The following is a 72,089-nucleotide window of genomic DNA, read 5'->3' as shown; positions in this document are numbered from 1 at the left end:
TGTCTGACTCTTTGCAACCCCATGAAACGCAGCACGCCAGGCCTCACTCTCCATCACCAACTCCCGGAGTCCACCCAAACCCATGTCCATTGTGTCGGTGATGCCATCCAACAATCTCGTCCTCTGTCGTCCCCTTCTCCTCCTGCCCTCAATCTTTCCCAGCATTAAGGTCTTTTCAAATGAGTCAGCTCTCCACATCAGGTGGCCAAAGTATTGGAGTTTCAGCTTCAACATCAGTCCCTTCAATGAACACCCAGGACTAATCTCCTTTAGGATGGACTGGTTGGATCTCCTTGCAGTCCAAGGAACTCTCAAGAGACTTCTCCAATACCACAGTTGAAAAGTATCAATTTTTCGGTGCTCAGCTTTCTTCATAGTCCAACTCTCACATCCATACATGACTACTGGAAAAATCATAGCCTTGACAAGACGGACGTTTATTGGCAAAGTAATGTCTCTGCTTTTTAATGTGCTGTCTAGGTTGGTCATAACTGTCCTTCCAAGGAGCAAGCGTCTTTTAATTTCATGGCTACAATCACCATCTGCAGTGATTTTGGAGCCCAGAAAAATAAAGTCAGCCACTGTTTCCTCTGTTTCCCCATCTATTTGCCATGAAGTGATGGGACTGGATGCCATGATCTTAGTTTTCTGAATGTTGAGCTTTAAGCCAACTTTTTCACTCTCCTCTTTCACTTTCATCAAGAGGCTTTTTAGTTCCTCTTCACTTTCGGCCATAAGGGTGGTGTCATCTGCATATTTGAGGTTATTGATATTTCTCCCGGCAATCTTGATTCCATCTTGTGCTTCCTCCAGCCCAGCGTTTCTCAAGATGTACTCTGCATATAAGTTAAATAAGCAGGGTGACAATATACAGCCTTGCTGTACTCCTTTTCCTATTTGGAACCAGTCTGTTGTTCCATGTCCAGTTCTAACTGTTGCTTCCTGACCTGTATACAGGATTACCAGGATAGATAAAGTTAATTTTTTTTAGATAAAGTTAATTTTGTGATACTATAGAGGTCAATAAATCAAGAGGACATAATGATCTTTGATGTTTTTAAGGGTCATGTACCTATTCCTGTTATTCTAGTTGGAAAACACTAACAAAGACACCTGGTTGGAAAGAGGGTAGAAGTTCTTGCAAAGCAGGAGACCTAAGTAGAAAAAAAACAATGGATGTCCATTACAAAGATGCTTGGTTAGACTAGTCCAGGAATATAGATGAGGTGTGGTACAAAATACTTGACATTAGGGTGTTCTGAGAAGTTCAGGAGATATCGTCAAGAAATCTATACAACACTATTTCCTTCTTGTACTCAAGGGTATTTATTATTGGCATTTGTGGAAGAAATGAAGAAATTTGTGAAGCTGTCAATTTCAACTCTAAATTTGATATTTTAATTTTTTTCAAGGACAAATGAAATTATTTTACAATGGGAGAAGTATGGCTGATAAGTGATGCCGTGCATTTGATAGTCATTTAAAAAATATTTATTTAACAAAAGACCATATGCTTTCTACTGCTTCCGGAAAGTGACCTTTTGCAAAGTAGAGTTCTTGGATCCTTGATTATCTCACATTTCTGTTACTCTAAACCTATAGCTTCTAGGTGTGGTTGCATGACATGATAAAGGGAATACATGAATGTATAGTGAAACAGAGCATGAAAATTTTTTCTTGGGTTCTTTTTCCATTTTTATCTGATAATAATTGCACGGCTTTATTTCTATATTAATTTCTCTGCCTTTTATTTGCTTTCAAATACTTTGTTTCTTGGTAATTTAATTCAAAAGGATTTCTCTTGGTCCAGATTGAAGGAGGCACCAAACTTACACAGTGGGGACTTGATGGAGGAAGCACCCATCTTTGCATTCCAATGCAACCACATTCTCATTGATGAGGGTACATAGTCAACACACGAACAGGGTATAATAAGGAGGTCATTCCCATCACCATTTTGGAATTCTAGCTTACAGGAAAGATTTAAATTTGAGCTTCCTATTTACTTGAGGACTTAATGGGTCCCTTGAGAAACCAATAAAGAGACATTGGGAACTGATGGATGCACATGGAAACATTTACTTTCTTCTGCAAATACTTTCTGATCTTTTCTCTTTTTTATAAATAACTCTCCTTGTTCCAAAACAGACTATTTGTCCTTGAAAAAAATTTGTCTGCAAAACTTGATTTGCTAAAGCAAACATTTTATTTTAAAAAATTGTCTAGAAAATTGTTCTTGCCAGTGCAATTTCCATCCTATGTTTTAATTTTTTTTCCTTTTTTAAAATGACTTTTAAAAATCAAAGTATAGTTATTTTGAATGTTGTATTAGTTTCAGGTGTACAGCAAAGTTATTTGTATATATGTATATGTATATATACACACATATGTATCCTCTTTCAGAGTCTTTTCCGTTATAGGTTAACAAGCGATTGAGTTTAGGTCCCTGTGCTCTACAGTGGATCCCTGTTGTTTACCTATTTTATATATGTGTGTGCTTACTTGTGTCCAACTCTTTGTGACCCTATGGACTAGCCCACCAGGCTCCTCTGTCCATGGAATTTTCCAGGCAAAATTATTGGAGTGGGTTGCCATTTCCTACTCCAGGGGATCTTCCTGACCCAAGGATCAAACCCAAGTCTCTCACTTCTGCACCAGTGGATTCTTTACCCCTACACCACCTGGGAAGTCCTCTACATTATATATAGTAGTGTGTGTATGTTAATCCCAAACTCCTAATTTATCTCTACCCACCAGCCTTCATATTCCCTTTGGTAACCATAAGTTTGTTTTCTGTGAGAGTCTATTTCTGTTTTGTGAACAAGTTCATGTGTATCTTTCTTTAGATTCCACATATAAGTGATATTATACACTATTTGTCTTTCTCTGTCTAGCTTCATTTAATATGATGATTTCCAGGTCGATTTATGTTGCCACAATGGCATTATTTCACTCTTTTTTATGGCTGAGTAATATTCCATTCGGAGAAGGCAATGGCACCCCACTCCAGTACTCTTGCCTGGAAAATCCCATGGACGGAGGAGCCTGGTAGGCTGCAGTCCATGGGGTCGCAAAGAGTCAGACACGACTGCACGACTTCACTTTCACTTTTCACTTTCATGCACTGGAGAAGGAAATGGCAACCCACTCCAGTGTTCTTGCCTGGAGAATCCCAGGGACGGGGGAGCCTGGTGGGCTGCCGTCTATGGGGTCGCACAGAGTCAGACACGACTGAAGCGACTTAGCAGCAGCAATATTCCCTTATGTATATGTACTACATTCTCTTTATCCTTTACTCTGTCAAAGGACCATTAGATTGCTGCCAAGTATTGGTTATTGTAAATAGTGCTGCAATGAACATTGGGGGGCTTGTATTCTTTCAAATTAAAGTTTTCTCCAGATATATGCCTAGGAGTGGGATTGCAGGATCATATATTAGTTCCATTGTTTTTTAAGGAACCTTCATACTATTCTCCCTAGTTGTTGTACCAATTTATATTCGCACCAACAGGGTAGGAGGGTTCTCTCTTCTCCACATCCTCTCCAACATTCATTACATGTAGACCTCTAAGCAATGGCCATTTTGATTGGTGTGATGTCATACCTCATTGTGGTGCTGATTTGCATTTCTCTAATAATTAGCATCATTGAGCATCTTTTCATGTGACTGTTGGCCATCTGTATATCTTCTTAGGAGAAATGTCAAATTAGGCCTTTTGCCCATTTTTTGATTGGATTGTTTACTTTTTTGGTATTAAGCTGTTTGAACCATTTGTGTATTTTGGAAATTAATCCCTTGTTGTTAGCATCACTAGCAAATATTTTCTCCCAGTCCGTAGGTTGTCTTTTTGTTTTGTTTATGGTTTCCTTTGCTGTGAAAATGCTTTTAAGTTTAATTAGGTCCCATTTGTTTATTTTTGTTTTTATTTCCATTACTCTAGGAGTTGGATTCCCAAAAGTATTGCTGCAATTTATGTCAAAGAGTGTTCTGCCTGTTTTCCTCTAGGAGTCTTATAGTGTATGACCTTACATTTAGGCCTTTAGTCGAATGATAATAAATTTTTAGTAAAATCTCTTTTTTTTAATACCTCTTGATCACCTGCTATCTTCTCATAACTGTTTCGGGTTTGCATATCTTTTATCCTCTAACTCCAGGGAAAAAGGTGAATTTTATTTTCTTTGAATATCCTTCACTGCTTTGCATATCATTCTGGCATATAATATATATGCAACCAGCATTTGCTTAATGAGTGAACAAACTGATTACTGCTAAAAGCTTAACAATTTTGAAGCTGTCTGTAAAAATCTCTTTTCAATTTATGATAAATTATGTTATTGCTGTTGTTCAGTCACTCAGTCATCTCCAACTCTTTGCAGCCCCATGGACTGCAGCACACCAGGATTTCCTGTCTTTCACTGTATTTGTTTTATAGTAAAGCAACCTGTAAGTAGGCATCTCATATTACATTTTAAAGATACTAGTGACTAAAAGTGGAGAAGGCAATGGCACCCCATTCCAGTACTCTTGCCTGGAAAATCCATGGACGGAGGAGCCTGGTGGGCTGCAGTCCATGGGGTCGCTAAGAGTTGGATATGACTGAGCGACTTCACTTTCACTTTTTACTTTCATGCATTGGAGAAGGAAATGGCAACCCACTCCAATGTTCTTGCCTGGAGAACCCCAGGGACGGGGAGCCTGGTGGGCTGCCGTCTATGGGGTCGCACAGAGTCGGACACGACTGAAGCCACTTAGCAGCAGCAGCAGTGACTAAAAGACAGGAAAAACTTCTTGGGCTAGAAAGAAGAGCTTTCCAAAGTTAAGAGTGTGAAATGTGGGTCTTCTCTGGAGGTCCCATGGTTGGGACGCTGCATTTCAAATGCAGGTGGTATGGGCTTGATTCCTGGTTGGGGAACTAGGATCCCACAGCCACATGGTGTGGCCGAAAAAAAAGGTGTGAGGCATGAAGAGTCTTTGGAAATAAGGTTGGAAAAAAAGAAAAGGAAGGTTTCTAGAGAAACTGATGATCAGCAGGCATGATGCTTAAATGAGGGTGAGGGATCAAACTGGGTTCTGAGACTTGATTTCCAATGTGTGGGTGGGGCTTTCCCTCATGGCACCAAGGAATTCTCCAGAAATCAGCTTGTATCCTACAGTGCAATTCAATTCTGGAACTATCCACCTGGAAAAAGCATCAGATCAAGTAAAGGTTCAGTCCTACAAGACTGTCCATATCCCCTCCATCTTCAGGGTTGTTACCTCTACTTCTGACCAATTGGCTATAAATCAGAACTTTTCATGACTCCTATCTCAGGTTTGGTTAACTTGCTAGAGTGGCTCAGGGCACTTAGAAAAACATGTTAATTCCTAAATCACTGGTTTAAGGTAAAAGGATATAGTTCAGGAACAGCTAGATGAAGAGATGTATAGAACAAGGTGTGTATCCAGTTTCCATGCCCTCTCCAGGTACGCCCCTCTCTCAGCCCCTCCAACTTGGAAGTTCTTCAAAGAGTTTTTATGAAGTTTCATTACCTGAGCATGGTTGATTAAATCATTGTTCATTGGTCATTGATTCAACCTTGAGCCACTCTCCCCTCCCTGGAGGTTGGAGGGTAGGATTGAAAATCCCAACACTCTAATCACACAGTTGGCTCCAATGGCAACCAGCCCCATTTATGGGTGCTTTCCAAAAGTCACCTCTTTCACATAACAAAACACACCCTTATCACTTCCAATTCTTAGGAAGGGTCCAAGTTTTGGAAACCATGGAGGGAGACCAAATACTCATGAGAATTATATTTGTCACCTGAATGACCATATGTATATACATATTTTCTTATAAATCATCATATCACAGGGTACCACATTGGCTTACTAAGAAATACATTCTATTGATTTCCACAAATAACAGAAACCTCTATTTAGTAGCTTAAGTACATCAGTTTATCTCATGTCTAGGGGGAAGTCATGCAAAGATGATATGGTGGCTCCAAATTGTCTCCAATTGTTCCCATATGAGGAGCATCAAAATTGCTTGTTCACTAGCTAAAAGTCAGGTTTCTGGACCCAGTACCCAGTTTACTGAATCAAAATTCTAGGTATGGCCACCGGGACTCTGAATGTTGAACTGGTACACCTATTTTTCTAATGGAGGGTACTGACCTAAAACAGTGTGCCAGTTATTTTTCCAGCAGAAATTTTTTTTTTGGGGGGGGGCATGGGCATCACCAAAGAATTGCAATACAGACCTGCAACCATGGTGAACCATATGCAAGTCCTCACATAACAAGAAGAGGAGAACTCTTTTAAAGAGGGGAAAAGGAAGTTGGGAGGGCTAGAGTAAACAAAGAATTGATTGGAGGAACTGATAGTTTGAAGTATAGTGCTTTTCATTGGCTGAGTTATGACATTCTCTCAGTGGCTGAGCTATTTCCAAGAAGGTAGAGTCTTTCTACTTCCTGTTAGGCTCTATTACCTGGTGGGGCATAAAAGCTCCCCCTTCTGGCCTCCCAACTCTATTTTAATTGAGGTTTCTCAAAGTTTTACAAGGGCCTACAATGAGTTGACAATCATTTGTATTTTTCTAGATACCTACCTGTAGGAATTTCTGTCCAGAGATTTCTGCTGCAAGCTGGTAAAATGGCTTTGATCTCTAAATGGCTGTGGCAGAGTGTTAAGCCAAGAGTCCAGTATGGAAGAGGGAAAAGGAAAGCAAAATGTGTTAAAGCTAGTGTCTCAAAGCTGTAAGCTAAAGAGGAGAAGATTCTTGTTCTTTGGCTAGTGGAGAAGGCAATGGAACCCCACTCCAGTACTCTTGCCTGGAAAATCCCAGGGATGGAGGAGCCTGGTAAGCTGCAGTCCATGGGGTCGCTGAGGGTTGGACACAACTGAGTGACTTCACTTTCACTTTTCACTTTCATGCATTGGAGAAGGAAATGGCAACCCACTCCAGTGTTCTTGCCTGGAGAATCCCAGGGATGGGGGAGCCTGGTGGGCTGCCGTCTATGGGGTCACACAGAGTCGGACACGACTGAAGTGACTTAGCAGTAGCAGTGGAATTTTACCATTGAGGTATACTAAAAAATATTCCATTTAGGGTTGTCTCAGCCTGTTTCATTCAGTTCAGTTCAGTCGCTCAGTCGTGTCCAATTCTTTGCGACCCCATGAATCGCAGCACTCCAGGCCTCCCTGTCCATCACCAACTCCCAGAGTTCACTCAGACTCACGTCCATTGAGTCAGTGATGCCATCCAGCCATCTCATCCTCTGTCGTCCCCTTCTCCTCCTGCCCCCAATCCCTCTCAGCATCAGAGTCTTTTCCAATGAGTCAACTCTTCGCATGAGGTGGCCAAAGTACTGGAGTTTCCGCTTTAGCATCATTCCTTCCAAAGAAATCCCAGGGCTGATCTCCTTCAGAATGGACTGGTTGGATCTCCTTGCAGTCCAAGGGATTCTCAAGAGTCTTCTCCAACACCACAGTTCAAAAGCATCAATTCTTCAGCACTCAGCTTTCTTCACAGTCCAACTCTCACATCCATACATGACCACTGGAAAAGCTATAGCCTTTACTAGACGGACCTTTGTTGGCAAAGTAATGTCTCTGCTTTTGTTTCATTAGGACCTATCAAAATGATAAAAGATTATAGTTCTTAATAATAACACTCAATAATATGTTGGCTGTTTCCCTGGTGGCTCAGATGGTAAGGAATCCTCCTGCAATGAGGGAGACCTGGGTTCGATCCCTGGCTTGGGAAGATCCCCTGGAGGAGGGCATGGCAACCCAGTCTAGTATTCTTGCCGGGAGAATCCCCATGGACAGAGGAGCCTGGTGGACTACAGTCCATGGGGTCGCAAAGAATTGGACATGACTGAACAACTAAGTACAGCACATGTTGGCTGTTGAAAATCAGACTTTTCAATAGGGAACTAAAACAGTAAACATTTTAGCTTGATTTATGGATCTTTTCATTAAAGAAAGAGACAAAGCAGTTTTTGTGTATGTGGCATATAAGATGGTGGATGGGAATTTACTTTCCCCTTCTCCATCCCTGTAGTAGTTTTAAGACTTTTTTTTCCTCCTTGGGCTATAATGTTTCCACTTCCACATTTCAATGTAAGTTGTTTATTCCCCCATTATGTATTTTCCTTTATTATTTTCCATGCACCCAATGCTAGAAATGCTCAACATTGCTTTGAGTCCTTGTACTTGTGGCATAATTAGGAGAACTTGCATTTTGAGAGAAAGTGCAATTCCTTTAATTGAAAAATTTTATTAATGGACTTTTATCTCATTTCCCTGGTGCAATGGTCCCTAAAACTGGTTGATGATTAGAAAGCCCTGGGAAACTTTTAGCATATTTTTCACTGCTAATTAATTAATTTCAAGTACAAATGTAGCATGTACTTTTAAAAAAACAGTTCAAAAAGTGCAGAAGGGTAAAAAGTGAAAAGTAAATCCCCTCTTCTCCACTTTGAACTTCTTAGAATACTCCTGTTGGTAATATATTATTGTGTATTGCCTCGATGGACATGAGTCTGAGTGAACTCCGGGAGTTGGTGATGGACAGGGAGGCCTGGCGTGCTGCGATCCATGGGGTCGCAAAGAGTCAGACACGACTGATCGACTGAACTGAACTGAACTAATTGCCTTTCAAAAACTTTGGTACTTAATGCAACCATGAAAAGTGAAAAAAAAGTGAAAGTGTTAGTCACTCAGTCACGTATGAGTCTTTGTGACCCCATGGACTGTAACTGCCAGGCTCCTTAATTGATGAAATTCTCTAGGTAAGAATACTGGAGTGGGTAACCATTCCCTTCTCCAGGGTCTCTTCCCAACCTAGGGATTGAGCCCCAGTATCCTGCATTGCAGGCAGATTCTTTACTGTCTGAGACACCAGGGTAGCCCTGATACAACCATGGTGGTGGTGGTGGTTTAGGCACTAAGTCGTGTCTGACTCTTGTGAACCCATGGACTGTAGCCTGCCAGGCTCCTCTATCATGAGATTTTCTAGGCAAGAATATTGGAGTGGGTTGTCATTTCCTTCTCCAATACAACTGTATGCATATTTATATCTCCCCCCCACCACAAATGTGACCATTCTATATCTACCATTCTGTAATTTGCTTTTCCTGTCCACTGTTTCCTGGACACCTTTTTTGTATAACATGTGTAGTTCTACTTCAGTCTCTTAAATGGATATGTTTTTATTAAAATGATTCTGATTCATTCAATTGGGGAAGGATTTGTGCTTCTCTGAGAAGCTGCTGTATTATTTCTGATACAAACTAATCCATGAACTAGCATTTAGAAACCACTGTCTTAGCTCATGTGGCAAAACATGTTTTAAGATATGTCATCTTCCACGTTTGGCTGAAATGTCTTTACATCAAGATTAGAAATGATGTTTTCCTTTCTACTTCCTGATAAGAATGAGAAATGCAGTATACAACTGCCCCTTAAGAGATGTTTTTTAAAGACAAAAAATTCTCCTATATATACAAGGAAGAAAATTTCCTTGGCAACTGATGGCAAGTATGGAAGATAATGGGCGGAATTTATTGTAAGAACAAGGCAACATTTCTACTGAGAGAATGTCAGATTAAAGTAGTCTAAACAAGGTACTTATAGGTCTTCATGCAGAGCCAGGAATAAACAACTGAGAGTCATAGATAAATGGATGGAGTGGCCAAGAAGTTAAAATTAAATACCGCCCCTCCCCCTTTAAAGTTAAAGTATTTTCCTTCTATCAAAATCATCTTTGCCTTGAACTTGAGTCCTGGTGAGTTGCCTTGACTAATGTTTCCTGCTGAGGGATAAAGACTTCATTTCTGAAAAATGCTATTCAAAGCTGTGGGTGGAGGTTTTGAGTAGTCTTCTAGGAAACAACTAGAAGTCAAAAGGCCTGCCAAGAAACTTCTCCGGGGCTCCCTGCCTGAGTGGCTTGTCATCGAGCAGAAGGGAAATGTGCTCTTCTGCAGGGTGAATCTTAGCGGGTCAAATTCAGACTTGATAAGAACACTAATTAGAGTAATGGAAGTTAGAGTTCATTTATCTCTTAGGAAAAATTATGAATGGTGTAGGGGTGGGGACTTGAGAACATAGTGTCCATTAAATTCCTTAGTTTAGAAGAAAGAAACTGCCCCTACAAGCAGAACATCTCCCATCTGGTGACAAGTGCTAGATGCAAGGAGTTCCCAAGGCCTGAAGATCAAGCTTTATTTTAATCACATCACAGTTTCCAAAATGAAAAAAAAATTTTAAACAGAACTCAAAAGATCTTTTAAGCTCAATTCCCACCCCTCCCCCGCCAAACATCTATAGAGACAATTGGAATAGAAGCTGAGCACTTTGAAAACACATTAGAGATTGCAGTTTGGTTTTAATCAGCCATGGGACTATCCCATTTTGGAAATTACCACTTTAAGAATTCAAACTGCCTGAGACTGCATATCATAACTATGATAACTATGGAAAAGTTGCATATTTGTATTTCTAGGTTGGTTTCTGAAGAAGTATTCATTGATGTAGGTATTCATTAGTCACTCTACATTGCTTTGGTTATAGTTAGAAACCAAGTTTGCTTGCTAAGTCACTTCGGCTGTGTCTGACTCTTTGCAACCCTATGTACTGTAACCTGCCAGGCTCTTCTGTCCATGGGGATTCCCCAGGCAAGAATACTGGAGTGGGTTGCCATGTCCTCCTCCAGAGGATCTTCTCAGCCCAGGGATCAAACCCACATCTCTTATGTCTCCTTAATTGGCAGGCAGTTTCTTTACCACTAGCGCTAGCTACCTGGGAAGCCAAGTTCAGATCAGATCAGATCAGATCAGTCGCTCAGTCGTGTCCGACTCTTTGTGACCTCATGAATCGCAGCATGCCCGGCCTCCCTGTCCTAACTTGGGAAGCCAAGTTAGGTTAACTTAAAAAAATAGAATATATTAGAAGGAAATCACACTGCTTTAGAGAATCAAAGGAGGAATTTGTCATAGATAAATAATGGCAAAGTAGTTAAATTAAGTAAATGTTTTTTAAGCCAAGAGTATTTCCTTCTATCAACATCATTGTTACCTTGAATTTAGGTTCTGGTAAATTGCCTTAGCTATTTTAGTTAACAGCAGGCCTCGGGAAAAGGGATCCAGGGAAGAGATGGAGATTCCACAAACAGGCTCTTTGGGGGCATTGCCATCAGGATAACTCAGCCCCAACTGCTTTTCATGCAGGTGAGCTTTCCATGCTCAAAATTCAAATTCTGGTGGAAGGATTGGATTGGATCACAGCCCATTTCTCAACCAAGTCTTCTCCTTCATGAGCTGTTGTGGCCCACAGTCCCATTAGAACCATGTTGAATGGGAGATGAAGAGTTACCCAATGGGTTCTTGTGGTAAGAAGGGAAAAGACGTACTTGGTAGGTCAAAACTAGAGCAACCCAGAGGGATAAATTGGGAGATTGGGATTGACATATGTGCCGTGTGCTTAGTTGCTCAGTCGTGTCCGACTCTTTGTGATCCCATGGACTGTAGCCTTCCAGGCTCCTCTATCCCTGGGATTCCCCAGGCAAGGATACTGGAGTGGGTTATCATACTCTCCTCCAGGGGATCTTCCCATCCCAGGAATGGAACCCAGGTCTCCCAACATTGAAGGCAGATTCTTTACTGTCTGAGCCACCAGGGAAGCCTGGGATTGACATATATACTCTACTATATAGAGACTAGATAACTAATAAGGACCTACTGTATAGCAAAGGGATTTCTTCTCAATACTCTGTAATAAACTATATGGGAAAGAATCTAAAAAAGGATGGATACTTGTGTATGCATAACTGATTCATTTGCTGTACAGTGAAACAAACACAACATTGTAAATCAACTATACTTCAAAAAAAAAAACTAGAGCAGCCACTGCTGTCACCAAGTATATTAATTAAGATGATTTCAGTGGCAAGGAGGAATATCTAACTATTGTGAAAAGTAGAAGTTTTACAGTCTCACGACCTTGGAAGAATTCCAGAGGTCCCGGAAGATACTCAACAAATACTCATGGTGAGTAGACTGGGAGTTCTGGAAAGACAGGAGGTGTGCCATAAATGAGGGAAGTTAGAAAGGGTAGTAGGGGGATGGAATCAAACAGCAGAATTTATTTCTACAACGGAAGGAGATATTCTCGCTCTGAAAGTCGGAGAAAAGGTAAAAACTGATGCTCTCTGTGTAAAAGAGGAACGTGATAAATGTGAGATGCCTTTTTTGATATAATGGGGGTGGAGTCCAAGGCACAGGTGGAAGGTGACCTACTTGCAGAAAAAGTACATATGGGAGCTTTCTTCAAGTGTGGTAAGGGATCGATAATGCCCATCTTAATTTCTGATGTGTGTGACCACATACTATGACTACTCTAGCAGCCCAACTCTGATAATAAGGCAAATGAAATAGAAAAAAGGTCACTGATTTTAAATGCCCTTATCCTGCTTTTGCTGCCATAGGCTTTCTCCTATTAGCTATAGTTCATTCTCAGTGATGTTGGTGAAGCATTTTTCAGCACCCTTCACTTAGGGGACCTGAGGGTCAAGTCCCCACTTCTATTGGCAGAGCTTGAATTGGTCTCATGTGTGTCCTTGGCCAGCTATAGGGGATAAGAATTTCATTCTGTGCCAATAGGTGGGAATTATTTCCGATTTATTGCTCAGGGGAATTTAGGTCACGGTCTGTAATGGTTGATAAGAGCTCACTGGATAACGCAAGGAACTCAAATTCCAGGACTGAATTTGATAGGATGTAGGACTCTGAAGGATAGTTTCTTCCAGTGACTTTTCTCTTATTGGATGTGCATTTCAAAAACAAGTGCTCCAAAGACCAAGAAGTGAAAAAGTAAGGAAAAACAGCTTGATTTTTTTTTGCATGAAATTGCTGTGGACAATCTCTGATCAGGTTGAGTGGCTCCTTCTTTAACAAGTTCTCCTTGACTGACTCCATGACTTAGTGAATATTTGTCCAGCATCCATCAGAGAAATAATAGCTTAAGATTACTGAGAGTTTGCCATGTGTTTAGCTATGCTCTGAAAATGGAAAGTTGAATAGAATCTTGACTTGTGGAATTTGTATTTTAGTATTGGTTGGGTGTGGGGGTGATGGTGGATAAACAAGACCTAATGATATAGTATGGTAAGGAATGTGCCTGTGAGATAGTGAAAGTGAAAGTCGCTCAGTCATGTCTGACTCTTTGTGACCCTATGGACTGTAGCCTGCCAGACTCCTCTGTCCATGGAATTATCCAGACAATAACACTGAAGTGGGTAGCTGTTCCGTTCTCCAGGGGATCTTTCCAACCCAGGGATCGAACCCAGGTCTCCTGCATTGCAGGCAGATTCTTTACCCTCTGAGCCACCAGGAAAGCCCATGGTATAGAGGGAGGACAAATTATTTCCTCCTGGGAAAATAGAAGAAGACTTGCTGAGAAGATAACATTTGATGGGCCTTGAGGATTGAATATGAAGATGTCAGAGAATGGAGGAGAGGGAGGGAGGTATGCCGGGCCGGGGCACCTGTGTGAGCAAAGGTGTGGTGGTGACAGCCTGTTTGGAGTGCTCAGAACACAGTGCTCAGGAAAAGGAGATGGAGCTACAAAGGTGGAAGAATCAGAAGATACAAAGGCTCTAATTGTCACCTAGAGAGCTTGGCTTTTGTCTTATTGGCAGTGAGGAGTCAACATGGGATGTAAAAGAGGGGGAAGATATGATCAAGTGTGTTTGGACAGAAGGAAGCCTTGGCAGCAGTGTCGAGGATGGCTGCTTTCTCTCCTGGAATGACCCCTTGTCTTCTCCATCTGGCTGGACCATTCATATTTAAAGGTTCAGCTCAAGTGTCACCTCCTTCAGAGCCTTCTCTGGTCTCCTCCATCTGGAACACCATGGAACCCTATAAAATGTGTTTCATAGCACCCCTAACACCCAGTGGCACATTTCTTTCCTGGTTAACCTGAGGGTTGTGAGGATTGGCCTCTTATCCTTGCATCCCTGTGTGGTCAGCACCTGGCACCATCTGCGGCACTTCCTAATTGCTCACTAAAAACTTTATTGTTGAATGAATGAGCATAAGCATCCACTGTCTTTATATTTGCTGAAGCTGGTTATACATAAAAAGTACTATCGACTGAATGCTTACTCTTTGTGAGATAATTGTGATCTCACTTTATTCTCACACAAAACTATTTGCAATAGTGAGAATAATGTTTCTTTTTCTTCTACTGCTACTACTACTATTATTACTACTACTACTGAAATTTCTTACACGACTCTTACTATGTGCCAGACACTGTAGTGATTTACATATATTAACTCAATTCTCATGGCAACCTGCTGGTATAGGTGCTAGTCCCCATACCCCCCCTCTTTTTTTTTTTTTTTTACAAATAAGGAAGCTGAGACAGAGTGTGATGAGGTAACCTGCTAGTCAGTGGTGAATTAGGATTTGGGCCCAAGCAGCCTGGCTCTAAGAATCTGTGTGCTTTCCGTTGTTTAGATTATGTCCAGGACTTCCCTGGCAGTCCAGTAGTTAAGACTCTACGCTTACACTGCAGGGGGCGTGGATCCGATCCCTGGTTGGGGAACTCAGATCCCATGTGCCACATCCATATGATAGGTCTAAAGCAGTTAGGAGGGTTTAGGCTCCTAGGGTATAGGTTCAGTTATAAAAGTCAGGACAAAGAACTAACTCCATGACTATCTGGCTCCAAAGTCCTAAGACTTTAGATTCCTGCTCTGTTTTATATTAAACATAATATGAGTGTTCACCAGGGTTATCACTAGGACATTCAGTTTTGAATTTCTGCAGAGTTAAACAAAGCATGATAGGGAGAAGTCTGATTCCTAGAGGGTTTAGAAGTAGGGGAGGCTAGAGAAACTCAGGGTGGGTGGATTGAGTGTCTATAAGAAATTGGAAGTCAGAATTGCTTCAGTCTATGGACGGAGGAGCCTGGTGGGCTGCAGTCCATGGGGTCGCTAAGAGTTGGGCACGACTGAGCGACTTCATTTCACTGTTCACTTTCATGCATTGGAGAAGGAAATGGCAGCCCACTCCAGTGTTCTTGCCTGGAGAATCCCAGGGACGGGGGAGCCTGGTGGGCTGCCGTCTATGGGGTTGCACAGAGTCGGACACGACTGAAGCAACTTAGCAGTAGCAGCAGGAAGTTTCTAGACTGAGACATTGTATCTGAAATCAGATTTTAAGACCTTCAAGCTAGGAAACATCTAGCAGCTTAATAGATCTTTTGTGTGTGTGGTGGGGGGGGGGGGGGGGGGGTCATTTTTTGAAGCACTTAAAATCAGAAAAGAATGTACTAGTAATCTCTCTGAATCCTGAAAGATTTTCTTTACCAAAGAAGCCTGAAATTGGAAATCATTTTCTTTAGAAATCCCTTTGTGTCCAAACACAGTTCAATTTTCGTGTGCTTTAGCTAATGATTAAATATCTCCCCTTCACCCTTCAGTTCCTTCCCCCTTTTCCAAGCAATTTAATCTTAGCCATTTATATATATTGTTTAGTTAGTCATGGCAACCATGTCCTTTGATAGGCAAGTGAGCAACTAAATTTAGACACAATATTGACAGTCTGGCTGTATTAGCCAAAATTTCTAACATAAGGTTTGAGTGATCTACGTGGATGGCCAATATCCTTGGAATTGATGACGCTACAACCAAATGGAAAAGTTTCTTTAGCAGGCTAGATTGGTATTGCTTTGTCTTTCAAATGCATTTGTAAGGAAAACATAAGAGGTGACAATGCAGCTCATTTGGTTTCATTTAAGGTAGTTGTTGAAAAAATAATACAGAGGGGAGGAAATTCCTTTGGAAGAAAAGGACTTTTCAGGAGAAATGTGGATGTGAGAATTTCAATATCAAGCTTCCTTTTATTTTCCTGTGTAGAGAAACAAGTACGTAACTATTAAAATCCCATTTTCAAATATCAACGTATAAATGACAGTCCATGGTAATGAAAACTTCATATAAATGCATCTAAACTGTCTCTAAGTTTTCTCTAGGGTTTGATGGTGTTGTGTAATTTAAAATATGTGATCTTAACTGTAATTCAAGTGAAAGGATATTTACAAGTTTAACATTGTCAATGAACATATAACACTGGAAGTCTTACTTCCTGCTTTTTAAGCCATCAGAGATTATTCAACCATGTTTCAAATCTTCAAAAATAGTATGTAAAAAAATTCATTAAAAAAATTCAGGCAAATTACTTCCTGCTTTTGAATTCTAGCTTGATGTCTCTTCAGTTCATCAGGGCAAGCTCATCCACTTTCTACAGGTTAATAACTGCTTTTACATCCTGAATGTTTAGCTGCCCAAGGAAAATGCTCACAGTTCCCTTTAGGAAATGAGAAAATGCTTCAGAGAAAAGGACATGACATTTTTTATTTTACATGTGCATTAAATTTTCATCATGCTGCCGACCAGGCCTCAAGAAGCAGGATTGATTGCCACTTAGCTCCTGCAAATTTTCCCCAGTATCTTCTCATTGTTAGAAAAAACTATTGACTCCATACAGAACATTTTATTCTAGATCTCACTTGGAACTATTTAGTCTGTAAATTCATGGGCACGCCAAACAATATACAAGCTTTAATAATGTAAAAACACTATGAATAACCCTAAATGTAAACTGTAATAACATCTCCATTTATATGAAGTGCTCGGAATAGGCAAATCCACAGAGATGGAAAGTAGAGGAGTGGTTGCCAGGGGCTGGGAATAAAGGTGGGGGATGGGGAGTAACTGCTTAATGGGTGCAAGGTTTCCTTCTGAGATGATGAGAATTGTTTGGATCTAGATCGACTTCACTTTCACGTTTCATTTTCATGCATTGGAGGAGGAAATGGCAACCCACTCCAGTGTTCTTGCCTGGAGAGTCCCAGGGACAGAGGAGCCTGGTGGGCTGCCGTCTCTGGGGTCGCACAGAGTCGGACACGACTGAAGCGACACAGCAGCAGCAGCAGCAGCAGCAGCAGCAGCTAGTGGTGATGGCTGCACAGCACTGTGAGGATTAAATGCCACAAAAATGTATAGTTTGGAATGCTTTATTTATGTTATGTGAATTGTATGTCCATTTAAAAATGTAGTAACATCAAACTGGGAGGATTGGCAGTGATACTTGGTGAGGGAAAGGGGTACTTTACAAGGAGATTGAAGTCACATGCCTGTTTTTGCTCTGTGCCTCAGCCTCTTCCTTTAAAAACAGCCAAGTAATTAGACATCACCTGGAGAAAAGGAAGCAGACACATCGTGTGAACTATAAAATGGGGACACCCCCCCCAAGATGCTGCTGCTAAGTCGCTTCAGTTGTGTCCGACTCTGTGCAACCCCATAGACGGCAGCCCACCAGGCTCCCCCATCCCTGGGACTCTCCAGGCAAGAACACTGGAGTGAGTACTTACTTGATGGCAAAACGTTGGACCATATTTCCTGGGATCCTTTCTTACTCTGAAATCCCAGGAAATTTGCTCAACACATGTTTCTCACACATTTTCTAGTGGTGTCCCACTTGCTCTTTGATTCCAAGTCCTGAGTCTTGGAGTCCCGAGGTGGTCATAGCCGATTAAAACACAAAGCAAAGAAGCTTTAAAAGCCTAGCTCCTTCCTAGACCAGATAAAGGGTAACCTTTCCCTGGCTGTGGATGGATTCTTAACCAGCTGAGCCACAAGGGAAGCCCAAGAATACTGGAGTGGGTAGCCTATCCATTCTCCAGGGGATCGTCCCAACCCAGGAATTGAACCAGGGTCTCCTGCATTGCAGGCGGGTTCTTTACCAACTAAGCGATCAGGGAAGCCCAATCCTATTCTCAGGGGTTACCTTAAATGTCACCATCAGCGTCTATGAAGCTCCTCCACTTGTATATTTAATCTCAGCCTGTTTCGTGACTGAATCTCTTCCTTGCACTTATTCCAGCTAGTGATTTGAGGGCATCTATTTGCAGATTTTTGTTGTTGTTGCTTTGGTTTTTTTTTTCAAACTGTCTCCTCTAGGTCAACCTCACAGTGGCATGGATGAATGTTTACATATATTCCTGAGTGCCTGGTCAGGTCCAAAGACTGATTGAAGTGCTGGAGAAACAATGATTAACTCAGGAAGTTGTAAAAATAGCAAAGCAAACTCAAAAGAGATTAGAAAGAAGAAAATAATAAAGGCTAGATATAAATTGAAAACCAAACAAAAAAAGAAGTGGTAAAAAAATGAACAGTGGACTCTAAAACTCCAATAAAATGGACAAATATATAGCAAGACAGATCAAGAAAGAAAGAAAAAGTGCAAATAAACAGCAAAAGTGAGACAGCAAAAGGGAGCACATTCACAGATATAAAAGAGATCAAAATCACAAGAAAAATACTGTGGTCAATTTTATGCCCATACATTTGAAAACATATATTGTACCAAACACAGATTTGGTTGCTATATCTGTGTTGCTGCTGCTGCTAAGTCGCTTCAGTCGTGTCCGACTCTGTGCGACTCCATAGACCGCAGCCCACCAGGTTTCCCTGCTGCTGGGATTCTCCAGGCAAGAACACTGGAGTGGGTTGCCATTTCCTCCTCCAATGCATGAAAGTGAAAAGTGAAAGTGAAGTTGCTCAGTCGTGTCCGACTCTTAGCGACCCCATGGACTGCAGCCTACCAGGCTCCTCCGTCCATGGGATTTTCCAGGTAAGAGTACTGGAGTGGGTTGCCATTGCCTTCTCTGATATCTTGTTATGATACGTTATAAAATGCTATGCTCTGTTTTGATATGATATGGTATGGTATGATATACCTATTGGTATGTGATGATAACCCTAACATCTCAGTGACTTAAACATAACAGAAGTTTCTTTCTTGCTCATGCTGTAGCTCCACTGTGCATGTGGGTGGGGACCTGTCTGATGCAGTGATTTAGAGATCTAGGCTGATGGAGGATGAAACTCCTCTACATGTACCTCTAGGGTCCTCACAGCTGGAGAATCTAGCACTTGCAATCAAGAGTTTCTTCATTTGCGGCTGGCTTGGAGATGTGCTACTCAGATTTCCCTTCAAGAGAGAACTTGCTATGAGTGTTGAAGTTGGTTGACAGTCTCCAGCTCTTGGCATCTTTGAGATCTGCTGCTGTGGTCAAGCTGAGGTCAAGATCTCTCTGGACAGCTTCCAGCCCAGCAGGGATCCTAGGACTTGGCCATCTCTGCCCAGCATGGGCCTACCCTCGCAGCCAATCTACACAATCTGTTGCCCTGGCTAAGACTTTCTCAGAGCTACACCAGTCTGAGCTTCTTCCTGCCCAGTCCTCCATAGAGACCTCTCTTCTTATTCTCCCCATGGATGACAGACCTGAGAATGCAGCCTGAAAGGCTTTCCCTGCCTACTTCTGATCCTTCTTCCCTATATCTTTCAGGTGTTTCCTGCAATAAATCTCTTGCACTCCTAACTCCCAGGAGACCAGAATTCATAGAGTCTCTAAGTCATATTTTGTATGACTTGTACTCCCATTTCATTGGCCAAAGCTAATCACATGTCTAATCCCATCTTCAAGGGTGTAGGGCATCTAATCCAGAAGACAACTAGATATTGTAGCACGTTTGTAACATCTATGAGAACTACTGATTAAGCAGCTATTAATTATCCCTCCCTTTTTTGCCAGCAGAGCCCCCGTTTTGTTCAGGTATCTATCCTGCACTTTCTGTCATAACTCAGGGGCAAACTGTAACTTACCAGAGCCAATGATTAACGTCCTATTTATCTTCCTAGGGATCAGGAAAGGGATGTGTGACTAATTCTGGCCAGTGAAATGGAGTGAAAGTGCTCTGGGTACCTCCTGGCTTTAAAAAGGGGATGCAAAGAGGGGAAAGCCCTCTTTGCTGGGGGTGGGGGTGGGTGGGGGTGGGTTATGACAAAGCCCCTTCTCTGTTGCTGAGTATTTCTGTGTGGCTGAGCTACTCAGAGCTGAGGCAGCCATCTTGCAATTGGTCAATAAGGAAAAAGAAAAAAAAAAAAAACAAAAAGAAAACTCAGGTGTCCAACTCTTTATGGAAGACAAATCATGAAAACAGACTGACTGAGCTCTGTGTTCTTGTTTTCTCTTTCCTGTCAGATCCATTTCAGTCACACACCTTTTCTGTCTTCTTCTCACCACATCAGTTCTTGTTTAAAGAATGAAAACAACAGCTAAATGGTGTGATTTAAAACTGGCACAGAGAAAGAAGCTAAAATTGACCGGTCAGGAAATGAGGCATGCATTAATGATTTTCTTTTGACTCAATGCTTTTTGAAAACATCCAAATGTGGTTAGCCATTGTCCAGGAAATAAAATAAATTCCTAAAAAGGATAAAGGAGACACTAGACTTACTCTTTCACTTCACGTTAGGGAGAGGACTGACATTTATGGGGCACTTACTGTATGCCTGCATTTTATTAGGAAATTTTCATGTATTGTATCATGAAATGATTTTTCATTGCCCTTGGAATAAAATCATAACTTCTTCTTAAGCCCACCTACCCAGTGTGATGTGGCCTACCTCTTCAGCTAACTACCGCCATCTCAGCTCTAGCTTAGCTGTCCTGGCCTTTGTTGTTGTTGTTTATGAAGCATACCAGCTTGTTCTTGCCTCAGGACTCTTGCACGTCCCATTCCCTCTGCCTGGAATGCTCTTTCCTTTATCTTCACACATCTGATTTCTTCCCATCAGTCAGACTTCAGCTAAAATAGCCTTTCTTCAGAGGGTTTTGGGCTTCCCCAGTAGCTCAGTGGTAAAGAATCCACCTGCCAATGCAGAAGATGTGGGTTCAATTCCTGAGTTGGGAAGATCCCCTAGAGAAGGAAATGGCAACCCAGCTCCAATATTCTTGCCTGGGAAATCATTGACAGAGGAGTCTGGCAGGTTATAGTCCATGGGATTGGAAAAGAGTCAGACGTGACTGAGCTACTAAATGACAACAACAGCAACAGAGGGGCCGTCCTTGACCATCCAGCCTAACACAGCCCTCCCCCTCAGGCATCTATTTTAGTTTCCTGCTTTATTTTTTTCCCATTGCACTCAGAGTATCTGAAATTATTTTTTATTTGATTTTGATCCATCTCCTTTAATTAGATTTTTCCTCTATATCTTGTTCACTGCCGTATCTCAAGCATTTAGAAGAGTGGCTGGCACTAATGAGACACTCAATAGTGTTTGTTGAAAGATAGACAGCATAGTCTATAACCTTATAAGGCAGAGGACATATGATTAACAAGCGTCAATGTCCTCCAGTTAAAGACCACTAGGAACATCCTGGTAGTTGAACAAGTTGAGTTTACCATTCATCACAGTGACAGAGAATGCACATCACGGGGAACAGAGTATTAGAGAAAGATTTAAAAGATCTGGGTTTAAGTTAGGTGATTTTGGTTGGGATTTAAGGAAGCAGGATTTTTTTCCTGGATTGGATATTGTCAGGAAGCATGGACAATTCTATGATGGGATATTCTTAATGAATGTCACCGACAAGGCAAGAAGACTAGAATGGTGCTAAAACTATAACTGGTAATAATAATAATAAAAAAGTAACAGTCAAAAAAGTATTAGTCAGGTTTGGGTGGTGTCTTTGTGGTTTGCCAGTGAATTTGTCTTTGTTATATTTAGACAAGATTACTGAGTGGTATTTTTGGTCTTACTTCCTCATAGTTATCGAGCAGCCATCACTGATATTGGTTTCTATGCAACTGTATTTAATCAGAGAAGGTGAAGACCTAGCTGTGAATGTCAGATCATTTACTGGATGCCAGGGTCTGTTTTCTTCTTTCTGATGAGTGTTCTAGGGTTCCAGTGTCATATGGTGAAGAAATAAGTAAGAGTGTTTCTTCTGGCTGTTTGATAATCCCCCACCTTTCTCCCTCATCAATTCTGTATTTGTATGGAAGTAACCACTGAATCAAGATGGTGGAGGCCAAGGTAGAAAAGCAGTGCTTCTAAATGCCAAACAGCTCAAAAATGCACCATTTGCTCAAGAGTTTATCATCATTTCAGCATGAGCCCAGGTATATCTAATTTTTAAAGGGGGCATGGTGTATCTTTTGTAACCTGAACAATAGGACTACCTAATCTTCACTATCGGAGAAGGCAATGGCACCCCACTCCAGTACTCTTGCCTGGAAAATCCCATGGATGGAAGAGCCTGGTGGGCTACAGTCCATGGGGTCGCTAAGAGTCGGACACGACTGAGCAACTTCACTTTCATTTTTCACTCTCATGCGTTGGAGAAGGAAATGGCAACCCACTCCAGTGTTCTTGCCTTCAGAATCCCAGGGACAGGGGAGCCTGGTGGGCTGCAGACCATAAGGTTGCTAAGAGTCGGACACGACTGAGCGACTTCACTTTGACTTTTCACTTTCATGCATTGGAGAAGGAAATGGCAACCCACTCCAGTATTCTTGCCTGGAGAATCCCAGGGACGGGGGAGCCTGATGGGCTGCCGTCTATGGGGTCGCACAGAGTCGGACATGACTCAAGTGACTTAGCAGCAGTAGCAGTCTTCACTATTGTTCCAAAGATCATGTACAACCATCCACTAGGGCCTTGGTTCGAGTTCAAGGTTTCCTCAAAACACAACTGTATGTTATTTAGGAAGGTCTTTTATCAGTATCCCAGCACCCTCTGGGTTTCCTGTATTCCTCTGTTAGCATCCCTGCTATTTTGTAATTATGTTGCTTATAATCTATCTGCCTGGTTAAACTTTCTCCCATATGTTTGTAACCCTGGACCTTAATTTTAACAAGGGACTTGGCACAGGTTAGGTTCTCTGTAAATATTAAATGGATTTAAAATGGAGATTTAATTCCTGGCTTGAATTTACCTCACACAACATTTATTGAGTCTGTCCAATGAGCCAGGAAGACATTTTGATAAATCAGATGTCCTTACTTTCAGGGAGTTAGCATGCACTTATAATAGATTTAAGAAAAAGAAGAGCTGTCATTTATTTAGGGTCAGGTACTATGTTAGGTGCTTTGCATGTGTCTGAATAATTATTGCCATTTTACTGGTAAAACAACCGATAAGTTGTGGGTTAAGTAATTTTGCTGAAGTCACACAGCTACTAAGTGGCAGAGCAAGGATTTTAACTCAGATAGTCTGGTTTCTTTTGCCTTCAATCCTTGCCAGCATCAGTCTTTTCCAATGAGTTGGCTCTTCTAGTCAGGTGGCCAAAGTATTGGAGCAAAAGGAGAAGAGGGTGACAGAGGATGAGATGGTTAGAACATGAATTTGAGCTAACTCTAGGAGATAGTGGAGGACAGAGTAGCCTGGTGTGCTGCAGTCCATAGGGCTGCAAAGAGTTGAATGTGACTTAGTGAGTGAACAAAAGCCTGACTCCAGTAATACTTTCCCAACAATTAGGCTGAAAAATGCCACATAAATTCACAGTTCTGTCATTAAATCAGAGTTCAAGTTGATCTGGGGTGGCCTTGGCTTGGGATAGCTTGAAATAGGATCTCAGTTCTTTGACCAGTGATTGAAGCCATGTCCAGCCAGTGAGAGTGCAGAATCTTAGTCACGAGACCAAGAGGGCCAGTGGCTAGGTCCTGGTTCTTCTGCTTTGGAGAAACGAATTTCAACAAAGAGTTGGAAGTAGCGAAACAAGTGTTTTTTTAGGAGGAAAAACGTATATCATGGATAGACATACACAGGTGGGCTCAGAGAGAGTCGTGCACCTTTGTGGGCACACTTAGTTGCTCAATGGTGTCCAGCCCTTTGCAACCTCATGACCTGTAGCCCGCCAGGCTCCTCTGTCCATAGGATTCTCCAGGCAAGAATACTGGAGTGGGTTGCCATTCCTTTCTCCAGGGGATCTTCCTGACCGAGGGACTGAACCTCCTGCATTGCAGGCCAATTCTTTACTGTCTGAGCTATCATGGAAGCCTTTCCAGTAGCTTCAGTCACTTATTTGAGGCAGTTCTTCTGAGTTTCCTCTGGTCAACCATCTTGCTTTGCCTGGCTCTGAATGCATATTTGGTATAATTTAGGGCCCTGCCCCTCTTGTATGCAAGCATCTTTTGGCCAAGATGGATTCCAGTGCAAGGGTTTCTGGGAAGTTGATGGAGTATATTATAGTCCAGCAACTCCTCCCTTCTCTGACTTCTGAGGAACCTTTCTGTGTATGTGCAGTTTGGGGGATCTCCTTGATCTTAAGAATGAGAAATATGTATGTAGTCTCTTTATCTTCTATCCAAGCAGGACTGGGCTCCTGTCATTGTCTTCATCTTGGAGCATCTGCCCACAGGGGACAGATGTCAGTTGCTCAGCCTGAAGCCCGTTTATCTCTTGCATCAAGGTTCTGGATCCAGGTTTTTCAAAATTGCAGCAGATACTTAAAGTCTAGTAGGTTAATATGACCAACATAGGGAAGACTTTATGTTCCTGTTACTGGCCAGTGTGGATGGGGGAGCAGAGTTGTATTGGCTTTCTGTTAAAGCAGAAATGGATTTCCGTTTATAGAAATATTATATATTTGGGGGAGGGGAGCGCCCATTTGCTCAAAACAGGTGTTCCCCGCCACTTCCTCCGCCGACCCCCTCCCGTCTCCCGCCCCCCCCGCCCCGTCCCAAAACACACATCCTGAAGTAGGGAGGGGAAGTGGGCAAAGAGAAGAAAAGCCAAAGAGGATGTGAAGGGCCGCTAGGTGGGCATCCTCCACTGCCCTGCCTCACCCTCCAGCCCGCGCCGGCCACACCCCTCAGCCCCGCCCTCACCCCCAAACCCACTTTAAACTCCCGCCCCCTCTTAACGACGACCAATGTCCGGCCGGGGAGCCCTCAGGAGGCTGAGGATTGGCCGGCGCCGCGGTTGCCAAGGTGACGGGTGGGTCCGGCGGGGTCCGAGAGCCGGGTGCTGCGGGGGCGAGGATTGCCGGGCAGTTTCCGCCCCGGCCAGCCCAGGCCTGAGACGCCCAGATTTGCGCTCCTGGGTAGCTAGAGTGGGTGGTCCCCGAGAGCCCCTCGAACCCGTAAGTCCCCCGCCGGCCTCCGGCTCGGGGCGCGCCGCCCTCCGCCTTCGTCTCCACCCCCAGGATCTGCGGCTGCCAGCTCCCGAGCGTGGCTTCCCCGGCCGGCGGCGCGATGGGCTGCGGGAACTCCACCGCCGCCAGCGCGGGCGCGGGCCAAGGTGAGCGCGGCGGGCTGCTGGGGGCGCGGGGACCGCGACTCGGGGGCGGTGGGGAGTTCTGCAGGGCTGACCGCCTCTGCGGGAGAGGCCAGGAGAGAGGTGGCGAGAAGGAAGGGCGCGGGGACCCGGGGCAGGGAGGGCGTGCAGCCCCCTCTCCCCGTCCCCGATTTCGGGACAGGAGCCGATCGTCCGGTTTAGGACAGACTGAAAACGGGGCATTTCCCCTCCCTGTGCGGGGGCGGTCACGCCTGGATGAGGAGAACCTGCAGGGCGATCCTGCGGAGGGAGCGCGGGGAGCCCTGGTGGCGGGGCTCCCCTGCAGCGGGTAGTCCCGGCACTCTCCTAGGAGAGAGGTTTCCTAGTCGTGGCCAGCGTCTGCTCCCTCTTTTCTCGCACTCGCTTCCGCAGGCCTCGGGCTCCAGCCCCTCGCAACCCAGAGTCTGCACCTGGAAAAGTGCAGCAGAACGATTCAGGACTTTCTTTAGGGGGAGGGAAGGTGCTAGTGGGTTGAGAACTGCAAACAGGGCGCTAAAAATTCATCTGAGTCTGTCTTGATGTTTAAGACCGGCTGGGCTGTTAAGATTCCTCTGAGAAGCTGCAGTATCGAGGATGCTTTAGAATATGTGTGACAGAGCTTTAATATTAGCAGTGATCTGTTCTTATGTTTTTCATTAAAAAAAAAATTGAAACCTCTTTTTACACTTCTTCATTGTGTTGATTGGCCGGGGAAGTCGTCTAGATTCCCCCTAGTCAGCCAGGCGTTGTATCAAGTGACTTATTCCAAAACTCAACCGTTCTCTTTGACTCAGCTAGTGTCTACTTATTTAAGAGTCTGGGTCTGTTTTGAGTAATACAGTATCTGCTGACCTATTTTGGTGTCTTTTGGATACAGAACTCATATCTCCTCCAACTGAGATCAATCAGACGCCACATCCCATCCCAACCAGCAAATGGTAAGGGCGCTCTGATGCTGCAGTGTTTCCAAGGCGGGAGTGAATGCCCGCTCAATGACTTTGTGACCTTGGGCCTGTCACTTCCCTTGATCCAGACCTCCTGGAAGATGTAGTTTAAAATTCAAGCCTTTCCAGTTTATTTATTTTAAAGTTTATTTTGATGTTCACTTATGGGATCAGATGTGGGAATCTGCTCATTTAATTGGCGAAGTTTGTTATTCCTCTCTGGCTGTCAGTGACCAGACATACGGAATATTTTAGGAGAAGGCACTAAAATATGTGGAATTCTAGTCCCAAAGCTGTGAATGAAGCCAGGTAATGATTCATTGAAAAGTTTCTTTCTGACAGGTCATCTTTACCATCTCGAATTAAATTCCCAATCTTGTGACAGGCAGAGAGCTCCTGGGGAACAAACCCTTTTAATTCTTGTAACAGAGTCAAAGGTAGTTAGCTTAATTAGTGCCTTAGCATAAGGACAGGAGTCTCACTTGAGAGTGGCCAGACAGCTCTGTGTGGAAACCTGGAACCATGTCAAGACCATATTCTGCACCAGGAATTACGATTTACTCTAACAACTGAGGTTGAACTGCGTAGGTCCACTTATACATGGATTTTTTTTCAATAGTAAATGCTGTAGTACTACATGCTCTTCAGTCATTTAAATCCGGGGGTGTGGGACTGCCGATATGGAGGGCTGACCATGAATTATACTCAGATTTTCCACTCTGTGGAGGGTTGGTGCCCCTAATCCCCGTGTTATTCAAGGATCGAATGTATATCTCTCAACCTAACACGCACTGTGTCCCTATGCCTTCCATTGCATGTGTACCTTACTTTTAAAAAGGTTAAAAACCATTACCTTTAGTTTGGTACGTTTTCCATGTTGTCATAAAAAGAAAGAAAGAAAAGAAAAGGAAGGATTTGTAACCCATTTGCTTTAAAGTAGAGCTAGCTTACTTCAGGGTGTGTCGTCTCCCTGTCAGGGAATCGAACCCTAGTCTCCTGCGTGACAGGCAGGGATACTTACCAGTATTCTAATGAGGAGGGTTTCCCTGGTAGCTCAGTAGGTAAAGATTCTGCTTGCAAAATCTAGGAGATCTAGGTTTGACCCCTGGGTGGAGAAGATCCTCTGGAGAAGGAAATGACAACCCACTCCAGTATTCTTGCCTGGAAAATCCCATGGACAGAGGAGCCTGGCAGGCTACAGTCCATGGGGTCGCAAGAGTCGGATGCGATTTAGTGACTAAACCACCACCACCGGCTTACTTCATTTATAGTTTTGTTTGTTAATGAACTGCCTGTCAGGTTTGGAGATAGAGGGAGGTTTTCCATTGCTAAACCAGGACTATGATAAGTGAGCTCTGCAATGGTGAGGTAAGAAATAGAGACAACATGATTCTCTTTACAAATATTTGGTTGACCTTTATTCCCCCAATGAGCACATTCCTTTTTATGTAAAGGGAGATACAGTTATATTGAAAAAAACCACTCTGAGCGCATGTCTTCTGGATGAGTAGCCTCACTTTTGTTCACGAAGGACAGCTCCTGTAAGAGCATGCTGTTCTCTCCTCAAGCTCGCTCTTTGCTAAAAATTACTGTGTGTTCAGAGAAGAGGAAAATAGCGAGGGCAGACTATAAAACACGAAGGAGAAGAAAACATGAGTTGGGAGTTATTGCATCACCTCTTTGATGACTCTGCCCTTGTTTCTGAGAAGTCATCCCCCAAACATTTCTCTGCTGGTGAGTCCGGGTGCCTAGCCTCGGGCTTTGGTCATTGTTATTTCGAAATTTTCTGTCAGTTGATGTAACACCTTAGGTTCAGAAAGGAAATGCATCAAGAGGAAAGATGGAAGGGTAAGAGAACTAAACCGCAGTGCAAAGGTTTCTTTCAATTGTGAACTTTGGCATCAGCATTAAATACACTATTGCCCAAGCTGCAAATGCATGTCACTGAACCCAAGTAAAATGAAATGCATTAAATTGGTGTTGTCTCCACCCTCCAGTAATTACAGTGCAAAACTTCTGAAATGTCCCAGGAGTCTTACACTTCAATAGTCATTTTTAAGCTTTTCAGCCAAAAAAAAAAAAAAAAAAGAGAAAGATGGTGGGCAGGTGCTGAACTTGAATGTGGAGAGTGAGGCTCAAGCTTGACATTGGCACTGTGCTGGCTGCCACTGTGGGCATTTCACTTTACTTTTTTGAGCAACAGAATAGCACTCTACTGTAATTACTATATAGAAGTGGAGTAATACCACGTTGAAGGTGAAATGGTGTTCCCTGAATATTTTTCTATAAGAACACAGCAAATCTGCTTTCAGAGGATACATTAGCACTTTATAATAAGGACCCCCAACCTGAAATCGCCATTGTAAGCCCTGTCTTACTCCCTAAGTAATTCAGGTAAAACCACATAATTGTTTCTTTTCCCTGGGCTATCTGGACAATAGCTTTTCTTGGCTTTTGTCTGGTGAAATTGGTTTATATGACAAATTGGTATTTAGTAGTGTGCTTCAGTAAATTTGATTCTGTATGTCCAATACATGGAGAAACTAAAATGCAGTACAGTGATCAAACAGCCAGAAGGAATCCGCTCATACAGACCCTAGATAATTTAGGTCAGATTTCCTTTGCAGTAGATTTCTAAGTGGAAGCTAGTACATGGTCCACCTCTGTGTGCAAAGCTTCATACTCTGTTAGGGAATTTTAGGGCAATGGTAGGGGCAGCCAGAAAGGGATGACTGTAGAATGAAATCAAGCTTTCCCCCTCTTGAGAAATTGGTTGTTGAAGTAGGAAGATTCACCATTTGAGAACACCTGCAAAGCAAAGTGTAGTCAAATATACAATGAGCATCCAAATGCCCAAGAGATGTGGAATAAATCATAGTTTATTCAGAGAAGTCTTCAGGGAGGAGTCAAAGTATCCATGCTATCAGGGTAGAAGGGGACACGAGAACCACTTTAATTATATGAGCGCAGTCCCCATTCTGATGTTTTAGGACCATCACTGTCTCAATGTAGGAATTTGATTTTTTCCAACCTAGAACTATACAGGACTTCTTTTTTCCATTCAGTGACAATTCAGTACGTTTTCCCTGCATAGTGTAGAGTCTAGACTCTAAACTTTAGAGGAACGTCTGGGTTTAAGAGCCCGTCTTTTAAAAATTGGAGTATTGTTGATTTACAGCGTTGTGTTAATTTCTGCTATATAGCAAAGAGGTTGTTATATATAGTTTTAAAATCTTCTCTTGGTTTATCTTAGGGTATTGAATATAGTTCCCTGTGCTGTGTAGTCAAATCGTGTTCTTTTTCCATCCCATGTATAGTAGTTTGCATCTGCTAACCCCAGACTCGCAGTCCATCTCTCCCTCATCTCTCCCTCTTAGCAACCACAAGTCTGTTCTCTGTGTCTGTGAGTCTGTTTCTGTTTCGTAGACACGTTCATTTGTGTAATACTTTAGATTCCACAGTGATATCGTGTAATATCTATTTTACTTTGATAGATAAAAAGAGTCCATTTTGAAAGGGTTTCATTTGCTACAGGCAGGGAGCTGTTGCTTTCTCTGTGTTTTTCTTTGCTCTCCGTCTCCACCACTGTCTCGATCAGCAACCAGATTCTCTATTCCCTTGTTTTTCCTTGAATATATTCCTTAATTAGGCGGAGACATGAACACCCCTGCATTTGAGCTGATGAACCATAGCAGGTCAGTCATTTCCTGTGTCTAGTCATACATGTAGATTGTTGCCTGAGTCTGTAATGTAAACCAGGAAATCCTATTTTATGTGAACCAGAAAAATCCCTTCAAAGTTTGGATGGTTCCAAATGTGTACAAGAGCCTGGTTCAGTGTAGACTATTTTGCAGGCTGTGAAAAATATTTGCAGCAGCAGAGTCATTTCACAAGTATTCTGCTCCTGGTACTTGATTGAATTGTTGATTTGCTTTTTCTACCAGAGATGTGTAAGTGGCAGCTATCTGACCATAACTTAGTTTATTACTAGACTCTTTCTATAGTGGTTCTTCTATTTTATTCTATTTTATCATTGTACCCAGGGAGTTACTATATTTCTTTTGGGTCCAGTTACTTAGGTTAGTTATCACCTTATCCTCTATTAGATACATAATCACATTCTCTTCTGTTGCTGTAGCTATGTAGTCCAGCCTTCATCGACATCTGTAGATGGTTTCAGTCAGTTCAGTTCAGTCACTCAGTCATGTCCAACTCTTTGTGACCCCATGAACTGCAGCACGCCAGGCTTCCCTGTCCATCACCAACCCCTGGAGTTTCAAACTTATGTCCATTGAGTCAGTGATACCATCCAACCATCTCATCCTCTGTCGTCCTTTTCTCCTCCTGCCTTCAATCTTTCCCAGCATCAGGGTCTTTTCCAGTGAATCAGTTCTTTACATCAGGTGGCCAAAGTATTGTAGCTTCAGCTTCAGCATCAGTCCTTTCAATGAATATTCAGGACTGATTTCCTTTAGGAGTGACTGGTTTGATCTCCTTGTAGTCCTAGGGACTCTCAAGAGTCTTCTCCAACACCACAGTTCAAAAGCATCAATTCTTTGCTATAAAAGCAGCTTTCTTTATAGTCCAACTCTCACATCCACACATGACTACTGGAATGGTTTGGTAGTTCTGAAATTCAGCCACTGTGCTCAGCATTAGTCCAGGCTGTGTAGTGGTAATAATATAAAATTTTGCTGTTATCATCAAAGAAGTCATTAATATCTTATGTGCTTCTTCCCCCTAGCTCACTTAGGCACCCCCCCTCCCCAGCCAAGCTGTCTTTCTATTCTTTAAATATGCTCCACTCATTCTTGTTCTCTGTCTATTTGAAATACTCTTTCCTGGAGAGCTGATATTTTGTTTATTTATTGTCATTTTTGTTCCCCTTCCCCAAAGGTAAGCTTCATGAGAGTCTTGTCACAGCTGGACGCTCAGCCTCAAGACCAATATTCAGTCTTTCAGTGGAAGTTTTTGGGTCTTAAAAATTTTTTTGTTGAATGGATAAACATATTGTGGAAACAAAAAAGATATAAAATTAAGTCCTAACTTGTTGTAGGCACTCTCTGACTGATATAGCACTAGAGGAATGAAATATAACCTTAAGCAACCAGGGAAGCCTGCTTGGAAGAGGTGGGACTTGATTTGACTTTGCAGAATAGGTAGGATTTGGATAAGCAGAGAATGGAAGGGAGGGCACTTTTAGAGCAGTATGAAAACATAGGGACAGAAACGGGCTCAGTGCATTTCAGGGCAATGAGAAATCTGTTCTGACTGGGTCAGTAGTTCACATTGGTTGCAGAGTGTTGGAAGTAAGAACCGTCAGGATGGGAGTTGGGGAGGACAGAGAGGCAAGAAGGCCTCAGAACTGAGAGCAGGCTCTGGAGCCCAAAGACCCCAGTTCAGATCCTGCTTTCATCATTTATCAGCTGCATAACCTGGACAACTTGCTGAAACTGTCTATATCTTAGTTTCTTCAGCTGTAGAATGGAAGAGTGGTTATAGAACCTACTCAAGATTAAATGAGTTTAATATATATAAAGTGCTTAGAGCAGTGCCTTATTGTCTAAGTACTTAATGTGCTATTATTAATACAGGGAAAGACTGTCATAGACTGGTATAGAAGGAAGGAGCCAGCAGTAGAGTGATGTAATTTAAGGCTGTCGTCAGGAGTCCATGAAGTGAGAGGGTTGTTGGTGAATGATGGAGGCACTGACATCAAGGACCCCTGCAAGCCAGTTAGGCTGAGGACCGGCTACATGTGAGGGAGGTAGGAAGTGGAAGTGAAGCTGCTCAGTTGTGTCCGACTCTGACCCTTTGGACTGAAGGCTATCAGGCTTCTCCGTCCATGGGATTTTCCAGGCAAGAGTGCTGGAGTGGAGTGCCATTGCCTTCCCCAGGGGATCTTCCCAACTCAGGGATCAAACCCAGGTCTCCCACATTGCGGGCAGATGCTTTACCATCTGAGCCACCAGGGAAGCCCGAGGGAGGTAGCGGGAGGGAGAAATGAAAATGTACCCAAACTGTTAAAGCCTAGGAGACAGGTGGCGCTAGTGGGAAAGAATCTGCCCACAATGCGGGAGACCTGGGTTCGATTCCTGAGTTGGGAAGATCCCCTGTAAGAGGGCATGGCAACCCACTCCAGTATTCTTGCCTGGAGAATCCCATGGACATAGGAGCCTAGTAGGCTCCAGTCCATGGGGTTGCAGAGTTGGACACAACTGAAGCGACTTAGCACAGCAGCAGGAGACTGGAAGGAGCTGCTACTCCCTCTAAAGGGAAGGTTGGAGGATGCAGGTGACCCATTATCCTCTTGGATGGACTGCATTTGACGTGATGTGAATGACAAGATTTGTGAAAACACCTCTGTGCAGACAATTATCTCTGGCACGAAAGGATTAGAAGGTTCACTTGTTCTAGCCCCACAGGATTGATGTTGCAACCATGTGACTGGTTCATGAAGGTGACCCAAGAGAGTTATTCAACTCTGCCATGAGCCACTTACAGCTCAATAGAGACATAGCTTAAATTACAGCAGCTAAATGTCAATGCGTTGCCCTATGTCTGTACTTATACAGCTGTGTTTATTAATTTTTATCTACTGAAAGCATAGTATTCGGCAAGGGCAACCTGTAAGCAAAGAGGTTTTCTCTTAAGAACATCCACATTCATTAACATGATTTTATTTGCAACAACATGGGTTGGACCTAGAGGATATTAAGCTAAGTGAAATAAGTCAGACAGAAAAAGACAAATACTGTGTGTTTTCACTTATATGTGGAATCTAAAAAATGACACAAATAAATCACTATAATGAAACAAAAACAGACTCACAGGTACAGAGAGCAAACTAGTGGTTGCCAGGTAGTGAGGAGGGCTTATGGGTGAAATAGGTGAAGGTATTAAGAGGTGTGTGTGTGCCAAGTCGCTTCAGTCATGTCCAGCTCTTTGCGACCCTATGGACTATAGCCTGCCAGGCTCTTCTGTCCCTGGAATTCTCCAGGCAAGAATACTGGAATGGGTTGCCATGTTCTCCTCCAGGGGATCTTCCTGACCCAAGGATCGAACTGGTGTCTCCTACGGCTTTTGCATTGCAGGCAGATTCTTTATCACTGAGCCACAGGGAAAGCTCCATTATTAAGAGGTATAAGCTACCAATTATACAATAAGTAAGTCTTATGGATGTAAGTCAGCACAAGGAAAATAGTCAATAATGTTTTAATAACTTTGGTGCATAATCTATAAAAATCTTGAATCTTATGTTGTACCTGAAATTAACGTAACATCGTAAGTCAACTATACTTTAAAAAATTTACCTTTTTAGAATACACTGATCTGAAATTTTTTCTCCACTATTGAAGAAATGACTTACGATTCTGTGTCTCTTATTGGCTTATTGAAAAATAGACATTGCTGTAGATGAACTAAAGAGCTGTTGTTCTACTTCTTTTGGCCAATTGAGCTGATGACATAGTTTTAGAACTATTATGGGTCAGAGGAGACATAGCAAGCTGTCAAAATTAGAGGGAGCTTTGTTTTTTTTCTACAGTTATGTTTATACAATTCTCAGAGAGACGTTTTTCTTTCATAAAACAAATAAAGAGTAAAACATTCCTGCATATTTTTATTATTTCCCATAAGAGCCATAATCATTTATATTTCTGATTAAAAGAAGAGTGATTTGTGCATCTTCAGTGCCTTTTAGAAATTCTTCATGTGCATAATTTTATTTTCTGGTGTATGTGTTTAAGTTATCACTACTCAGTCTGAACAAAGAGATACGATTTACTATGTAATTTAGCAATTCATTTGTTTGTGAACAGTTCCAGTATGTTACTTCAGCACTATGAAGTGCATAGAGAACAGGGATGAAAAAGGCATTAATAGTGTTTTTTCAAATGTACATATGTATGTGACCTTTCTTTTAAAAGAGGTAAATATTTTCTTTTTGTTAAAATTTGGCATGGGTAAGGAAATTCATAAAAATAAATATATGACTCTGAACCATATTGAAAATGTACTGGGCAGTACAGGGCAATCTTTTAAAGTTATAAGACTTATTAGATTGCCAATAAACATCTGTCTATAGGAACCAAGATGTTACAAATATCTGCTTAATATCACTGAACTGCTGGCTTTATCATGCACTAGGAGTAAAATTTTGTCTGTGTTTGCAGAATATGTGACATGTCATATTAAATTTAATTTTTGCTCAATATTAATTTTGCTATGTATTTTTTTTCAAAAGGGAATTTCTGCTTTTGGAGAGGTGGAGGAGCACAGGAATGAGAAGTGTATTGGGTTGAATGGTGACCTCTAAAAAAGATACGTTCTCATCCTAATTTGGAATGTGTGAATATTGTCTTGTTTGGAAAAAGAGTCTTTGCCAGTATAATTAAGGATTTTGAGATGAGGACACCATCTTAGGTTATCTGGATAGGCTCTAAATCCTAGATGGTGAAGTGTCTTTGGAAGAGCTAGACAAGGAGAAGACAGATATGGAGAGGAGGTGATGTGAGGACGGGGTAGAACAGAGAAAGCACTATCTGGCCACCAGCCACAGAGTGCCAAGGAAGACCCACTGTCCCGTGATGCTAAGAGGCCTGGACCGTGTTCTTCCCGCAACCTCTGCAGGGTGTTGGGACCTCCTGACACCTTGATGATGTACTTCTGGCCTCCAGAACTCCGAGAGCACGTATCTCTGTTGTCTTAAGGCATTTAGCTTGTGGTGATTTGTTACAGCATTCATGCGGAACTAACACAGAAGACATTTTTGTAATTGTTCCTGGAATGGGATATAATCAGAAAATCAGAAAATGAAGAGTTTACAAACAATACCTGCAGTGTGAATAATCATTTGCTGAAGCAGATACAGCACCGTTCAGTCTTGGTGTGATTCATACAGCATTTCAAAGCTGTTCAGAGCCTCAGTTATTTATGGGGGTGCCCAATTTCTATAAAATGTGAAGGTTATCTGAGAGGTTTTTCCTTCCCAGATGCCATCTGCCTCTCCAGTTCTCTGACACCATCCAGTTCAATTCTGATGCTCATATGTGGAGTTAGTGTCTATCACCGTAGGTTTGAGGGCTGAGTCGCCTGAGATCGTCTCACTTCAGACATCAGTATCAAGTATTGGGTCCCCAGCTTACTTGCACTGCTGTCTGACTTGACAGCAAATTTGGGGGTTCTCACATCCCCCCTCCTCAGACCTGACAGTTTGCTAGTATGACTCAGGAAGGTACTTTGCTTACTGGATTAAACGTACTAGTTTATATAAAGGACACAAATGAACAGCCAGATGGAGAGGTACAGAGGTCATGTTAAGAGTCTCGGGCATAGGGGTCTCTGTCCCCATAGAATTGGGGTAAACCCCCTCCTGGTACATGGATGTTCAACTCAGAAACTTTCTGAACCCTGTCCTTTTAGTGGTTTTTATGGAGGTTTCATTACATAGGCCTGATTGATCAAATCATTGGCCATTGGCGATTAACTTGATCTCCAGCCCCTCTCTTTTTCCAAGAGGACAGGGAGTGGGGTTGAAAGTTCCAAGCTTCTAATCAAGCCTTGGGTTTTCTGGGAGCTCCCATCCTGAAGCTACCTGGGGTCCTGCCAAGAGTCACCTCATTGGAAGAAACAGGCTCCTATCACCCTTATCTCTCAGGAAGTTCCAAGGATTTTAGAAGCTCTGTGCCAGGAAGAGGGAATGAAGACCAAATATCTTTCTGTGATTTGTCAATATCAGATTAATTTTTTTTAATGCTTAATAAATTGCATTTGCTGTGCATTTTTAAATGACTGAGACTCTTGACTTTGGGAATCATGAATACAATTTTAAAATCTTTTGACGAAATTAAAAGGTATAGACTTTGGTGGCAGTCTGGTGGTTGAGTGCACGCTTGCACCGCAGGGGGTGTGGGGGTGTCAATCCTTGGCTGGGGAATCCTGCATGCCTCACAGTGCAGGCGCTTCCCACCAAAAAAATATATATGTATACACAATCATGGTGAAATGAGGCAATATTGTGAACAACAATCTTCTAAGTGTTAAAGAAACAGTTGTATTCAGAAGGAAGTGTTTGTCACTGGAACTGAATGTGATACTTTTCTGAGAGCAGACCTTCCCCTCCCACTTCCATTTTTTAGGAAGATATTTAAAATTATAATGATCAATAATACAATTTTGGAAAATAGTCATTAAATCTTTTGACTCACAAAAATTCTAATTTAGGTCTGTAGATTTTGTGGTGCTTCTATCCCACAAGAAACATGGTTACCTGCCTTCCCTTGTGTTAAGGTACCATAACAGTAGAGAGGCATTTTGGCAGGAAATGAAGTGGTACTAACAGGGAAAAATGTTTTACCCCAGGGGTCTTGAAAGAAGTAGCTATACCACTATAAATATTTGTTTAATAAATGATGAATCTCATGAATCATAAACACAACTTAAAGCAAATGGGATTTTGCCACTATTTGAATTGTTCTAGTCAAAGTATCTTTTGCATAAAATATCTAGAGAAGAACTCTCCATCTGGTTAACTGATGGAGAGTTAACTGGTTAATCTGGTTAATCAATGTCTAGATGAAATATGATTAAAATGTTGCACTGAGGGTAACCAGAATTTTTCTTCTCTTTCTAGTAATTTTATGATTTTATACTTCTGCAAAACAAAGACATTTCATATTTTATATACCTAGAAATTCTGATATTTTTGCTGGGAGTTTCAACAATTACAGATTTTCTTTTTCTTTTTCTCTGAGAAGTTGTATGTCAGGGAGTCATGTTCTACCTGCACTGGTTATAAGCTTATCATTAATCCCTTGCTCCTGTGAAGATGTATGCTTTCTTCCCTTTTAGAAAGATGCATGTACATTATAATCATATCTATAGGCTTGATGTCTATACATCAAGTCAGTGTTTCTGACTTCTTGGCCTCCACACCACTGCAGTTGTTAAATAGATGGTGCCCTTTAAGAGAGGTACATTTGTGAACATAAGAAATGGCCTGCTGATTTCCTTCTGGAAGGTAACACCTGGCATCTGCCTTGGGCCTGCTGGGAAGTTAGATGGTGAACCCAGCAGGAAAGAGGCCGTGGGGACGCCGGAGTCAAGGTGAAGTGGATGCAGGGTTTCTGGTGACTGATGAAAACAGGTGCTGAGGAGACAACATGTGACTGTTTTGAAATGAATTTCACTCACACACTTATTGTGGTTTGTCTTTTCCGGTGCCTTTGTCAGCCCAGGATTAGAAGCTGAAGCAGAGGGATCTAGAGACTGTCAAATAAAATACTGGAGCAGGAATTTTACCTGGCTCTTCTGCCTTCCAGTTCCATGCTGTTGTTTCCCTACCACCCTGCTGCTGTCCATCAGATGCAGTGAGGTGGCTTCTGTCCTCTCTGCCCTCCCCTTCATCTCTAACGGCTCAGCGCTCGTGGCCCTCACATCATGACCGCCGTCTTCTTTCTGTATGACGTCCCAGAATCTGTTCTGATGCCTTCTGCTCTCTCCTCCCCTGAGCACTGCAACCCCCAATCATTCCCCATCTTTTTCCATGAAAATGAAACTAAGAAAACGAGGATATTTATTTTCTTTTTAGACTTTCTCCCAGATTCTCATGCTTGTTTTGATTCTGAAATAAAATGTCCATTTTTATGGGTTTTTGGTGGCACTAAATCTTTGTTATTTTTTCCTGTTGAACTCTCCACTGTTATTATGTTTAAGATTTTTTTAAATTTTAGGATTTTTTTTTTTTTTTGGTTTTATGATCTCAGATTCCAAAGCCATTTTTATTTATATAATCTTAGTGAGAGTTGTGAAACAGAAATATTACTCTCCCCTGAGTAAAGAGTCTTAAGTTTGTTACAAATTTCAGGTTTGGTCAAAACCTTTAAAGAATTTATTTGAGACATAGTCTTTTTAAAATTCATTTTAAAATAATTGTATTTATTTTTTGGCTGTGCTGGGTCTTCATTGCTGCTTGGGCTTTTTCTCTAGTTGTGGTAAGCAGGGGCTTCTCTATAGTGTGGTGCACAGGCTTCTCATTGCAGGGGCTTCTCTTCTTGGGGAGCAAGGGCTCTAGGGCACCCGGGTTTTGGTAGTTGTGGCTCCAGGGCTCTGGAGCACAGCCTCAGTAGTTGTGGTGCACTGGCTCAGTTGCTCCACGGCATGTGGGATCTTCCCAGGTCAGGGATTGAACTCATGTCTACTGTACTGGCAAGCAGAGTCTTTACCACTGAGCCATCAGGGAAGCCTGACACATAGTCTTGATTATCTTTATTCTTTTCTTTGAATTTGCAGTATTATACGTCCTAGATTAATATCTCTCCGATAAAGTTCTTACAATTTTGGCAATAACTTTTCCTGCAGACTTGTTTTTATTTTGTAGCATGTTTTCCTTTATTTTCATACCTCTGTGACTTGTACAGGAGTTAACTCCCACTTCATAGATAGGAAAATTGAGATACTAAGGAAAATGTGACTGCTAATAACAGTGATGCAGTGCAGGAGATCCAGGTTCAATCCCTGGTTTGGGAAGATCCTCTGGAGAAGGCAATGGCAACCCACTCTAGTACTCTTGCCTGAAAAATCCCATGGACGGAGGAGCCTGGTAGGCTGCAGTCCATGGGGTCACGAAGAGTCGGCCATGACCAAGCGACTTCACTTTCCCTTTTCCCTTTCATGCATTGGAGAAGGACATGGCAACCCACTCCAGTGTTCTTGCCTGGAGAATCCCAGGGACGGGGGAGCCTGGTGGGCTGCCGTCTATGGGGTCGCACAGAGTCGGACACGACTGAAGCGACTTAGCAGCAGCAGCATGATAGTTCTATTTTTAATTTTTCTGAGGAACTTCTGTACTGTTTTCTGTAGTGACTGCACTGATTTACATTCCCACCAAGAGCGTGCACTGGTATCCTCCTTTTTCCACATCACTTGCCAACACTTGTTATTTGTTGTCTTTTTTGAAAGTAAGCATTCTCACAGGTATGAGGTGATATCTTGTGGTTTTTGATTTGCATTTCTCTGATGATTAGACTTGTTGAGCATGTTTTCATGTACCGATTGGCTATCTGTATGTCATCTTTGGAAAAATGTCTATTCAGATTATTTACCCATTTAAAAATCAAGCTGGTTTTTCTCTCTCTCAACCTCTCTTTCTCTCTTGCTATTGAGTTTTATGAGTTCTTTATATATTTATAATATTAACCTCTTGCATCAGATATGCAATTTAGAAGTGTTTTCTTCCGTTCAGTAGGTCGTCCTTTCATTTTGTTGATGGTTTCCTTTGCTGTGCAGGAATTTAAAAGATTTGATGCAGCCCCACTTGTTTATTTTTGCTTTTGTTGCCTTTGCTCTTGGAATCAGATCCAAACATTAATTTCTAAGATCAGTGTCAAGTAACTTACTGCCTATGTTTTCCTCTAGGGGTTTTATGGTATCAGGTCTTACATATAAGGCTTTAATTCATTTTGAGTTAATTTTTGTGTACGATGTAAGATAGTTGTTTAGTTTCATTTTTTTGCATACGACTGTCCAGTTTTCCCAGCACAGTTTATTGAAAAGACTATGCTTTCCACGTTGCATCTTCTTGCCTCATTTGTTGTAAATTAATTGAGCATGTATGCATGGGTTTCCTTCTGGGTTCTCTATTCTGCTCCATTGATCTGTGTGTCTGTTTTTTTTGCCAATAACATACTGTTTTGATTACTATAGCTTTGTCATGTAGTTTGAAATCAAGAGCATGATGCCTCCAGATTTGTTCTTGAGAAGATGCTTTAGCAATTCAGGGTCTGCTGTGGTTCCATAGACATTTTAGTATTATTTGTTTTATTTTCTTGAAAAATGTCATTGGTATTTTGATAGAGATATATAGATTTTAAAGAACTTCATGGTAAGTTTTGAGACAGATGTTTTTATTTTCCTCATTTGACATGAGGGAAGTGAACTTATAAGAGGTTAAATGATACTGAATTCCATGTAGCTTTTAAAGTTGGAACTAAGTTCTGTTTGTTTAGGTAAGGATATTAGGGGGCAGAAGTGCAGATGGAACTGTGTTGTGGGCAGAGAATCTGTGATAAGTGAGAGGAATGGGTTTTTGACATGTGGATGGGAAGCAAAAATGAGAGGGTTCAATAGCAAATAGGACAAGAGTTGGAAATGAATGTTACTCCTTTTGGAGCTGGGCTGGCATCTTCGAGACTTCCCAATTCATTTAGGATGTCGTCTCCATTTTGTCATGTGATGACTTTGCTTAACTTTTTGATTAGTGCATAGTGTAACATGACAGTTCCATGTAGGGTACCAGCTTAGAAGTCATGTGGCTTAGAAAAGAAAATACTTCTCAAATTTGTTACTGTATCTGTAAAATTAGCAGATTAGGTTGGGGCATCTTATAAAATTCCTTTCAGAATCAGGACTTTATAATTTATAAAGATAAGATAAATGAAGTCACTCAGTCGTGTCCAACTCTTTGCGACCCCATGGACTGTAGCCCGCCAGGCTCCTCTGTCCCTGGGATTCTCCAGGCAAGAACACTGGAGTGGGTTGCCATTTCCTTCTCCAGGGGATCTTCCTGACCCAGGGATTGAACCCAGTCTCCTGCATTGCAGGCAGACACTTTAACCTCTGAGCCACCAGGGAATAATCTGTTATAATTTATAGGAATTGTTAAAAATGGACAGAATAAATTCTAAACCTAAGATTTGGCTTTTTATGATTTTTCTGCTCTCCTTTTTCTTCTTTTGTGAGATGATCTTTCAAAAAATCATATTCTCAACTCATCTCTTGAAAAAGTTATTTTAGTTGGATACTGGGGTTAAGATTTTTGTACCAGTGTTATCAAGATAACAAGAAAATATCTTTTTTTTTTCTTCCAGGCCCTGCAGGAGCAGCTAAAGATGTGTAAGTACTTAATATTATGATTTTCTAAACTGTTTCTGAGGAAGACACTGTTTTCATGATTATGACCTTTAGATATGCAGGCTTGGCTGAAAAGACATGGAAGTACTTTCTGTACTGAACACAAATCAAGGCTTTCATTTGATTTGTAACTAAAGTGCTATTTGAATAAAGGGATTATTTGTGGCTTTTTATTTTAGCCTTTAAGTTGCCCTAGCACTTTAACCCAGAACTTTATGAAAAGGAAATGTTTAATTGTGTTTCCATCCTAGCTGTGTAGAGATTTCTTCTAATTGCAAGCCTGTGATTACAGCAGAATTAAGCACCTAGCTTCTATGACTATGCAACATCTTAGAGTTTAGCCCTTTGGGAGGGGTGCGAGCCAAGCATTTACTAAAGACACACTGAATTGCTTTGAAGTGATAAATAGACGTTTGAGTGAATGTATATGTCCATTTGAGGCAATCAGTATTGAGTTGAATTTTAGACCACAGGACCGTTTGAGGGTTTCCATCATGCATCTTCTTTGCTTCTTCCTACCTTGAATCTAGGTATAGACAGGACATTGCAGTAGTTCACTATTTAAGAGTGTTTGTGGCACTGGGAACTATATTCAATATTCTGTAATAAACCATAATAGAAAAGAATATGAAAAAGAATATATGTATATGACTGAATATATACATATAACTGAATCTCTTTGCTGTATTACATTAGAAACTAACACAACATTGTAAATCAACTATACTTCAGTTAAAAAAGAGATAAATAAAATGCAAATATTCTGAAAAAAAAGTGTCATTTAGGGAGCTGGGTAGTGAGGGTGGTGTAGGGAAGGGAGAAGGTAGGGATGAAGAGCCCCCAAGGACAAAAATAGAAAAAGGAGTGTTTGTAGTCACTCCATGGATTGTGGGACCAGCCTCTGTCCAAGCCACTGCAATCGGTTTGGAGGTCAAGACTGATGGTGCCACACACACAGACCAAGAGGGCAGGAGAAGATGTGTTACTCACATAATGAGGCTTTCTAGAGAGCACAAAGTGGTCTCCTAAACTGGTCCATTCAGTTTGCATGAAGGAGGGGGTAAGTGGCTTTGTTTCTTATTATGAGTGGTGCTGGGGGTGGATCGGGGTGGTGGGCAGAGGAGTGCCTGGCTGTCTCCTCCCTGTTGGCATACATGGAGGAGTTCACAGGTTTTCTTTAGGCTTGCACAGTTGTGGGGCAAAAGGATCAGTGGGACTTGAAAGCTTTTGTCACAAGCAGAGTCAGGCATTTATATATATATATATATATATATATATATATATATCAAAAAAGGAATCCAGAGAAGATTAGATTAGGGCTATAAAGTTTTGGGGGGATTAAATAAGCTTTTTGTATGGAACTTGAGGTACAAAGGAAGCAGTGTAGAACACTTCAGTCTCCTGGTTGCAGTGGTTGAGTTTATTACCAAAGCATCGAGCAAGAGTGCGTTCAGCATCCTTATGTATTCCTGGTATGGCAGTGTCTCCATCTCTCCTTCAGTCTCTCCCTTTCTTTTCTGTACATTGTTGCCAGGTTAATCCCCTGTCCTTTCAGGATCTCTGCTCCCAATTTTAGATTAGTCTCCATTGCCCATGGGATTGAGTCCAGAATCCTTTGCAAAAAGGAAAAGGCCCTTTAGATTTCAGCCTTTAGGAGAAGGAAGTCCTGCAGTCAGGGAGTGACAAGATCAAGGGCCCAGTGGGGAACTGGGTGCTCTGAGACCACTCTCAGGGTCTTACACTGACTTCCTGATTTCTGTCTTGCCTCCTTAATTTTTTTTTTGCTGTTCCCTCTGCCTGGAATGGTGAATTCTGTCTGTAAAAATTCTGTCTATTCTTCTTGGCTTATATCTTACCCTTTATGAGAAGAATATCCCTGATCTCTGTTAGTTGTGGTATCTCCCTCTTTTGAACTCTTACAGCAGTTTGGACTTTTTTCCATTGGGAATTGAGAAAAGTCCCCTCTAGTTCATAGTATCATGCTGGGGACATAGCTAGTGTGTAACAGATGAATCTCATAATTCTTCTTTAAGGACAGATTGGTTGCATGACTTCTTTCTTTTAAAGGTATGGAAATTTCTAAGAAGATTTAGTGATGGCTTTTTGGATGTTTTTGTCAATATTACCTTCTCCAGGACATGAGATGCCATTTAACTATAGCTACTTTTAAATTGTTTATTTTTTATTTTTGACTGTGCCAGGTCTTTGTTGATGCTCCAGCTTTTCTTTAGATGTGGCAAGCGGGGCCTACTCTCTAGTCGAGGTGCATGGGCTTCTCACTGTGTGGCTTCTCTTGTTGCAGAGTACAGGCTCTGGGGCCTGTGGGCTTTAGTAGTTGCAGCTCCCAGGCTCTGGAGCACAGGCTGAATAGTTGTGGTCCATGGGCTTAGTTGTCCTGTGGCATGTGGGATCTTCCCAAATCAGAGATCAAACCCGTGTTTCCTGCATTGGCAGACAGATTCTTTACCACTGAGCCACTAGGAAAGTCCCTTAACTACTTTTTAAAATCTTGAATTCACTAGATTTAAATGTCCTGTGACTTTGTGTACCTTATAAGTTCTGTAACTAAAAAGATATAATTTGATTCAATAAAGAAAGTGAAGTCACTCAGTCGTGTCTGACTCTTTGCAACCTCGTGGACTGTAGCCCACCAGGCTCCTCCATCCATGGGATTCTCCAGGCAAGAATACTGGAGTGGGTTGCCATTTCCTTCTCCAGGGGATCTTCCTGACCCAGGGATCGAACCTAGGTCTCCTGCATTGCAGGGAGATGCTTTAACCTCTGAGCCACCAGAGCCCTTCAAAAGTAAATTGGTAGATTTAATTGGAAAAAGTTAAAGAAAAGTATAGTATTTTTTTCCTTGCACAAAAGGTATACTCAAACCATTTTTTTTAAAGCAGAAGCTGTAGATATATAAATCTTGACTGTAATATTAGAAGGTGTCATGAATGAAGGAGGAAACCAAGAAATTAAGACAATTTAAACTTTTATTATGAAGATTTAAATTTTTTGTTTTTGTTTGTCATCTAAAGAGACTGATCTCAAATTAAAAGAAGTGGCCAGACTCACGTCACGGATGCTGAGAGTACAGCACTTCAAATAGGACACACAGCATATTATATAGACCACATAAAAGTCTTTTGAGGGGGGTTGTGATTGTTTTTATAAGTCAGAATCATTATAATTACTCCTTTAATATATAATAAAAATCAGTGTTCTAGGGACGGTTTGGGATTTTTACAGTATCTCCCTTTTACTATTATTTGCCTGCTTTCTATAGGCAAGAAACCAGGATATAATAAATAAAATGATGTTTTTGCTGTAGAGCAGGTCAGTATCTACTGGGGACCAAACTACAGTATTATAAGTGCTAATTATTAAAATAGTCAAAATTTAATGCTAGTCTGGGTCTTGAAGGGTGAACAGGAGTTTGTGTGGGGAGGGGAAGAGTGGCAGGGCAGGGGAGAGAACACGATAAGAGGCCCTTAGGTACCAGAGAGCCTCATGCTCTTCTGGAAAGTCAGCCAGTGTTCCCGGAGCCTGTGGCACAGGCTCCAACATGTGGAAGATGAGGCTGATGGGCCGGAACCAGCTCGTGAAGGGCCTTTGGTGGCAGCCTGGTCATGGTACTTGATTTTTATATGCATTCAAGAGCCATTCAGAATTTTAAGGTGGGGACTTCCATGACTGTGCTTGGGCTTTAGGGCGATGACTCCCAGGGCAGTGGGCTGTGTGAGATGGGGGAGGGGTGGAGGCACAGAGCAGTAGTGGGGCTGAGGCCACGAGAGGGGCAGACAGCAGACAGGACACGGGCAAGGAGCTAAGGCAATGATGCATTCAGGGCGCACCTGGAAATGTCATTGATAAGACCTGTTGAACGACTGAATAGGGAAGGAAAGGAAAGGAAAACCTGAGGTGAAACGATAGCTCTGTGGTTTCAAACTCGAGCCAGGGGAAGGGATGGCTGATGACCCAAAGAGGTCACATGAGCTAAAGGGAGAAGAGAAACCATTGAATGCGACATGATGGCCACACTAGTCACTGGGGGATATGGTTTCAGTTGAGTGGAGTGAATACCAGTAGAGTCAGTGTGGCCGTGAACTAGGAGTGAGGAAGTGATGCCTGGTCTTTTGTTTTACAATATTAGACAGTAAGGGATGGAAAAATGTGGTAGCTTGAAGAGGAAATGTATTTTAAGAAATACATTTCTGTTATAAAATAAATACTAAGGAAATTTATAAACCACAGAAAAGCATTTTAAAAAAAGAAAAAAATCAGCTGTTATTCTACCATGAGAGACAATAGACAATCAGCATTAATATTTTACATTATTTTCTTCCATTTCTTTGTGATTCTTTCTGCCTGATTATGTGTATGGGTGATTTTATATATTGAAGTTTGGTTTTCATTCTCTATTTATTTTTACAGAGGAGACAGAAGGTACACCGATAGGTGAGAGTATAGGAACCAGTAGAGCAAGAAAAGCTGAGGGTGGTTTGGGGAGGGGTTATCTGTGTGAAGGAGAGAATAATTGATGGATGTAGATTCTAGAACATGCAAGAAAGATTAAAAACATAGAAGGTTCACCTTACCAGCTTGAGATAAGGAAGAAAGTATGAGTAAAGATATATAGAAATTTAATCATCATAGGACAGACCTACATGTATATCAGGGAGTGAGACTTTTGTTTTTCTCACTCCCTCTCATCAAAATTAAACCACAGAACCCTCACATGCAGAACGAAATAGAAGTGAATTCAACTTGATGACATTTGACTGTTTTCACAAACCTGAAAGTCAACCATGCTTTTATTTCAGGGAATTTATCTTAGCTATTTGGCACAGATAGGTTGTGTTGGGATATTTTTGGTTGGAAATGGCAGAAGCCCAGCTTAAACTGGCCTAAACAAACAAACATAAAGGAATTTATTGGCACGTGTAACGGAAAAGCTCCAGGGGTTCAGCCATAGTCACAGCTGGATCCAGGTGATCAAATGACAGGAAGAAACTCTTTCATCTTTGCTTTCCTGTGTTTGGCTCCATTCTGAGGCAGCTTTTCTTCAGTGGTGATGGAGATGGCCAGTTTTTATCTCATTGGCTTAATTCCCATGAAAAAAGAGCTTCTCTTTCCCTGAAGATTGATCAAGTCATAGCGCTAGGCTCTCCCTGGCCAAGACATGGGATCAGGTGCCCCTCTCTGAACCAGTCAGTGGGCCACGAGGACATGGTTTCTCATTGGCCAGGCCTTGGTCACGTTCAACTGCTGGAGCCAATCAGTGTCGTTAGCCTCACCTAACCTTAAATAGTGGGAGAACAGTGGTTCCCACACCAAAGAAAAATTGGGATGCTGTTACCAAAATGGGAGAGAATTATAATGGGGCAGGCAGAAAAAAAGCAGGTTCTTCATGTAGATCAACTTTTATATTATTTCAAAATAATCTTTTGATTTAATTTTTATTGGAGTATAGTTGCTTTATACTGCTCTGTCAATTTCTGCTATATAGCAAAATGAATCAGCCATATGCATACATATATCCCTCTTTTTAGGATTTCCTTCCCATTTAAGTCACCACAGCACACCGAGTCGAGTTCCCTGTGCTATATAATAGGTTTTTGGTAGTTATCTATTTTATTAGTGTATATAAGTCGATTCCAGTCTCTCAATTCAGCCCACCCCTTGATTTACTTTTCAGTGTGTGTGTGTGTTTTACAAATATATTTTGAATAAGAAACAGTATTAAACAAGTTGAATCAAATTTAATGTTTGCTGTTGAAAATAAAAGATCATAGCCACTCAATTTAAACAAGGTTATTCAAATACTTCTTTCACTTAAAACTTGTAAAGTGATATTTCATTAAGATTTTTCTTGACAAAGCAGTTTTATTGTTATGGAAGGTAACAGCTATAGAGAAAAATATCTTGGAATGAGTTACCATAAAACACATCAAACCTCAGTCTTTTTAAAAAGCTGAAATTACATATCTCCAGTCTTGAGTTTCCTTGGAATCCTTTTTAAATTTCCCATGTCTAATATATCTGTGTCAGCTGAGCCTTCTTCTAATTAAAGATCTGAGTGTATCTGATAACTTTGTTTCTCCTCTGTGAAGTGGCATGCAAGGCTGTTTAATGAGGGTGAGGTAGCTTGCTGCTGCTGCTGCTAAGTCGCTTCAGTCACGTCCGACTCTGTGCAACCCCATAGATGGCAGCCCACCAGTCTCCGCCGTCCCTGGGATTCTCCAGGCAAGAACACTGGAGTGGGTTGCTGTTTCCTTCTCCAATGCATGAAAAGTGAAAATGAAGTCGCTCAGTCATGTCGGACTCTTCAAGACCCCATGGACTGCAGCCTACCAAGCTCCTCCGTCCATGGGATTTTCTAGAGTACTGGAGTGGGTTGCCATTGCCTTCTCCGGGAAGGTAGCTTACTACTCAAAAATTTTACCCATTTTCTGGGGGTAGGAAAGTATTTAGCATTGAAAAAACCTGCATTTTGGAAGCAGAGAGACCTGAGTTTAAACTTCTTTCCACCCTTAACTGTGCATGCGTGCTCAGGTGTGTCTGACTCTTGGTGACCCCATTGACTGGCTCCTCTATCCATGGAATTTTCCAGGCAAGAATACTGGAGCGGGTTGTCATTTCCTTCTCCCAGGGATTGAAACTGTGTATCCTGCATTGGCAGGTGGATTCCTGACCACCAGTGCCATCATAACACTGGGATGATATTAACTGTTCAGGGTAGCCATCTTCATCATTATCATCATCATTCTCAACTTTAATAGCTTATCTTTATTGAGAACTGCATACCATAGAGTGAATTCCAGTACTTGAAGTATATCATCTCACTCACTACCCCCAACAGTGTGATGAAGACAGTAGTTCTTTTTCATTTTACAAATGGGGAGATGGGAGACAGAGAAGTTAAGCAACCTCTTAAGGGTTATGATGGTTATTGATACAGTATATTTAGTATCCTAGCATAATACTTGGTATTATGTGTTGTCCCTCCCTCATAAATTGTAGCTAGAATTACTAGGTGGTTTAAGGGTTGTTGAAAAGATTTGGCCAGTGCCTCTGTCAAGAAAGCCAAGTGCCGAAGAATTGATGCTTTTGAATTGTGGTGTTGGAAAAGACTCTTGAGAGTCCCTTGGACTGCAAGGAGATCCAACCAGTCCATTCTGAAGGAGATCAGCCCTGGGCGTTCTTTGGAAGGACTGATGCTAAAGCTGAAACTCCAGTACTTTGGCCACCTCATGTGAAGAGTTGACTCATTGGAAAAAACTCTGATGCTGGGAGGGATTGGGGGCAGGAGGAGAAGGGGACGACAGAGGATGAGATGGCTGGATGGCATCACTGACTCGATGGACGTGAGTCTGGGTGAACTCCGGGAGTTGATGATGGACAGGGAGGCCTGGCGTGCTGCGATTCATGGGGTCACAAAGGGTTGGACACAACTGAGCGATTGAGCTGAACTGAACTGAACTGTCATGAATCACTGATGGGAGAAGACCCAGTGCATCAAGGGCCTCGCTGTGGTTAGAAATCTCACATTCCCATTGTTTGTCCATCAACACATGATTAGATTTTCCTCCGTGGGACGCTGTGGAATAGGAACAGGCAGAGAAACAATTGGGCGTGTTCATTCAGGGATAGAGAGGGATTGGTGACCAGCAAGTATTGCTGAAATGTTTGACTACAAGGCACTTGCTGGAGAGGGGGGGAGGGGAAGCACTAAGTGGCTGATAAAAGGGTAGAGCCGAGAGGTGTGTGGACTGGAGGCTTCTTTGGGGTTGGGCGCTAGGGATGGGAGATCAAAGGAAGATTGTTTTCCCCCCTAGGGAGTGGAATTGTCTACTCTAAAATATGAGAGGTGAAATAGTTGCCGGAACTAAGCTCCATGGAGCACCCATGGGAGTAAGTTATTAGAAGAGCAGTAAAAATTGCTGGGATAGAGGAAGTTAGCAAAATGTGAAGCAAGAGGTCGACTGAATGGTTTTCATGGGATTTAAAATTGTCCAAGATAATGATGGTGAGAAAGAAAACCTTTGAGTCAGGGCCAAAATCTTCAGTGCATCCGGGGTCTGTTATGGCAAGGTTCTGATGCCAAAGAGGAGAATTTTGGAGTGAAAATAAAATTGACCTCAGCTGAAAGAGTGCTTTGGAGAGGTTGGAAGTATTCTGGCTCCATCTCCTGTTTGGAGACACTGGGACAAGGGAAAACTAGCTACTTATTCCTTAGGTTTTGAGAAAAGTGATACATCAGGGGAAAGCAAGGTTCCTTAAGGAGGAGAGAACATTCCTGCCTGCCTTGTAGCAAAGGATACTTCTACAGCCAGTATTGAAATAATCCAACACTATGAGCGACTTCACTTTCACTTTTCACTTTCAGGCATTGGAGAAGGAAATGGCAACCCACTCCAGTGTTCTTGCCTGGAGAATCCCAGGGACGGGGGAGCCTGGTGGGCTGCTGTCTATGGGGTCGCACAGAGTCGGACACGACTGAAGTGACTTAGCAGCAGCATGTGCTTCTTAGAAGGAGAGCAGGAGAGGGGTAAGGGAAATTGCAATTTAATTCTTGACCCATTAAACCCTATACAAAGAGCAAATGTTACTCAAGTTCTCCGGTAATATACATTCTGGAAGAAAGAAAGGGACCAACATTGGCTAAGAGGTCTGACCGAGGAAAGAGACGGAAAGCTAACTACTGTCCCAAGGCGTTTCGAGATTGTGAAGACATGAATGATATTACACATAGGCCCAAACAGTCAGTGATAAAACGTTAATTCTGTCCAAAATCATTTGTAACTGAATGCTTGGTGGAATTGATTTGAATTTCCCTGAAAAGCAGGAGCCATCGTAAAAACCTCTTACAGAGAAAATTGAATGATTGCACTTTATTTGGAGGACTGTAGAGTGGGTAGAAGGAAACACTGTCAATTAATAAGCTTCTTCCAAAGTCGATCATGAATGGTTGCTAAAACTAGATCATTGGAGCTACACAAATGATCCCCCGGAGGTTCATATTGAAATTGTACTGTTTACAAATCACAGCAAGCTTGGCCTCTTTTGTTACACTGCAAATAGGGGAAAAGAAAAGACTGCAGACTGTTTTCTACTTCTTAGATCATCGTTAATAAGAATAATGCTATATTTAGAACACTTTTCTAGACAAAATAAATGAAAAATAAATAATTTCTTTGCCACGGAACTATGTTGTTCTGGAAGGCTCGGGAAATAAGAACTTTATGAATTTTAAGGCAACTGTAGCCACCATGCTTGAGGAGATATTAATTGGAGTGGCTGGCGGCTGTCTGATATTTATCATCTGTGTTTGTTCTGGCGAATGCACCTAATGTATCCATGCTGTGGGTTCATTATTTTACCTCTGAAACCCTTCTGTTGGTCCCTGAGGACAGCTATTTTATGTAACCCAGAAACTAAGCAAATATAGTGACGAAAATATTTTTATTACCAAGCGCTACTGAGAAAGGAAAAAAGTAGTGGTTTGTATTTGCTGTAGTAATTCAGAATAAGGTCTCTACGTGATCGTTGATAAATGGACATCGTAGTGGAATAATAAGGGGCTTCTCTGGTGGCTCAGATAGTAAAGAGTCTGGCTGCAATGTGGGTGACTTGGGTTCAGTCCCCTGGAGAAGGAAATGGCAACCCACTCCAGTATTCCTGCCTGGAATATCCCATAGATGGAGGAGTCTGGCAGGCTACAGTTCATGGGGTCGAAAAGCGTCATACACGACTGAGCGACTTCACATAGTGGTATAAACTGATGAAAGGGTTTAGGTATTTGGTGTGGCTATTTAGTTTTATATAGGTATATGCACAAAATGGGCTTCCCTGGTGGCTCAGTGGTAAAGAATCTGCCTGTCAATGCAAAAGATGCAGGTTCGAACATCCCTGGGTGGGGATGTGGGGAAGATGCCCCTGCGGGAGGGAATGGCAACCCACTCCAGTATTCTTGCCTGAGAAATCCCATGGACAGAGGAGCCTGGTGGGCTACAGTCCATGGGGTCGCAAATAGTCAGACATGCTTAGTGACTAAACAACAATGCACAAAATACATTAATGAAGAAAGAACAGGCAGAGGAAAACCAGCCAGCGCCAAAGAGCAACCACAGACATGGAGCTGGTTGGAAGGCAGCTCACCTTCTGGAACCTTGACTTAAAAGCAGTCCGAGCTTATTTATAATTAGAGAGAAAGTCAGTGTCTCTGGTTCATTTCGAGAAGGTGTGCAAAGCTAATAGGAAGCAGACAGGTGTGCATTGACGAGCAAATCTGAATCAGTATAGACAGTCAATCTGAGAAGGGTTAGGAAAGAACCATGCTGGTTTCACCGGAAGTGGGCTAGAAGTATTTGGTGGAAACTTAGATATAAGAAAGTAGTTTTGAAACTAACGGTTGCTTTTTCTTTTTTTTTCTTTTTCTCACATGGCCTCAAATCGGGGCAACTTTGGTGAGACAGAAATCACTAAACACTATACCACTCTGCAAGGATGTGTCATTTTTAAACTATCAACTGCTAATTTAGCTTTTCAGCAGTCCCCAAAGTGGGGGAGATAATAGACTAGTGGTCTACCCTCAATCATGCTTGACTCTCCAAACATTTTTATTGATGCAGTGGCTGAGAATCTGAGTCAGAGCTTGGGAGCGGGTGACCTTACTGTAGGAGCTTATGGTAAAACTCAGTGGGTGGCTTTAACCTTTTCTTTCTCCTGGAACACCTGTCCTTTGATAAAAGAAGCTAAGTCTTTGCTAACAAAAAGATACCCAATGGTAATTAAATGTCCAGTGTATTTTTATAAACCTAGTCCAAAATTATTAATATGTGTTCCATGGTTCTTAGTAAGTGTGTTTTTTTGCGTGTGCAGTTAAAAGTTTTTTTCCCCCTTACGATGGGATGTGACCTTTTGTTTAAGTAATATGATGCTGTTACATTTTTTTCTCAAATATGATGTCACTTTCCACAAATTTTCAAATGCTGGGTGTGTGTGTTAGTTAGTCGCTCCATCATGTCCAACTCTTTGCCACTCCATGGACTGTAGCCCATCAAGGCTCTGTCCATGGGATTCGCCAGGCAAGATTACTGGAGTGAGTAGCCATTCCCTTCTCCAGGGGATCTTCCCAACCCAGGGATCGAACCCAGGTATCCTGCATTACTGGCAGATTCTTTACCATCTGAGCTACTAGGGCAGCCCACTTCAAGTACCGTATATGCTCAGAAATAAGACACTGTCTTGAAACTAGAGAAAGCAATATACCAATAGGCTTTTAGTCATGCTTCTGGAAAAAGCAAGTTTATCACATAAGTTTACTCTGTAGAGTATTAGCTCATGGGGATTTGAAAATGGAGGAAACTACTTGCTACAATTAATCCAAGTCCTTTAGTACTATTTTGTTCTTTAACTCTTTGGACCCAGGAAGTATGTCTTCTTCTACTATGCATCCTGGGCACGACCGTAAAATGGACAGTGCAGTCCCAGCTCTTAGTTCCAGCCCCTTCATTGGGGCGTGGCCCCCTTTCTCACATGCCTTTCCCGTCATTGACACTGAGGCACACCTGACCAATAATAGAGAATTTGAATTTGTAACTTTTGCCACCAGGTAAAATCAAACTATATTTAAATCATGGCCTTTCCAGACCCTTAAAATTATTCAAATATGTGGTTGCCTACACCACTGAATAAAAATGCCAGCCACCTGCTTCTCCATACTCCCGCCTCTTCTTCACTTAGTTGTGGAGGTCAGAAATCAGGGGGCGGGGGGGGGTGGTGTGACTTTCTCAACGTGCTGCCTTTGTCATGATATTAAGGCATTAGAACTGTGTTAGTTGGCAGGGCTTTCTGTTAGCTGTTTTAGATTCAGTTCCACATTTCCGGGAGAAGTCTGTGGGCACCTGGTTAGATTAGAGACAACTGTTGTAGCCTCTTCTATTTCCCATTTCCTCTCTCTCGAGCAGTAGACTGGCGTACATTAGAATTGAGGTGGAGCTAACGAAGAATTGACTTGCTCTCCCAATCTTTGCCAGCCAGAAACTGTTTTCCTAGCAGGGCCTTTGGAATAGGGTAGACCAGCTGGGTAGGAGGCATGGAGTTGGGTCCCCTCGCCTGGGTGGTTGCCTTGTTAGGGGGTGGTTTTCTTACTCGGACCTGCTGCAACCAACCCTTACTGTTTTTGTACCCAAAAGTAGATCAGATCTCAGGGTGCTCCCACGGACAAGCACGAAGTCTGGCCTGGGAGGAAAGAGCTTATATTGCTAAGTAATTGCAGGATTTTGAAAGTTTCTTTTACCACAATCCTTGGGAACATGTGTAGAAATGGCTTCTAAAGATGTGAGACCAAGGAGGAAGGAGTGTATAAGGAGACTGAATTTATTATTTAACAGATTCTAGACTTAATAATTCAGTTTCATGGCTGGGACTCTTAACAGTGTAGTCAACTTGGTTGATAAACTTTAACTGAAGGAGTTTACACTCTCACCAGGGGAGAACTTGCCTGGTGTGATAGGGAGGAGGGAATCCAAAGGTTTGAGGAGATCGGAATGCTGGTGTGGATTTTTCAAGTGTGAGCTGCTCCCCACCACAGAGGAGAGCCCCTTCCCCAGGCACTGAGCAAATTGAGAAACACATAGTGAAGGGAGTATCCAGGGGGATCATTCTCTGTAACGTGGCTGTGACAATGGAAGATGCTGCCCTTGAGATGGGTACTTTGTTTCCTTAAGGGGACGGGATCCCAGAGAAGCAGAGGTCAGGAACTCAACCACCCAATCAAGAGGGAGGGGATATATGTATACTTATAGCTGATTCACATTGGTGTACAGCAGAAACTAGCACAGCATTGTACAGCAACTGTGTGTGCATGCATACTCAGTTGCTCGGTTGTGTCCGACTTTTTGTAGCCCACCAGGCTTCTCTGTCCATGGGATTTCCCAGGCAAGAATACTGGATTGGGTTGCCATTTCCTCTTCCAGGGGATCTTTCCAACCCAGGGATCGAACCCACATCTCGTCTCTTGTGACTCCTGCATTGGCAGGTGGATTCTTTACCCATGAGACACCTGGGAAGCCCCAAAGCTACTATACTCCAGTGAAAAAAAAATCAAGAACTCAATCACCCAGGACAAGATAGGCATACTCACCAACATGGGCAGCAGGATGAAGAGGCACATTGTTTCATCTTGGAAGGAATTTTGAGAATAGCTAGTTGATTACACTCTCCCTAGGGATAAATGAGAAACATGGCCTCAAGGTTCCTTTTCTGCCTTTATGTATTTTGTAAGAGGGAGACTTCTGGTGTGTGAGCCAGAAACTTGAACTGAGATCATCACAATGGAAAGGCATGGCTTCTTAACCCAGTTTCCAGACTCAAGTCAGATTCAGAGTGATTAAGGCCACATTCCCTTGAGGGAATTTTAAACATGGCTGCATACATTCATGGTAGAGATTCTTTTATATCTTCTCAGAGTTGTGTTCATTCATTAGAGCACCTGTGCCCAGAACAGAAGGAAGTACCTGGACCTTCTAGAGATTTCTAGGCACTGGCTCTGGTTGATATTAATGCCTGAGGATGCAATATGCCATTCTGGGCCATCAGCCCATGTGTGGGCTTATAGTGGTCAGGGAAACAGTGGAATTTTGGCTAACCTGAAAACTGTGGTGAGTCCAGTAGTCTGCAGATCCCAGGCTCTGGTCATTTCCTTTGTTTGTGAGTTCATAATCAGGGTAGATGTATTTGGAAACTGAAAGAATTCCCACATTGGCTGTCATGGTAGGAAAGGTCAAGTAGAAGCCCATCGGATTTCCCTTCTGTACCAGAATAATATACAAACAGGAACATTGAATTCCTGGAGTTGCAGGAATTAGTGCCCCCACCAAAGATGTGGAAAAAGGAAAACATGAAGACACTTCTCATATCTCCTTTTAACTTGTCTGTTTGGTCTGTGCAGAAGGCAGATTTATTTTAAAGGCTGACTTTGGATTCTTGTTAAGTTTAATGAAATGATCATTCCAACTTCAGCTGCTGTTCAACATACGGTATCTTTACTGAAAACAATCAACATAGACCCTAGCTTCTGTTATGCAACGTTTGTCGAATGCTTTATCTCTGAACCAGTTTGCAAGGATTACAGAAGCAGTTTGCTTTTACCTGGTAGGGTCAACAGTATACCATTGTAGTCTTGCCGCTCATTCTGTATTCTGCAATATCTTGATGTTATTGACACCTTATAGCACATCATACTGGTCTAGTACATTGATGATGTTATAGAGATTAGACCTGATAAACAGGAAATAACACATCCTTTAAATACTTTAGTGAGACACATACAGTCCAGGGGGTGCAAGATTAACCTCACTCTTGCTACCAAGTAATATATCAGTTAGTGTCCACTTAGGGTAAAGGAAACCACATTAGCTATGTTAGCAGAGAGAATTTACCATTAGGAATTGGTTAAGCAGGTCATGGAGGATTGAGGATGTGAGAAAGGAAGACTAAGATAATAGGGAACATTATATCAGGAAGTGGCTACCACTCCTAGGGAAGGAGTGACAGAGGAAAAAAGGTTGGGGTTTCCAGAATCCAAGAGCTGGAAGAGGAGGGGGTTCTCTGGGGCTGGGATGCTCACTTCTGGGGAGAGGGCACTGCCAGGCTGGTGTCACATCTGAATTTCGTAATCCAGCAGGAACCACAGCTGGAGGCCACATAGTATCCATTGCCTGCCCACTTGAGCTGTGATGACCAGAAACAGAGTGTCAGCAAGGCTGGTCCCATGAACCAGCTTCCGGGCTACTGCAGGCAGGAGCAGCACGCAGAGCTGGAAAGGGCAGTCCTTTCCCCTCTTCCTGCACTTTATGTCTCTTGAGCGTCCCCTTTGGTGGAACCTAACGGGGAGCCAGGTGGCAAAGGAGGATGTTGCTTGAGTCCTTGTCCCCACATGGCAGTGTGGGGAGGGAGGGTCCAACACAGCTTCCCTGCGGGAGCAGATTTTGTCTGGATAGGCCACATGGTTGTTTCCAGCTGTCGACCCCTTGGTATTAATAATTTGTGCAGGTTTTCCTTCCCCCTTATTGACGTCAGCCTCCATCGTGATGAAACTGGGGCTGGGGCAGGAGAAAAGGGAGGGAAATTGGTGAGTCACCTTTCCGTTTTTGTTTCGAGGCAGTTTGATTTATGGTACGTGGTCCCTTACCTCCTATACCCCTGTGTTTTGGTTCTCTTGGTAGAAGCCTTATTCTCAAGGTTTCTTCTCCATTTGTGGTAAATTCAGGGGAATTCTTGTCCCTGAATGCCTTCATTCACATTTCCCATCTTCAGTGTCTCTGCTTGTAGGCACCTGAGCGTTGACTCCTGAACTGTTTCAGAACTGTTATTTAGAAGTGGATTACTGCCCTAGAAGGTTTCTTTTTCTTTTTTTAATTATTTTTTAATTGAAGGATAATTTTGCTTTATAGAATTTTGTTGTTTTCTGTCAGACATCAACAAGAATCAGCTGATTCACAGTACACCCACGTCCCCTCCCTCCCGAAGCTCCCTCCCGTCTCCCTCCCATCCCACCCTTCTAGATTGTTACAGAGCTCCTGTTTGAGTTCCCTGCGTCATATATAGCAAATTCCCATTGGCTATCTATTTCACATATGGTATTGTAAATTTTCATGTTACTCCCTCTGTACATCTCACCTTCTCCCTCCTTCCCTCCCGCCACATCCATAGGTCTGTTCTCCATGTCTGTTTCTCCACTGCTGCCCTCCAGATAAATCATCAGTGCCATCTTTCTAGATTCTGTATATATGCATTAGTATACAATATTTATATTTCTCTTTCTGACTTATTTCACTCTGTATAATAGGCTCTAGGTTTGTCCACCTCATTAGAACTGACTCAAATGCATTCCTTTTTATGACTGAGTAATATTCCATTGAATATATGTACCACAGCTTCTTTATCCATTCATCTTACTGGACATCTAGGTTGCTTCCATGTTCTGGCTATTGTAAATAGTGCTGCAATGAACACTGGGGTACATGTTTCTTTTTCAATTTTGGTTTCTTCTATATAGGCATATACTAGGGTATATGCCTAGTAGTGGGATTGCTGGGTCATATGGTGGATTAATTCCTAGTTTTTTAAGGAATCTCCAAACAGTCTTCCATAGTGGCTGTATCAATTTACATTCCCACCAGCAATGCAAGAGTGTTCCCTTTTCTCCACACCCTCTCCAGCATTAATTGTGTGTAGACTTTTTGATGATGGCCATTCTGACTGGTGTGAGGTGGTATCTCATTGTAGTTTTGATTTACATTTCTCTAATAATGAGCAGTGTTGAGCATCTTTTCATGTGTTTGTTAGCCATCTGTATATCTTCTTTGGAGAAATGTCTGTTTAGGTCTTTTCCCCAATTTTTGATTGGGTTGTTTGTTTCTGTGGTATTGAGTTGTATGAGCTGCCTTGTATATTTCGGAAATTAATTATTTGTCGGTTGTTTCCTCTGCTATTATTTTCTCTCATTCTGAGGGTTGTCTTTTCACCTTGTTTGTAGTTTCCTTTGCTGTGCAAAATCTTTTAAGTTTAATTAGGTCCCACTTGTTTATTTTTGTTTTTATTTCCATTACTCCCTAGGAGATTTCTGCTGGTTGATGTATGTTCACTTGCTCCTTGTCTAAGGGAACAGGATTATGGGCTGAATGTGTGGAGGTATTTGGACCAGTGAACTCCTGAGCAGTGTTGTCAGGACAGGCAGAGCGGTTTGGCCTCTTCCGGCTCATCTACTGTGAATCGGCTTCCTTTTTACTTTGCCGTTCCCAGCATAGACTAATTCAATCTTCAGTTTCTCTTTTCTAAAGAAAGACTCCAGGGTGAAGTCATCTCATTCTTTGTCTTTAGTGCTGGCAGAAAATAGAGCTATGATGGCCACAACCAAGGGCTTTCTAGGCTCTGTCAGTGGCTGCTTTCTCTCCAAGCCAGGGTTTACATGGCTTTCTGTCCTGCTCTCCCTCCCCACTTCCTTCCCTGCTTTTGGGAACAGATCTTGTGATGCATCAGCAATCACAGCTGCACAGTAGTCATTGCCCTTGCACTAAAGCTATAGTGACCAGGAAAGAAAAATGATCAAGTCCTCCATGAAGATCAGTGGCTCCTTCAAGGGCTCCGTGGTAGGGTGGTGCCCTGGCCCGACCACAGGGTATTTTCATCACTTTAGAAACTGAACAGAAATCTGCATTGCATGTGCCTACAACGAGGCTGCACGGGCTGTAGGTTAGCAAAACATAAGGTTTATTTGCCTTTGATTCACATTCTACACATTCCCTGTGGGAATCATCCCGTGCTTCAGAGGCTTTGTATGTCTTCGGCACTTGTATGTCTAGGAAAATTGTCAGTAAGTGAGTTACTAAGGCCAGTTGGTAACAGGATCTTTCAAAATACACTCAGTGAGGGGAAACAAGTACAATGATTCTTTAAGATGGTGCATGGGTGGGGCAACCCAGGTATTTGGACAGCCAAGGCGTTATCCCAAACTTGTCAATCTTCCCAGGTGTTAGAATTCTGAAGACTAAAGTTTCTTGCCAAGTTGCTTAGCAGTCAGATAAATTTATCACCCCAGTTGTTTTGAACTGCTGTGAGATAATGTCCACTTTTCATCAACAAGAAAGACCCTTTCAAAAGAAGCTGACCTTCACACCAAAGGTGTATCTTTTTAGATGCTTAATGTCTCTAGATCTTCCTCTTACCAGGAATGTTTATTGCTGCTTGATGAACCATTTCTTTTTCTGAAGGCTACAGCCAGTGCAGGCAGGGCAGGACCACGTCACCATAGCTGAGAGGCTGCTGTCCTCTCGAACAGGACAGGGCAGCACTTGGCTCTCAGGCAGCCAGAGTGGCTTGGCCCTCTCTGTCCACAAGGAGATTTGGTTTAGACCAGCCACTATTTTTTGATTTAACTTTGATTTGGACCTGGTTGTTCAGATGAATACAGTCTAATGTAACTGCTGATCTGGAGAGGTTTTCTACCAAGAAAACTTCAATACATGACTCATAAAATGAGTTATGTAGCCATTTAACAAGTTGTAAAAGATTGCTTGCCCCTGACAGCATAGAGGCTTAGGTCTAATGCTAATGAAACATTGACTAAGACCCTTCTGCCACCTTGGTTCCCTCTTATAAATGGGATGATAAAATCAGAGAGATCCAGCTTGGGAGATAGAGGTGTTTCTCTGATACAAATTAGCATGGGCTCACAGTTTATGAAGCAGGAACTGAAATCACACACACATACAAATCACACACACACATACAGATTTTTATTGGAGCATCAACCTAGTTAATCTTAAGGGAAATCAACCCTGAATACTTGTTGGAAGGATTGATGCTGAAGCTGAAATTCCAGTATTTTGGTCATCTGATGCAAACAGCTGACTCTTTGGAAAAGTCTCTGATGCTGGGAAAAATTGAGGACAGAGGGAGAAGAGGGTGTCAGAGGATGAGATGACTAGATGTCATCACTGAAGCAATGGACATGAACTTGGGCAAACTCTGGGAGATGGTGAGGGACAGGGAGGCCTGGCGTGCTGCAGTCCATGGGGTTGCAAAGAGTCAGACACGACTGGGTGACTGAACAACAACAACAACAATAAAACAACATAGTTGCTTTACCATGTTGTATTAATTTCTATTGTACAGCAACCTTTGTTTTGAATTCTGGCTCTATTACTTGGCCATGTAACCTTGGATATAGTACACCACCTTTCAGAGTCTCAGTTTTTCATTTTTAAATGTGACTAATCCTCATTTTGGGCTTCCTGGGTGGCTCACTAGTAAAGAATCTGCCTGCTAATGCAGGAGAGGCGGGTTCGATCCTAGGGTTGGGAAGATTCCCTGGAGAAGGAAATGGCAATCCACTCTAGGATCCTTGCCTGGGAGATCTGATGGACAGAGGAGCCTGGTGGGCTACTGTCCATGGGGTCTCAAAGAGTTGAAAACGACTGATCGACTAAACAACAACAGCAACAACAACAAATCCCCATTTTTCAGGATTGTGATGAGGATTGAAGGAAATAGTAGAATCGCAGGAGCAAAGTACCTGGTGCAGTTACACAAGCAGGTTGTGAGACAGGGATGAGGCTCACAGCTTTTGTAAAGAGTGGTGTGGAGGCAGCGCCCACTCTAGGGGAAGCCACCATGTTGGTTTGTCGCAGGAAGTGTTTTTCACTTTAACATCTTCCTGTTTGAGAGGCAGAGTGGTAAATTGGAATGTGGAATGTGGTTTTGGTGTCAGATATCTGGGTGGGGTTTCAATGTTGGTCTTACTTGTTGGACTTGCGTATTTGTTCATTACCTGGCTCTCTGAAGCTATTTCCTCAGAACTGTTGGGAGAAATCACACTGGTGCATGTGGAACGTCTGGCATGTAGAATCTGACACATGGGAAGGACTCGTTGATGATGCTGTTTTTACCCATGTGGTCTTTAGTCTCCAGTTTTTGTATCATAGAATAATCATTTGTGGAATGAAGGGAGCATGTAGATAAAGGCAGGCACTATAACTTACTTGAAGGTTTAAAAAATGGCTATCTGGTAAGTCTTTATAAATGATATTTTTAAAGATTTAATAATATATCTGAAGCTTAATTTATTACCCAAAAATATGGCAGCTACATTATCATTTCATGCAAATTAGTTGCATAAGATATTGATTAATTTTATACAGAGAATGCAAGTTGGGTTTTAGGGCATTGAATAATTTATGAGGTAATAGATTAAAAATAATTCACTATTTTCTTACATTTGGGGAAGTTAAATATATTTTAAAACATTGAATATATCCTTGAGCTGAATCACACAAAAGGGGAAAGACTTAAAATACACACATATGTCACTGGATAGGAAAAGAATATCTGCAGCAAAAAATTAGGCATTCTATATGTCCATAACTGCCAGTTACAGCTTCAAAAACAATTTCACGATAACGCTGGCCATTCAGAACCGGAGTAAACGGTTCTGATAATCTTGAACAAGTTTGTCACCATCATTTTCCTATTATCTGTACTGATGGGTTATAAATCCATTTTAATTAAAAGTTGTAAATAGCACCTAAAAGTGTTATACCACTTCAGTAAGCATAGCACTGGGTCTACTACAGTATGACTTTGACACCTTTGAATTAAAAAATGATCCAACTTTATCAAGAGGTAAATGAGGTTGATCATTAGCTGGTGAATTTAGATTATGGGCTCAATTTGGACAAATTAGATCACAGGGTGGTTTTTGCCCTCTATGGGTGTATTTTCTGTGTGTGTGGCCAGTGTTCAGCAGATAAATTCCAAATCTCCACTTCCTTTCTTTGTAGAGGCAGAGAGAGCATACTGTGTTACTGAAATACTCCATGGAAGAACTTGAAAGAAACAAAACTGGTCTTTAACTTGTCAGTCCCCTTTTGCTCAGAACCAAAAATGAAGTCTCTGTGTAACCAAATGGCTCATATCAAATGTTTTTGATCTTTTAGAACAGAAGAATCGATAACAGAAGATGATAAGAGGAGGTATGTTTAGTGTTGAAGCTGCCTTTAATTTGAGTAATTTGGGCACACCTCATGGATTTAATTTAACACAAATTAATTTAACTCACAAATTTAATTGACGCCTGGGTAGCACATTGCCAATAATACCGATTCCTCCAGGGAAACTTGTGGCACAGACAATACAGGTGGGAGCAGGTAGCGTGATAAAGATGTTGCCCCGAGTTCTTCATTATCTTTGCTTCTTCCAAACAAGCGTGGTTTGTTCTGTGCACACAGCCTGTGCTAGCTTCCACTCGTGGACTTTGGATGAGCTGTTCTCTCAAATTGGATGACATCTCTTCACTTCCTCTGCCTTCTCCATCCTTCCATCCTCTGATTAACTGCACTTCACTCTCATTACTCCTTACCTCTCTCTTTCTCCTCACTTTATATCTGCTGCTGCTGCTAAGTTGCTTCAGTCATGTCCGACTCTGTGCAACCCCATAGACGGCAGCCCACCAGGTCCCGCCGTCCCTGGGATTCTCCAGGCAAGAACACTGGAGTGGGTTGCCATTTCCTCCTCCAACACTTTATATCTACGTACACATAAAGTGTTTTTGTGTGTTCATAGCACCTGCTACCACATTAGGTGAATTCTTGATAAATGTTGACTGATTAACTGTAACCTGTCATGCCACTGTTATTTATTACTCCACTGAATTCTAAAAACAATCCCAACTCCTTCTTCCTCATTGCAAGTAAAATATCTAAAAACTACAGCTTTCTATTTTTATATGTAGCTTTTATTTAAACATAGAAAAACAATGATCTTCCAAGGACAATAGTATTCTGAATTCCACTTTTGAAAAGTCATAAATTAGTTTAATAATTCTATAATTGTTTGAAAGTTCCCATGATATCACCACTTTCTGCAAATGTAACCATGTAGTTTGGTCTGATTTTTCTATCTCTGCTTCTTTCTCATCAAGAAACTATGGAGGAGTGTATGTTGGTCTACCATCTGAAGCTGTCAATATGGTGTCCAATCAGACAAAGACTGTGCAGAAAAGTAAGTAAAACTCTGTGATATTTACTGTTTCTACATGTCTAATTTTTTGTTTTGTGAAAAAAAAATGTGAAATTGATATTTCCACTTGCCTGGCTCACCCTAAATATTACTGAGTTTCAGTGAACCATGTATAAGAACCATATCTGGGACTTCCTTGGCAGTTCAGGGTTGAGACTTCAACCTTCCACTGCAGAGGGCATAGGTTCAGTCCCTAGTTATGGAACTAAGATCCTACATGCCACCAGGCATGGCCTAAAAAAAACAAGCAACAATAGTAACAACAAAAACCCATACATGCTCATTGTAATCATTTGTTGAAACTGCCACCCACATGATGAGAATAATTCCAGAGCAACAGTTAGCTTCTGTTTGTGGTTGATCCATGGATATTTTAAATTTCATCTTAATTTCAGTGATGATCAGTGTGAAAGCAAATGTTTCAGTAAATTTATGGAATTTTTGTAGAACATAAAGGTGAATTCTTACAATACCTTATAAATGTAACTGGTAAGTAGCCTGGTGATTAGAAGAAAATTAACTGCCTTTTGTGTAACGAAATGAAGTGGAGGCTCCTTTTTCTGAGTTTTAGTAGTTAGTAATTGTGGGGCTAATGAAGTCCTTTTGATAATAGGTATAATTGCAACTTTGTAGATAGCTTCTTGCTAAAGTTAAGTTTTAATGTGGCTTGTAAAGAATGCTGATTTACTAATCACTATACAGTTGTCTAATATATGGTTTTTTAAAGAACTATTGATATGTACACATATATAGATGTAACATGTAATTTAATTTGTACACAAATATAATAAAAATATTATATTATTTTAACATACCCTGGTTATTTGTTCCTCATTGCTTTTTCTCTACTTGATGATTTAGACTAGCAAATATGTATATATCCCAGCTATTTGTAGTTCTATGGGTAACTGCAATAAGTTCTTTATAACTGAATATTTAACTTTTCTTAATTTTCTTTTTTAAGATTAGAAGAAGAAAATATCATGACTCAATAATCAAGAGGTACTGTATATTTTTCTAAATAATTTTGTATATTTAACCTTGATGAATGAACTGTAGATATTAATAATGCTCTGTATAAGATTAGGAGGGATCTCATCTTTCAGTTAAATCTATGGAATCAAATATGTTTTATTGTAAAGAAGTCTTTAATGATTAGATTGATTTTCTCTGCAGTTACCTTTTTTCACTTACTTTTTTTCAACTGCAACTTAATTCATCAAATAAGAACAAGCTACATGTTTGCCTAGACTTACCGAGGTTTCTCTCTTCATTGCCAAAATCTTTGAGGGGCTATGACCTTGAAAATGATAGACAAAGAAAGACTAGAGAGGCTGGGAATTAGATTCGGATCAATATTAAATGTTTGGCAATAGCCAGGAGTACTTGATATACAGAGAGAAGATTTATCAGTACCAAAACTCCAATAGAGATAGGTAGTCATCAGTTTGCAAAGATGCAGTTTTGCAGGAAGGAATAGTAAAATTATAGACCAAGTTTAAAAGGTGAAGCACTGTTGACCTGGTGAAGAGTGTGGAGTTAGAATTATATTGATACGATGAACAAGAACAAGGATACAAGAAAAATAGCTTTCATTAACGACCCTCTGGGTACCAGATACTCTAAAAGATACTGAGCAACCATAGAGCCAAAGAGTTTCAGTTCACCTGGTCCACAATGCATGCAGTGCTTAGATCTTGCCTTTCAGTCTTGCTGAACATCCAATGATCAGGAATGCTCTGTCTCCTGAGATAGCCCGTTCTCTTTTGGGAGTCAGACAACCTTGGATTTGAATTCAGGCTCTTTCCGTTACTAGCCTGGCAAGTTACTTCCCCTGATATTTATCTTGAAGGGGTCTTGTTAGGATTAAATATAAAGTCAATGGTACCTTCTGCTGTAATTGTCACTGTCTTCATCACCATCATCATCGTCATTGTACCGTCATCCTTTTGTGTAACTAGGATCCAGCCCTTGGTAGACCAGAAGCAAGACTGATTTGATGTTGAACCAACTTCTTGCTCAGAGCCAGTATGGGTACTGGTGTCTGGGACGATATGGGGTGCAGAATAAGCTCAAAAATGGAGACAAATAAGCTTTCCTATTGGAGGAAAGGGACATGGAAGTTTTAACTGGTTTCTTTGGGATAAGAAATACAACAATATTAGGCAGCTTCTTCAAAGACTTTCTCGTCAAGGCTACAACATTATGGAGCATTATTCCCTAGTGCTCATATCCATATTAGGGTGTTGAGAACTTGCTGGAGATTTTCTATTTCTAGTATTTTTAAGAGTTCTAAATCTCATGTAGATTTCTAAGTTCCCTGCTGCTTTTTTCTGATGTGACTGTATTTTTTTTTATTATCTGCATCAAATAGAAAAGATAATCTAGTTGAAAATAAGCATACATTAGTGTTTACCCTCCTGAAAACAGGATATATTTCAGAAAGCATCTGAATAGAGTGGGAAGCAGTGCTGTGTAGACAGAGATCAGGAGACTTGACAGGTCTGTATTAACACAGGATCTTAGATGAATCCCTCACTTTCTCCCAGCTTCACCCAATTTCAATTTTCACATGTGAGAGTTAGACAAGATGATTGTGGAAGCTTTGTATGTGGATCTGAAATTTCCTGATAACAGTGGAGCCACACTGCTGGTGAATCAGCCAACATCAGCCAATGTTAGACGGTGAGCTTGAATATTTCCCTACTGCCCATGGCTATCGGTATGAAAACAGATACTATTTTATTGCCATCCCTCTCTCCTTTCAACTTTTCCCATTCTTTAACTCTACTGGTTACCAATCAATTTGCCTCTTTTGAATTATCTGAGAAAATGTCTACATTGAAAGGCTGTCCGTTTACTCAATCGTTAAGCATCCTCAGTAGTACTTATCATGAGGTGTTGGAGCTTAAATTATCGGGCAGAAATGCTGATAAGAAGAGACGTTTTATGGAAGAGATTGGAGATGCTTTTGTTTTTTGACCTAAACCAGAAGATCAAATTGCCAACATCCATTGGATCACAGAAAAAGTAAGAGATTTCCAGAAAAACATCTATTTCTGCTTCCTTGACTATACTTTAGCCTTTGACTGTGTGATCACAACAAACTGTGGAAAATTCTTAAAGGTGGTCAACAGACCACCTTACTTTCCTTCTGAGAAACCTGTATGCAGGTCAAGAAGCAACAGTTAGAACCGGACATGGAACAAAGAACTGGTTCTAAATTGGGAAAGGAGTACATCAGGCTGTACACTATCACTGTGCTTATTTAACGTCTATGCAGAGTTAAGTTCAGTTGCTCAGTCATGTCTGACTCTTTGCGACTCCATGGACTGCAGCACGCCAGGCCTCCCTGTCCATCACCAACTCCCAGAGCCTACTCAAACTCATGTCCATCTAGTCGGTGATGCCATCCAACCATCTCATCCTCTGTCGTCCCCTTCTCCTCCTGCCTTCAGTCTTTCCCAGCATCAGGGTCTTTTCAAATGAGTCAGTTCTTTGCATCAGGTGGCCAAAGTATTGGAGTTTCAGCTTCAGTATCAGTCCTTCCAATGAATATTCAGGACTGATTTCCTTTAGGATGGACTGGTTGGGTCTCCTTGCAGTCCAAAGGGCTCTCAAGAGTCTTCTCCAACACCACAGTTCAAAAGCATCAATTCTTTGGCACTCAGCTTTCTTTATAGTCCAGCTCTCACATCCATACATGACTACTGGAAAAGCCATAGCCTTGACTAGATGGACCTTTGTTGGCAAAGAAATGTCTCTGCTTTTTAATATGCTGTCTAGGTTGGTCAAAACTTTTCTTCCAAGGAGTAAACGTCTTTTAATTTCAGCAGTCAGCATCTGCAGTGATTTTGGAGCCCCAAAAAATAAAGTCTGGCACTGTTTCCACTGTTTCCCCATCTATTTGCCATGAGTGATGGGCCCGGATGCCATGATCTTAGTTTTCTGAATGTTGAGCTTTAAGCCAACTTTTTCACTCTCTTCTTTCACTGTCATCAAGGAGCTCTTTAGTTCTTCTTTGCTTTCTTCCATAAGGGTGGTGTCATCTGCATATCTGAAGTTATTGATATTTCTCCTGGTAATCTTGATTCTAGCCTGTGCTTCATCCAGCCCAGCATTTCTCATGATGTACTCTGCATATAAGTTAAATAAGCAGGGTGACAATATACAGCCTTGACATATTCCTTTTCCTATTTGGAACCAGTCTGTTGTTCCATGTCCAGTTCTAACTGTTGCTTCCTGACCTGCATACAGATTTCTCAAGAGGCAGGTCAGGTGGTCTGGTATTCCCATCTCTTTAAGAATTTTCCACAGTTTGTTGTGATCCACACAGTCAAAAGCTTTGGCATAGTCAATAAAGCAGAAATAGATGTTTTTCTAGAACTCTCTTGCTTTTTCGATGATCCAGCAGATGTTGGCAATTTGATCTCTGGTTCCTTTGCCTTTTCTGAAACCAGCTTGAACATCTGGAAGTTCATGGTTCACGTACTGTTGAAGCCTGGCTTGGAGAACTTTGAGCATTACTATGCAGAGTACATCATATCAAATGCTGGGCTGGATGAAGCACACGCTGGAATCAAGATTGCTGAGAGAAATATCAATAACCTCAGATATGCAGATGATACCATCCTTAGGGCAGAAAGCGAAGAGGAACTAAAGAGCCTCTTGATGAAGGTGAAAGAAGAGAGAGAAAAAGCTGGCTTAAAACAGCGTTCAAAAAACAATGATCATGGCATCCAGTCCCATCACTTCATGGCAAATAGATGGGGAAACAATGGAAACAGTGACAGACTTTATTTTTGGGGGCTCCAAAATCACTGCAGATGGTGACTGAAGCCACGAAATTAAAAGGTGCTTGCTTCTTGGAAGAAAAGCTATGACTAACCTAGACAGCATATTAAAAAGCAGACATTACTTTGTCATCAGAGGTCCATGTAGAAAAAGCTATGGTTTTTCCAGTGGTCATGTATGGATGTGAGAGTTGGACTATAAAAAAAGTTGAGCACCAAATAATTGGTGCTTTTGAACTATCATTTTGGAGAAGACTCTTGAGAGTCTTTTGGACTGCAAGGAAGTCATACCAGTCCATCCTAAATGAAATCAGTCCTGAATATTCACTAGAAGGACTGGTGTTGAAACTGAAGCTCCAGTACTTTGGCCACTTGACGTGAAGAGCTGACTCATTGGAAAAAACTCTGATGCTGGGGAAGATTGAAGGCAGGAGGAGAAGGGAACGACAGAGAATGAGATGGTTGGATGGCATCACTGACTCAATGTACATGAGTTTGAGCAAGCTCCGGGAGATGGTGAAGGACAGGGAAGCCTGACGTCCTGCAGTCCATGGGATTGCTGAAGTCAGACACGACTGAGCGACTAAACAACATATGTGTAAAATCTTAGTGTCCCAAGTTCACAGTCAAATTGGTTACTTTGTGAAGCTAGTGGCTCAAATCGTAAAGAATTTGCCTGCAATGCAGGAGACCCAGGTTCAATCCCTTGGTTGGGAAGATCCCCTGAAGAAGGAACTGGCAACCCACTCCAGTATTCTTGCCTAGAGAATTTCAAGGGCAGAGGAGCCTGGTGGGCTACAGTCCATGGGTTGCAAAGAGATTTGGACATGACTGAGCGACGGACACTTTCATAATCTCTTAAAATTGGCTGTATCTCCAGATGTGTAGTTTCTTCTACAGATGACCCAAGGGTGGAAGTTTTGCCCGTTTAGATGTATGGAGTGCTGCCAGTGCAGTAATGCTTCTCAAATGCCAGTGGATGGGCTTGCTGCATCAGATCCCCAGGGAGATAATGTGGATAGCTCGCCCCCTCCCAGGAGGGTCTGACTGAGCAGGAAAGGAGTGGGGTTGTGGCTGAACAATCTGTATCTTTGTGCTGTTGATGGGTAACTAGGTTTGGGCATCATCCCATTGGTGTATTGGGCTGGCCAAAGAGTTCAATTCATGAGTTCAATTCATAAGATGTTGTGAAGAAACTCAGAGGAACTTTTTGACCAACCAATAGTTTAGTTATAAGTTGAAAAGTCTCTTTGTCCATCCACCTTTGTCTCTATATAAGTGTCATCAGTGCTTCCCCCTATGCTGGCCACATTTTCATTCTCAGATCGATGTTAAACGGATGTTGAATGTGTGTTTTGCTGAAGAGAAAATCTGAATAATTTGCAGGCTTAATGCTGATGTATTTTTATCTAAGTGTTGTCTTTCATGCTTCCTAATAACTCTTTCCCCTTTTTTTTGTTTGTTACCTTCATAGCCTGTTCATCAAGATCTGGATGAAATTTTTCCTTCATGGGATTTTGTAATGTGCACAGACATTTCCAAGGAAATTCTAAACAGTCGCCACCCCTCCCCCCAAATTCTTAGTTGGTAGTTGAAACCACGGGTACATACTGAATGTTGTGGTACTAGAAGGGAATTGGTTAAACAACATGCTTGGATATGGAACTTTCTGTGATCCACCTGCAGAAGACAAACTTATGAAGGGTTCTTGCCCAGCCGGTCTCTGTGTCCCTGGTGTGTTCTCACCTGAACATCCCCACAGCTCATGAAGATCATGTCTTTTCACTGATGCTTTTTTGATAGTTTTTATAAATTAAAATCCTTCATCTATTTATAACTTAAAATAATAAGGCACTATCAACGAGTTACCCAAAGTAATATATTTGTCTGTTATTTTTCACTATTTCTACTTCATGTTGATTTTTAGCTGTAAAATTGATTAAATTGATAACTTCCTGCTGTCTCCCTTTTTTACTGTTGGTTTTCAGCTTTATTTAAATGTCAAAGGAGTTTCTTTATTGGGAACAACACATTACATGGCAATACTTCAACTGCTGAGGTTTGCATGCCGTACGTACATTTCAATTAACTTCTTCTTTTCTTTAGTTAAAGGCTTATGTAACTACAAGTACTTCATAGCCATCAAGTCTCCCATTCTACTTGTGTGTGATCAAAGCATCTTATCATGTTAATTCTGTACTGTTTTCAAGGACTTGTCACTGATGGTTAGTGGGATATTTGGAAAGTTCTTAATTTGATAACGACCTTGTGTATCCACTTAATACTGCAATGTAAATCACTCAATTGCATTTCAACAATTAAAACATTTTTATCCCTCTTTACCTGGATTTCTTCATTATTTTCTAGAAGAACACTTTCAAATAAGTCACATGTTGTGATATGTAGATACAATATATCAGTATAAAAATAATAATGTATAAATGGATTGCTATGAAAAGAACAAAATCTTTCACAAGAAAATCATTACCTTATGTATTCCATACAACTATCATAGGGACTTCAAATGGATTTGAAAAACAAACAAACTGAAGATTAGAATCACTGAGAAATGATTATGGTACGTGTACTCCTGTCCCATATCCACACATCCATAATGGCATTTGGGTGAAATATCATGTTTATCCCATAGAGATAACAGATAGATTAACTTTTGAAAACTTTTAATTTTGAAATAAATTTAGATTTAAAGAGGAGTGTAAGGATGGTACAGAGAGTTCTTAAATGCCATTCTCTAGCTTTCCTTAATGTTAAATCTTACATAAACATACTATATTTGTCAAAACTGAGAAATTAAACATTGGTATAATGCTATAGACTAAACTACAGGCTCTCATTGGATTCCATTAGCTGTTCTGTTAGCATCCTTTTTCTGTTCAGGGTCCAACCTGAAATTCCACTGCATTCTTTTTTTTTTAAATTATTTGTTTGGTCACACCAGGTCTAGGTTGTGGCCTGTGGGATCTAGTTCCCTGACCAGGAGTGGGACCCAGGCCGCCTGCATTGGAAGCATGGAGTCTTAGCCACCACACCACCAGGGAAGCCCCAAATTCCACTTCATTCTGTTGCATTTGTCATCCTGACTCTCCTCTTCCTGGTGTTTTCTCAGAATTTCCTTATTTTTCATGACTTGAGACTTTTGAAGCCTACATATTTTAAGTATTTTCCTCAGTCTGGATTTCTCTGATGTTTTCTTATGGATGGGGGTTATAAATTTGAGGGGAATTCCACAGAGATGAAGAGCCCCCTTCAGCACATCATAATATCTTATGACTTCAACATAATTTGTTATTGGTGATATTAACTATGATCATTTGGATAGGAGCATCTGTCAGGTTTCTCCACCGTAAGGTGTCTCGTGTTCTGTTTCCATTCTCTGTTCCTTATAAGTGAGTCAGACGTTTAGACCACACTCAATAAAAGAAAGTGAAAGTTTAGTTGCTCAGTTGTGTCCGACTCTGTGACCTCATGGACTGTAGACTACAGGCTCCTCCATCCATGGGATTTTCCAGGCAAGCGTACTGGAATACTCTTGCCCTTGCCTTCTCCAGAGGATCTTCCCGACGCAGGGATCGAACCCGGGTCTCCCACGTTGTAGGCATATACCATCTGAGCCACCAGGGAAGTTTGACCACATTCAAAGGAGAGGGGAATTAAGCTCAACATCCTGGAGAAAAGAGTGTCAAGGAATTTTTGAGAAGCATTATGTATTACTTGCCATAAAAAAATGAAATCTTGCCATTTGTGACAACATGAATGAACTTATTTATGTTAAGTGAAATAAGTCAGACAGAGAAAGACAAATACTATATGATTTCACTTATACGTGGAATTTAAAAAACAAAACGAATGACTAACAGAAACAGTCATGAAACAGCTGTTTGCCAGAGGGGAGGATGGGGGAAGGAATGAATAGGCGAAGGAGATTATGAGATATAAACTTCCAGTTACAAAATAAATGAGTCATGGGGATAAAATGTACAGTGTGGGGAATACAGTCCATAATAACGTAGTATCTTTGGTGATAGATGGTAACTAGACTTCCGTGGTGATCATTTTGAAATGTATAGACATATCAAGTCATTATGTTGTGCACCAGAGTTTACAAAAGAGGTCAAATATACCTCAATTAAAAAGTAAAGCAAAAGGGAAAGAAAAGGAAAAACCCACGGTAATTATTAAGTATTTGGGGGGAGACACTTTGAGACTCTGAACATGTCCTGTTTTTAAAGACTTGCCCACCAATTTTAGCATTCATCCTTGGACCCTGCTGGCAGCATACACTGTGGCTTCCAGTGCTCATGTTCTACTTCCCTTGTTCCTGCACCTGTGTTACTTGGAATCCTTCTCTGAAGAATACTTGTCTCTTCTCCCACATCTGCCTTCCCAGGTGACTCAGTGGTAAAGAATCCATCTACAATGCAGGAGAGGCAGGAGACTTGGGTTTGATCCCTGGGTCAGGAAGATCCGCCTGAGGAGGAAATGGCAATCCACTCCAGCGTTCTTGCTGGGAAATCCCATGGACAGAAGAGCCTGGCAGGCTACAGTCCATGGGGTCACAAAGAGTTGGACATGACTGAGCGGCTGAGCACCCCCATTTACTTTTTATTCAATTATTTATTTATATCATAGGACTCATGGATACTACGTTCTTCTTTAGGTTATAGTCTGGCACTATAAT

The 72,089-nt window shown here is 41.7% G+C and overlaps 1 protein-coding gene across 2 annotated transcripts; it reads left to right on the top strand.

Annotated features, from left to right (window-relative positions):
* Positions 1 to 24,840: 24,840 nt before the first annotated feature.
* On the top strand, positions 24,841 to 69,732 carry C5H12orf75 (chromosome 5 C12orf75 homolog). 2 transcript variants are annotated; one of them, XR_003511110.1, is made up of 7 exons: positions 24,841 to 25,149; positions 40,976 to 41,000; positions 61,517 to 61,552; positions 62,500 to 62,579; positions 63,562 to 63,599; positions 65,147 to 65,282; positions 68,865 to 69,732. XR_003511110.1 is itself a non-coding variant. In XM_027541900.1 (6 exons), exons 1-5 carry the CDS (start codon positions 25,104 to 25,106, stop codon positions 63,564 to 63,566), a joined length of 192 nt encoding a protein of 63 aa, XP_027397701.1. In that variant the 5' UTR covers positions 24,843 to 25,103; the 3' UTR covers positions 63,567 to 63,599; positions 68,865 to 69,732. The 2 variants fall into 2 exon arrangements, 1 of the variants encoding a protein (XP_027397701.1); XM_027541900.1 differs by lacking the exon at positions 65,147 to 65,282 and having other exon boundaries at positions 24,843 to 25,149.
* The last annotated feature ends 2,357 nt before the right edge of the window (positions 69,733 to 72,089 follow it).

Source organism: Bos indicus x Bos taurus, chromosome 5 (genome assembly GCF_003369695.1).
Source record: "Bos indicus x Bos taurus breed Angus x Brahman F1 hybrid chromosome 5, Bos_hybrid_MaternalHap_v2.0, whole genome shotgun sequence".
Classification (NCBI taxonomy): domain Eukaryota; kingdom Metazoa; phylum Chordata; class Mammalia; order Artiodactyla; family Bovidae; genus Bos; species Bos indicus x Bos taurus.
The sequence above is the reverse complement of the archived record's forward strand: the minus strand, read 5'-3'. Positions and strand labels throughout refer to the sequence as shown.

What these genes read in the sequence shown, in the direction of transcription:
- C5H12orf75 (XM_027541900.1), top strand. Translation starts at nt 25,104, where the DNA reads ATGGGCTGCGGGAACTCCACCGCCGCCAGCGCGGGCGCGGGCCAAG. An exon ending in CAGCGCGGGCGCGGGCCAAG is followed by an intron (nt 25,150 to 40,975) that starts GTGAGCGCGGCG and finishes TTTTTCTTCCAG; the next exon opens with GCCCTGCAGGAGCAGCTAAA. An exon ending in ACAGAAGATGATAAGAGGAG is followed by an intron (nt 61,553 to 62,499) that starts GTATGTTTAGTG and finishes TTTCTCATCAAG; the next exon opens with AAACTATGGAGGAGTGTATG.